Here is a 72089-nt window from a genome sequence, read left to right as displayed (position 1 = left end):
TCTTGGGCCCGTATACTCGCCCTGGATGCATTGGTTTGCTGTACTCTCAAACAGCTACACTTAAATAGCTACACTTGAACCGGTGTGTCTAAGGAACACTTCCTGATAACACTCAGCTGCGTTTAGTTGCATAACTATCCATCAGCTATCAAAAAGAAGCTGATGACATGTTTTATTCAACATGTTTATCGAAAATTTACTTACGTTTTAATTCATTAATTGTCGTAAATCCTGAGGAATACCAAAATGATCACCACTTAGTCTAAGCTAATAAACATATATTAAATATATTTATACCCTCGATACATTAACCTTTTTGAGCAAGACAATTTAAACAGGGACTCAGACCAAGTATTCCATGTAAAGCTCTAGTCTTAGAACGAAAGGAGATTTCAATTTCCAGTTATAAATATTACAGAAAATGATTTACACAACCATACTGTATAGATATGGCTAAATGGGTCATTTTCAAAAAATGTCGAATTTTGAAATTGAAAAAAATATTAAAAGTTACTAATTCAAACAACCCTCTACATAAGCAAATCAAAACAAACAGTACTTTAAGAACAACATATTAAAAGATGCAATCTTAATGATGTCATACAAGAATATGTTGAAACATTTTTTGATCGGTGGTACATTATTTTGTCTATCCTGTTACCATTTTCAAAAGAAATTTTGGGTTATTTAGAAAAGGTTTAGATAAAATGTTAAGCTTGTTTTACGTAGACAATTAGATGGTTTTCAAGAGAATAAACTTCTATATATATTCATTCTGTAATATGATAGATTATTTGCCAATTTTCCAGGTTGTACTGAAAAATGCCTCTAAAAATTGGTTTTCAAAGGTTGTAAAAATTACCACCAGTAATGCAAGTCTAAGATAGCAATTTATATTGTTCGGCATTTTTTCACCCTTTCAAATAAACCCAACATCAAGTAAATCCATCATAAGTTAGTTTACTTTTCTATATATTTCATTGGTAACAGGAACGTACGTTTCTGATATATTACTATATAAAAGTCTATCCTGTTACCTTTTTGTCTATCCTGTTACCGATATCAGTATTGCACCTGCGAATGCTTAATTGGGAATATTAAGACTTTATAACATTAAGATGACTTCAAACAACGAAATATTTCATTCGTTTTGCATCTATATGTTAAGATAAAAAAATTAACGACGTTTTAGTCTACAATTGTCTATCCTGTTACCGTAACCATAGCAACCATAGTAACAGGATAGACATAACAGGATAGACAAATTTCTTCCTTTTTGATTGCTGTTGTGAAATAACTACTCCCTTTGGTGAAGTGATTATGTTTTTCTATTGTGAATTTGGTTTCCAACACGTTATTGCACTTTTTACAAGTATACTGTTGGTGTATTTAATAAAAATTGGTGGTAACAGCATAGACATGAAAAAAAGTACGCTATATTTTTTTCACTAAATGTCTTGAAATTTCTTTTCTCTACACTGTCGTTCAAGAAACGAGGCGTTTTAAATGTAACTTTGTTACTTTGTACTTTTGAGATCAACACTGACTGATTCAATATTCATAGGGAGAATAATTTAACGGCTGATTTAAGTAGCGGTAACAGGAAAGACATGAACCTCCTGTACGCAGATTCGATTTAGTTTGTAGATAATATGTTGCATACAATGATATAGAAGCTACGATTTGTTGTTAAAGTAATATTTAACGTTCTTAAAAAGTCCCTTTTGCAGATATCAAGCCGATCAGAAAATCGCAAAAAAATCATTTGAAATGTGTTTTTCTGACACTGTACGCAGACAAATACCCCCAAAATGGGTCTTAAATGCAGTTTAATCTTATCAAAATAGATATAAGGTGTGTTTATTATTAATGTTCTGAATCACAAATCTGACAAGCTTTCATTTAAACCATTACAACTGAAATTTCCATTAGAAATAAAAAAGTTAGCATGGGTGTACTGAAAATTCGACATTTTTTGAAAACGACCCATATAACGCGTATAGATATGGCTAAATAACGCGATGTGTGACGCAGGAAGATCTGGACTTCTGAATAGGTCAGCTTTATTTGGTGTATGGAATAAAAGTCATATGTATATGTCTATCTGGCAGGTATCATCTGACCCTGACCTCATTTTTATGGTCCATTGGTCAATGTTAAGATTTTGTTGAGACTGCAACTTCTGCAGAAAGCTTGACATTATAGGGACAGTGATCTGGTGGAGGCTGCAGTTAATGACGTCGTTTCGTAGTGGACATTTTGTCAGAAAATGTTGGGGACATACCTTCTAAAATTAAAAATCCTTTGTCAAAAACTGTTTTTTGAAATATTTTGAAAATTTTGAGCATATTCAAAACTTTGAACGGACTCCTAACGGATGAAGTGTCCGTTAAACGTCCAGCAGACGTCTGTTTTGTGCGCTACTGCTCCGTTTCGTTTCCGTTTTGTAACCGTTACTTGTCCGTTATACATCCGTTTGAGGTCTTACAATAGGTTTGAAATTGGCGTTAAACACCAATCAATGAATCTGACTATTCAATTTTGTTTTGTATAGACCTTCAGTTTGTTTTCGATTTTCGAAATCTGAACAATTATGTAAGTATTCACCCTGTATAACCCCGATACAGATGAAACCGGACGTTGACGCGTTCGAATCGAACACACCGTGTAACACGAGTTCAGACAGTAAACTTAATGTTTCTCGTACCTCATAGTTTTTAAAACATACATTTTTGAAAATTTCATAGTATAAATTAACAAACTTATAAAGATCGTTTGTTGATGTTGTATCTAGAAACAAAAAAATACATGTTTTAAAGTGTCTTTATTTTCATGTTGTGTACGCTTCGTTGTCATTACACCTTTTTATACTGTACGCTTCGTTGACACAATATTGCGTTTGTCAATTAATTTTGCATGTATTAAATTATGCTTTGATTTGATTATAACCAATATGCATGTTTGAAAATAATAATTTACCACCATAACATGCAGACAGCAACCCATAATATCCGTTAAATTGTCGAAACACGCTTGGAGGAAATGTGTACATGTAAAAAAATCCTTAATAGAGGTCGGTCATTTAAAGACGCATCAACCGTATCATATACGTTGACGTATCCGCATCTGTAGATATACCAAAAAACAGTATGTGATCCCGAAAATTTAATTTATGTACTTTCAATAATGAATATGGGCGACTGATTAATTTCTAATGCAGAAATTTACAAAACAATAAGGAAATTTCGAGATTTTGTGGAATATGAAACCCGACTTTTAAAGAGTTTTCGGATAGTTGGAACAGTTTACAGGCATGATAGGAGTGAATACGGTAAAATCAATTGTGTGTGTATGAACTTGTGCTCACGTAGAACCAACTTGTTATTTGACAAATAGAGTGATGCTCAGTACTTTTCTATTACCTTTTATGATACAATCGCAAATGAACAATATTCAAAGTTCCTTACATGTATATAAGTATTTGCATTTGATTTTTTTCTTGTGTTTATTCATGTATTTTATTAACTAGATTAGGGACGACATCAAAAGATCAATGTAAGATAAAAAACTTAATTCAAATAGTTTGGGGGTGGGGGGGTTGAACTGCTGCAAGATTTGGTTATCCGACATTGATTTTTACATATATCCATATGGGTCAATCAATTTTTCCCAAATTAAGTTAATAGGGGGGGAGGGGGGGTCAGTGAAAAAACTATTTGAATTAAGTTTTTTATCCTTCATTGAACTTTTGATGTCGTCCCTTATTAAAGGATTGTGTACGATATTCGTGTACCTGCGCTATATTGGCTTCTTTTTAACGGCATGTAAAAGTAGTTGATAGAACCCCTTATTTTTTACAAAACTCCATTTTCATAAATATTGAAACTGTATGTTTCGAAGAGATTTCAATTACTTTTTTTAAATGAAGCATGGTCTTATTAATAAGCTCGGGATCTCATAATATTTTTCGATATATCTGCAGATGTGGATACGTCAACGTATACGATACGGTTGATACGTTTGTAAATGACCGACCTCTATTTATACGAAAGTGTAAATTGGTAGGAAAATACAATAATAACTCGACAGATGCAAATATGACTAAGCATACAGATAGATACACACGTTCGATTTCTAAATTGATAGCATTTTTGAAACTGTTTACCATACGACATTCAATATACGGTTAGGTGGTGGGTTGGGTGCCCGCTAACATGTTTAATCCCGCTATATTCTGTATGTGCCTGTCCAAAGCCAGGAGCGTGTAATTCAGTGGTTATATATATTTTTTGTTCACTGTTTTGTACATAAATTGGGCCGTTAGTTTTCTCGTATGAATTGTTTTACATTTGTCATTTCGGTGTGTTTTATAGCTGACTGCGATATAGGCTTTGTTATTATAAGCACCATAAAGTCTATACCCACCCGTATGCATTTCATTCAAATTTTTACTTATTTCGGAGAAGACCAAAGGGACCATATTTATATTCCCCAGTTACCCTTGGCGTCATGGGTAAATTATGCGGTTGAACAAATTAAAGCATCAATCATCAACCTAACCTTAGACATTTGCTGTATTGAGGTATAATATTGAATAAGGACACAAATGTTGCATTTTAACAGGCCAGTTATGGACCTCTCATAAAGTTTTTGCAGGGGTTCGTACAGTGTAGTTAGCGTAGTACTCTCTTTACACGAGACATTGGATCTTATATTCCCATTCGGACTGGACGTGACTGCGTACTTTTACATCCCACACAACTAAACGGGTGGCCAACTTCGGTCAGGTTTTACTGCCGGTCGGAAAAAGACCAAAGTGACCATATCTAATATATTTCCCAGTCACCCTTTAACAAATTCTTTCATGAATAAAAATATTTTGGCTACAATATAGAAAGTTATGCTGTACCGGTTAAATCAAAACATCACTTTACATTATTACAAGGTATGCCCACTTATGAGAACTCATAATACCGTACATCCTCTCGATACTGTTTATATTTGGCATTGCACAAGTGCATGCGTTTTATTACGTCTTTACCTAAAAGCGTTGGATATATACTGATTAATACTTTAGATACATGATTTACCTCTTAGTTGTAATTCGCTTTGAAATAACTATCAGTTACTACAATTACTCCTTTGACGATATTGCATATGGTTTTTGTGCCTCGTACCGACATTTTGAGTTGAGCAAATTACAACTGTACAGTTTTTTTTATCATGGGGTGCGGTTACACCAGTGTCCATGGTTAAGGAGAGGGTTGGGGGCTCACATGTTTAATACCGCCGCAGTTTTTTTTTGTGTCGGTCCAACGTCAGGAGCCTGTAGTACATTGGTTATATAGATCTGTCATTTTTCTTCTTCTTTAATACATAATTCATAAGTTATAAATATATAACCGTTAGTTTTATCGTTTAAATTTTTTCACATTTTTTTTTTTTATATCGGGGTCTTTTGTAGCCGACTATATGGTATAAGTTTTCCTAATTGTTAAATAATAATTGCTTTATACACCCACTTCATTTAAACTTTGGTGGAATGTTGTCTCACTGGCCACCGAATCACATCTACAAAGCGTTAAATGTAAAAAAAAAATAAAAATAAAGAAATAAATAATAAAGCAGTTGGAATGCCATTTATGACATTCGGCAAATTAAGTTCAAAGAGCTCCTATGTCTGCTTTCTTCATGGCGAATTTGGACCAACATCGGCATTTGGAAGAGCCTCAAATTGTGAAAAGTAAGTCATTAAAGTTTTATTGACTGTACTATACTTTTTGAAACTTTATTTCCTCTGGAATATATTTATTAACTGTTTATTTCATCTGGAATAACGTTGAAAATCCCAATTTTCAATAGAAACATTCCTATCAGATGTACGCTGGTTAAATATTGCAATTTTGGCTTTGGATGACAGATATTTTAAGTTAAACTACTTTGACTAAGTTAACAGAGTTAACAGATAAACATTTACAATTAAATACAGAAAAAGGGTCGCCGACACCATCTCGAATACCTTGACAAGAAAGTGATTTGTGACGGTTTTTGTCAACGAACTGTACAATGTAGATTTTACGGTGGCAACTCTTCAACTACAGTACTGTTATTCCGATTCTAATGCATTACAAAAAGAAAAAATACGATAAAACTTGAAAAAATGTCTTAATTTGTCAAATAAAAAAAATCCGCCAAACTTCATGAATGATTTTGACACAAAGACGTCATGGGTAAACGTGACGTCATACATATGCAAACTTACAAACTGGAGGTTATTACGTTACTTGTACGCTTCAAATTCGGAGAAAATTACATTAAAACGGCGAATTCGAGGTAGGTGTTGTTTTATTTTCGATTATATAGTAGTAATTGAACATTTGTTGATTCATCAATTCAAAATGGCGGGTCCCTCCTTAGTTACGCCTGGTCAACTGTGGATTTGACGGCAACTTTTAGCCAATGAAAAAAATTGTTACATCCAAATTGCATTAGAATGATTATTTAAAAACGCACAACGAACGCGACACATTTGATGGAACGAACAATACAGTAAGAGAAAATTTATTTAGTATGATATTGCGTTTATTCTAAGTTCTAGGGAACATTTGAAGGCACGTAGTAATTTAACGTAGGTTAATACACCAGTTTCACATTTAACTGCGCATGTCTAATCTAATTAGCAAAACTATGAAATCACGCGATAATTCTCGAGAGTTTATCAACTGGGGGCTAACGGTTGTAAGCAGTGACCATTAAGACTTGGAAAAACAAGCATCTGATTGAGTGTTTGCGTTTACATTTGGGTCATTTCTAACAACATGAGCATCATTTGAATTAAAATATAAAATTTATATTGACCAGACAACTTTAATTATTAACAATTGACACAATAAAAGATTTTAAAACGGACTACTGCTGTGTTGTTGATTGCAGTATTATATACGATCTGATATGCCGCCTGGCTTTATATTAATTGTACCTTTAAATGTAACGAATTCACGCTGAGATCGTTCACCTAACGGGAAGAATAAATTAGATAAATAAGCGGGGCTCACTTCATATACATAGTACAGACCTTCTAAAATTCAAACTGACCACACGCACGATACACGCACGCACGATACACGCACGGTGAATGCACGATACACGCACGGTACACGCACGATACACGATACACGCACGATGAGCGATGAGCGTTACACGGAGGATTAACGCAAAATGAATGATGAATGATGAACGCACGATACACGCACGATGCACGATGAATGATAAATACACGATACACGCACGCACGATACACGCACGTTGAATGATTCATTGACGACTGAACAACGAACGCTTTTTACACGATTCTCAAAGCTATTTTATTTAGAATAATATTTAAAATTGATATGAATTTTCATTAAAGGCAATACTTGTAGCTGTTTTGCCGATACCACCATAATAGATAATATACTATTTTGCCAGCTCAGATTCAAATAACTTAATTAAAGTCGGCTATTTTATAGGCACCGGAAATATTTTTGAACTTGGACAGAAGCTAATAACAATCAAAATATAGTGTCTTGATTTTGTTCAGCCTCACCCTGAGAGTTCAAGTTTACGGCAAACGAAGGCGAGACATTGTGTTAAAAAAATCGAGATTTTATTTTTATGCATACAATGTCCGACGCATTATATCTACAGAGAGTGCATGACTGGTTCTAGAAATTATTTTAACTAACATGTTTGATATAATTGATAAATGAATGATCTGTGTATTTTAACATGTTATATATTTTTTCACTTTGACGGATACATTTTATAAACGATTATATATAAAATTGAGAATGGAAATGGGGAATGTGTCAAAGAGACAACAACCCGACCAAATAAAAAACAACAGCAGAGGGTCACCAACAGGTCTTCAATGAAGATATTCCTTATCTCTTTACCGAAATCTGCATATCTTTATATTTTGAAACATAAAATGTTAAGGGTGTCTGCTCAAAGGACAGAAATGTCCAAGAAACCGAAATATTAAGTAAATGTCGAATAATTCAAACCCATTTGTCTTTTAAATTTAGCACATGAAGATATAATTTTTAGCACATATACACATGTACAAATTGATTTTGTAAAAAAAAATCACTGTCGGTCTAAAACTGTATCGCATGCCCATAAATGTCCTAAAGCTTTAAATGTCAGATCATGAGGGTCTGAATGGGGATTCAGTATTTCTGTATTCTATATTTTTAGGCAATTTGTTTTATAATTCGTTTTACCTTTTGCCGATCATTCTTTATTCCATATATTCTAGTACCTCATCATTTTCTTTTCTACTTGTCTGGTTATTTGTTGTATTCTTTATTTTTTTGTCTATAATTTCCTTCTATAAACCCCCATTCACACCCTCATGTATATTGGAAGACGATAAACATTTCAGTATACATACCACCCGTTGTCACTTTCACCTGACATACAAATCACATATTGTTATTACGGCCCGTTATTTCCACCTTGACACAGGACTTATATAATATATATATTACGTAATAATAACGGATATAGTAAATTCAGTAGAATATAACATGTATCAACGCACTGACTTCTTAAATGTATTTTGAACTGACAATTGTAAATAGTATTTTTAGTTATTTTAAAACTAAGAATGAAAATCGGGAATGTGTCAAAGAGACAACGTCCCGAAAAGAACAATTGACAGCCGAAGGCCACCAGTTATATTTGCTAATGTTTTTGTTTCGAATAAGGCAAAAGCCATTGTATTTTCAGAAAATCTCTAAACGGGTAATGAGAGTTTAGCGACCTTGACTTGCTAACAGCCCTAGCACTATCTCTAAACATTGTCGAATTTAAGAGCCTATATCAATTAAGGGATATGCTACCTAGCTTTTAGAGTTTACAAAAATATATATTTCAGAACCAAATTTTGGCTTCTTTATATTTATACCAAAATTGAGTTCAAGGCAGTATTTTGTCGAAGAGAACTATTACCCAAAGTGCAACATGCGGGAAGAAGTTTCATTTCCCTATTGTTTTTAGTAATGTGACTAATCTTTCGAGGTTACGTCACGGAAATATATCTTAAATGAAAAGGTGCAATTGGGTGCATCCCTAAAAAACAAATTAAAAAAAATGCTTTATATACTGACATTGAAACAAATATACTGCTCATAATAATTGCACATATGTAGACTTTAATTAAGATATCCCGCGTTTTATAAACCATCGCACTCCATTGCGCCAAAGTCGTCAGCTTGAGTTGTTCGTGGAGCGTTTTCACAAATTCTGGTATTAATACTTTGTTGTTTCCAGTTAATCGCCATTTTGAATACGTGTTTTAAATATTTGCAAATGATACTTGTCCACACATGAACATGTTGAAGCTGGTTACGAGGTTTCAATACATATTCGTACAATCGTTCTTAAAGTTTTTGAAAATACGTGTTGAAGTTTTGATAACAAGAAAAAGATGTGGTATGATTGGGGATGAGACAACTCATCGCAAGAAATAAAATGACACAGAAGTTTTCACCATAAGTCACCCCACGGCCTTCAACAGTGAGTAATGATTGAACACACCACAGTAATTATTTCATAAATTATCTCATACAATATGTTAAACAGACAATTTGTTAAAAAAAATGAGGAAATAAATCAATAAAGTTTAATAGAAATCCAGGATAGTTTAAGAAACGGTCATTAAAATTTCAAAGACGCCGACGGAATGTAGAATCGCTTAGTCTCGCTTTTTCGACTAAAGTCGAAGACTCGACAAAAAACATACAAATCAGATTTCTTTCTGACATACGGGCGCACTATGCTTTTTTTATACGCCCGTCAACATTTTGACGGGACGTTTTATGGTATACAAATGTCCGGCGTCCGTCCGTCCGCATGTCGCACTGTAACTTGAGAACCGCTTATCCATTTCTTAACATAGTTGTTTCTTATGATGGTTTTCGGAATTTACTCATATTTTTAGTGTAACCATTTGTATTTACACGCATCTTTGTCGGAATTAAAATAAAAACAAAACACTTATAAATATATATATATTCCTTTTGTCTCCGTATATCTTACATAAACATTTTAACAAGCTGACCACACTCTTATTTATAAGTTGGCGCACATCAAAGTCGTGCTCCTATGGCAAACCATTCAATGTGTTGCAAAAGAAATGAAACAACAACAAAATTATTTGTCCTTTTCATCATTTTAAATAAGAACAACACATTAATTAAATATTTGAAGCATAAATATTTTCGATGCAATTGTTTTAAATAACTTAAAATAAAAAAGATCGTCATTGTTTAATCAGTTGCTATATATATATGTTATTTGGCACGTGTCAAACGGTTCATTGATTTTCGGCATATCAAAGAAGAACCGACACGTGTCTAAATAATGTTGAATATCTCGTTTATTTATGATTATTTTTCTGTAAAATTTGAAATTTATGCATTAAATATCAATCTCTAACACGATATATAAAAATAATACATATAACAGCACTCCTTCTATTCCTTAGTGGCATTGTATAGTCAAAGCCTTAGTGCACTAAGGATTCCTTAGCAGTGTTAAGACGTACCGAAAAAAACAACATCCGTCATTCTTTAATAATCATAGAAGGTTAACAACTAGTTTGTTTCCCGGCCGTTATTGAAATTTTTGACAATACCTTAATATTTGTATGTTCCGAAGGCATACTGAATGTTTTACGGAGGGGATCAACCTAGTCAGTAACAACGTACTTTTGTGAATTATTTTTCGGATAATAATCTTTTAGACATACAATAAAAACGGTGTCATTGATAGGCAACCATGAACACAATGAAAAATGAATCCGTGAAAGTGTTCCATGTTTATTCCATTCAAGTAAAGACTTGGTATGATAATACCATATATTTAACTAATTTATAAAAAAAAAAAAAAAAAAAAAAAAAAAAAAAAAAAAAAAAACAAGATTATATCTCAAACTTGTAAATCCAATTTCAAGTTTTAAAAGTTCCTCAATTTAAAATAATACATGATAATTATATTTACGTGATCTTATATTTGTTTAATTAAAATAATGCCTTCAAATACATGTAATGTTTATTTTTATTCAATTTTCCACAAAACATTTTAGCTTATTTAAATGAAATTCAGAACAGAGAATTCAAACACTGTTGAAGAGAATATATACGGAAGCCGATAAGGGCCATTCAAAAAAAAAATTTTATGTCGTAATTACGACATAGCATGTCGTAATTTCGACATAACACGTCGTTATAACGACATCACTATGTCGTAATTTCGACATAACATGTCGTTATAACGACATCGCTATGTCGTAATTTCGACATAATATGTCGTTATAACAACATCGCTTTGTCGTAATTTCGACATAACTTGTCGTAATAACGACATAGCTATGTCGTAATAACGACATCACTATATATATTAAAGAATTTTTTTATGTATATGATTGCCAAGACACTAAATGACACAGAAATTAACAACTATAGGTCATAATGCCCCCAATAACTAGAAAAGCCCCTGCATAATCAGCTATAAAAGAGGGACGAAAGATACCAGAGGGAGAGCCCCCAAAATGCTGTGTGGCAGACAGTGTTATTAATTAATTATTAGCTCCCTTGGTAAAACTCCAAATTTCATATTTAATGTATTTCATTGTTAAATAATTTACATGAAGCTGAATAAGTATATATCTGTTAATTGCATAGCTTTTGCTATTTGAATTCATTGATTAAAGATATTTATTTATATTGTAAAGTTTAATATTTGTATCGTCGCAAAATCTTTGGTCACCTTCTTTGGTTACCTTCTGTGAGAAACTTATATATTGTATAGATCCTGATTGAAAGTAATGAGAAACCGACCGGGGATTAAGCCGACTGACCTAAAGTCCTATCAAGGCAAGCAAAGCCCAACACCTTTCTATAAAGAAGCGCACAACTCCGTGGTTTGTGGTAATGAGGGTGAATGGACGTATCGATTGCTGTGTATTTACTGTCAAACGATGGGCACAATGTTCCTAAAACATGACGTTACACATAAAAAGCGGCGTCGAAGAGGGTTTTTGATTAATTTTTGCAAGTTTTATTCGTTTTTTTATATGTTGGTTGATTTATTTATTATATTACAAAATTTTTAAAATTTCTGATTCTGGTTCTGTTCGTTTTGTGATGTCATTTTATCATAAATTGTGGAAATCTCTTTAATAATGTTTACCCTTTAAGTTATTTCAACTAAAAATGCATTACTGTCGCAAGTAATGTGGGAAAGAAAGATGGGACAGAAGTAGATATAGGCAGATGTGGTACAGTTTTCCGTAAAAAAGATAATTTTTTTTAGATGTACGAAACTTTTATCATATGATGTTTAACTTTCAAGGTGCATATCATCTGTCATTGTAAAATTTCTAAATCTTAACTCAACCCCAATACAAATATATCTGACACTCTGCAAGTAAATCGAACATTTTTACCCTTGGTTAAATTTGAATAGAATTGTATTTTCCCTGGTACATAAGTTGTCGAAATACACCCCTTCAATTACTTGAACCTTGGCTTGAGAATTATTTCCGCAAGTCATCTATAGTGTTTAATTTCTGATATACATTTTAAAATATAGTAATTTACTCCTGGATCGTCCGCGAAAACGGCTTAAATAATCCCGGGTTTTTAAAATTCGATGAAACGGTTTTCGTCGCTGTTTGGGATTTGTCTTTCAATTACTAGTACCTCCATTTCATGCACAAGTTTATATTGACGAAAAGTTCCGGCTTCGCTAGTACAGGAATTAATTTCATCACGACAGTTATAACATGAATAGCAGGACAAATCGCGAAGTAAAACACTCCGTGAACTGGTATAATTCTTTTAATATTGGTGATTGCACCTTACTGAAATGACGACTTTAAATGATCTATGGAGTACTTCCACAATATTCGAATTTTACATTTAGAGGATTGTCTTGGTGTCTAAAATTTGTCTTTGCAAAAGTTGGACGAAGTTCATGTAATGAGATGTTTTTCCCCATTTCCCCATTCTTTTAAATAAATCGTTAAAAGCTATAAACGATTAATAAAAATTGCAAAATTTAACCTGTGTCGAACCTATGTCCCCGGGTGGAGTCTATAGCAACATGCGCTATTCTTTTTTTTTCGGCAGCAATCATCAACCTGTTTTTCCAAATTTCACAACACGATTTGTTTTAATTATCATGAACATTTAATTGAAACTTTAGCACATGTAACGACGGAAATTAGCGTCTTTCGAACTTTCGACGTTTGGACAAATTGGCTACTGTTTTGTAATGTGTGGAAGCATTTTATTCCTTTAAGACCCAAACATGTAGTTAATAAGAAAAGAATCTTGTCATTTTTTACTCTTCGTGTATCTAACTTTTGTTTTGATTAATTATAAAAAATACGCGTTAACTGCTTTGAAAAATGAAATATCAACTTGGACAAAATGGCTACCGTTTGAAAAACGACTGTGTAGAGAAGATTTTATTGAATCAGCAATATTTGAACTCACGAACAATGAGGCAAATATTTGTACTTTTGTTAGATATTATTATTGTCTTACTATTTTTATTCATTTTCTGCTACTTACAAAATTCACTTTCAGTCGTTGAGATAACGAAAAACGTCGTTGGACATTTTTCTTATTCCCGCTTAATATAAAGCCACCGAGTCAAATAAAATTTGGCAAAAATAACGTCTTTAACGCCACAAAGAACCGACACCTGTCGTTGTTCCTGCCAAGTATCAAGAAGATCAGAGAATAAGAAATAGGATCACTATACATAAGATTTAAAACAGTTTTTCATAAATGTAACGTTGGACATCCGGTTTTTTTCACATAGCTTTGCTAATATAATCATCAAATATACTAGATATTACTTAGTATATGATCAAGAGCTGTAAAAACATAATTTGAAACATATATTGAATTTGCTTTAATATTGGTTCGTGTTTTCTAACATTTTTATTTTGTTTTGCGGATGAAATTTCGAAGATTCTGTTTTAAATCCTAGAGGTTGTAGAAACATCGTGTCCAACGTTTGCAAGTAGAAAGAGAGCTATCAATATATTTCAAATCACCCTTATTACACGAAGGCATGTAGTTGGCGCTGGTTTATAGGTAGGATGTATGTCAGTCCTCATATAATTCCACACATATTAGTTCAAACAAGTAGAAAGTTTATCTAGCTCTGTATCTGCTTTAATAATAATCTTTATTTGTCATATAAGTAACATTATACTTGTGACATAAACAAAAGTAACAGCAACAATAAAATAACTGAGTTAAACACACACATATCTATATATATGCAAGTAAAAGTAACTAAGAGTCCCCTGTCCTCAGCTCTAAAGACTGTTTTATAAAGGAACCTGTTTTTTTCACTTGGTTTATATTAGAAGGATTTAGTAGGACTACTAGTTTTTCAGTATCAGATAGATTTGGAAACATAGGATTATCTATTGCCATGTCATTAAAAAGTTTTATACGTAAAACATTATTAATTTGACAGTGGAGGAGAAAGTGATTTTCATCTTCTAAGGTTTTACAAGTTGGACATGTTCTATTGTCTCGAGGTATTTTTAGATATCTGCCCTTCTCAATGAGCAAATTATGGTCACTAATTCTAATTTTTGTAAATAAACGTCTAGTTTCAAAATTGTGATATTTTAGATAAAATTCTTGGTCTTGTTTGACTTTAATATTTTTGTAAAGAAAAAGTTTGTTATTTTCGTTCAAACCATTAATTTTATTTTCCAGTAGTTCTGAATAAAATTTACTTGTAATATTCTTAATCCAAGTCTTTAGTTTGTTAACTTGTTCCATATTTTGACAGGACATTACTTTTTGTATATCAATATTCATTTCTTGTGTTGAATCTTTTATAAAAGTGGACCAAGTATAAACTCCTTGTGAATCAAGGTGTTTACTTAATGTATAACTTTCTTTTAGCAATGGGTTTATGTTTTCAGTATTTAATCTAGCCCAATAAATAGGATCTATAAATTATATAAGTTTCTCACAGAAGGTAACCAAAGAAGGTGACCAAAGATTTTGCAACGATACAAATATTAAACTTTACAATATGAATAAATATCTTTAACAATGAATTCAAATAGCAAAAGCTATGCAATTAACAAATATATACTTATTAAGCATCATGTAAATTAATCAACAATGAAATACTTTAAGGTGGTATGGGAGTCTAAAATAAAAATGATAGAATTTGTTCATACTTTGCCAAAATGTAGTATCTATTGATACATGTTGAAAAATATTATAAAAATGATAGGTCACCGTGCATTTTTTCAAGCTACGGGTCGTGACAAAATGACACATTTTGTATGGATTATACAGGAAAAAACACCATTTTGTGAATAGAAACTAAACGAAATGATAGAATTGTAAAATAAATTAGGAAAATATAGCTTTCAAACAATGCTTTGATAATATCAAAAGAAAAGATAGGGTCACCGTGCGTTTTTCCCGGCTAAAATACAAAGTAGGAAAATTCCATGAACAATCCAACAGAAAATGCACTATTTTAGAGTTACCTCCCCTTAAAATGACAATTTCAAAATATTTAAAAACAACCAAAAATAATCTACACTTGTACATATATTTATATTTATAAGTTATATTCTTATAAATTGGATCTTTTAAATGTAAAAACACATGAAAAATCTGCATACTTGCATAAAATTTTGCTAATTTGATAGAAAATATGGACCTTAGATTCTCTGTTTTTTACAATCCAAGATGGCGAAAGACACCCATACCACCTTAAATATGAATTTTGGAGTTTTACCAAGGGAGCTAATAATTAATTAATGTTAACACTGTCTGCCACACAGCATTTCGGGCCTCTCCCTCTGGTATCTTTCGTCCCTCTTTTATAGCTGACTATGCGGGGGCTTTTCTAATTATTGGGGGAATTATGATAACATATAGTTGTTAACTTCTGTGTCATTTAGTCTCTTGGCAATGATAATACATATTCTTTAATATATATAGTGATGTCGTTATTACGACATAGCTATGTCGTTAAAACGACATAGTGATGTCGTTACAACGACATGTTATGTCGAAATAACGACATAGCGATGTCGTTATAACGACATGTTATGTCGAAATTACGACATAGCGATGTCGTAATAACGACATGTTATGTCGAAATTACGACATGCTATGTCGTAATTACGACATAATTTTTTTTTTTGAATGGCCCTTATCGGCTTCCGTAAATATACATATTCGTGTTAATTCGCCTCAGTTTAATTTGTTAATTCATGTTTGACATTTAACATTTTAATCCGCAATCCACATTTACCCGACAATCTTGTATATTGTATTTTCTCAATGAAATAACATAACGTGCATGTGACCACCAGAAACTAAGACAAAAATGATATTTATAATGGTATCTATCAAAACTTAAATATTTCGAAATATCTTAGTAGCATAGGAATTTGCCAAATAAGCGAAGAATTATAATCTACCTAGGATTTACAACCAAGGATTTGTATAGTTTCTTTTCAATAAAATATTGTTGGTGTTTTTGGCGACTATAGCAACAACATTGCCGTTATTAAATAAAAATATTAAATTTTCGCTATCTGATAATTATAGCCGCGGGTTAAAATGTTCATTAAAATGTATAATATTATACTATAATGGGCATTTTAGAATGACATGAAGTTCATCTTCAATAGTAGAGCTACAACACATGTCATCTCGTGGACTTCTTTTTTTTCATACTTTCCAGTTTCTATTTTTTTAGTGGAGCTGTTATGAAAGGATTAAGAACACTTTTAGAAATAATTAAAAATTGAAATAAAATAGAGCTTATAAAAACAAAAATTATATATTTCTAATTTATTAAGTCAGTTAAAAAGAATATAAATGTCAAATAACTTATTGGCATAAGAAAATTTAACAAGAAGAAAATACAAAGAAAAGAGTTCATCAATCATAAGAGAAACATGCATTATGTAAGATGCAAGATAAGCAAAAATAGTACAAGTCAAGAACCTCATTAGTTATTTGGCACGCGTTTAGAAGGTTGTTAGATCGTCGGACACAGATGTATGTCGAATTGATATTACATCCAAGGTTATAACCATATTCTCAGAATCATGAATATTCAGTAAAACATTAAAGACACACGAGAATGTTATTGATAACCAATCAAAAAACTGAGATACAAAGATTGACGTAAACAAGATACTAACTAAAATTTAACAAATCTTTAATTATCAATTATAATAAAGATCAGAAATTGAAATTCTTCCAAAAATATTATTCTTTTCGATTTAAGAAATAATAATCCTAACGCTTTTCAAAAACAAATAAATACAATTTGCATATTATGAAGCAATATAAGTTTTGGCAGCACATTCCATCGTTTACAAAAGAAACTCAATCTTGTCTGGGGAACAAGAATGTCGGGTAATGAGTAGTGACTATAAAATCAAATATAAGTCTACTGCCCGTACATTACATTACAATCCTTGTTCCAACCAGCAAATTGAGTTGTCTTATTTATTTCATTAAAAAGGTAAGTTATATAATGTTACTTAAAGTAATTTAATAAAATAAATTAATTGCAAATTAATAGGAAATAATTCAATAAATATAATAAGTTTAATTCGAGCAATATTTGAAATAGAAATATATTTGTTATTGTCAATTGATAATGTTATCTGTTATTAATCTGTATGATTTATGCACTGTAATATTTTACGATCAAAAAGAAAAGAAACATTACATTACATTACAATCCTTGTTCCAACCAGCAAATTGAGTTGTCTTATTTATTTCATTAAAAAGGGTAAGAAGGCGCGAGTCCCACCCTCGCTGCCAAGCCAGTCCACAACAACGACATGTAGTCCCCAGATGTCCAGACATCATTCTACCTACAAGAACCGTAGAAGAACTCAGAAAACAAGAAGAGGCAAATCAACATCATGTGATCAATTAGAAACCACCAAAGACAATTCAAATACAAACATCAACAAGTGACCACCATGGGAAATTCATATATAAAAAATCCTCCGTCCTACCATTGACGAAGAAAATTACTTCACAACAATTGGCGGAGGACCCGAACCTTCTTTATGACAACAAAGGAAAAGTCAAAACAATGTGGAGACAGAAATTTATCAACCAGGAGGAGACAAACAGTACCCTAAACCAATTCATAAATATCTACCTATGTGATGTTACGAACGATACCATGCCGGTCAATCGCCACTTGAAAAATAGCTACTATAGAACCTCAATTCAGTGAACCCGAATCTCAAATCAATCCACGACGATTCATACAATTCTTACGGAAACAGATACAATTAGTTACTTATGCACAATTGTGTGACAACCCGAAGGACCAAACAAGAACAGACTTTTAAACCACATTCGAACAATATTAATGTTTTCTAACAATAGTTCCAATATTATCTATGGACAGTAATTTTATTTTCAACGCGTAGTATGTGGTATTCACATTGTATGGTAAGACTGTTGCTTTTACTATATTTTCCTCTCTACTAAAACCATAGTTTAAAAATATTTTTTTTGAATTTTAAAAATGAATTAATAAATAAATTATTTGTATACAAAAAAAAGATCAAATTTTAATACTTATAAATGAAACGAAATGTAACATGTCATGCATTTCGCATATAAATGTATTAGATAACAATTTTAACTAAATTCGAGTAACTGACCACTTGATTGCTCTCACGATTTATATCTAACATAAAACAACATAACATTATATTCTTAAAAATCGATTGCTTAGTCTTTACCAAAATAAAAATCTGAAGTAACAGATATTTTTAGTATTCGCAAAGTATGAAGTCATAAGTAAAAATAAACATGAACATGAACAATTACTTAAGGAGATATGGTTCAAATAAAAGGTATCTTGAACGAGGTCCTTTTTAAACATCAAAATGAGTGCAGTTGATCGTAATATTAGGTTTCAAATATTTGGTTCCCCATTATAAACAATGAGGGAAGATATTTCTTATCGAGGGAAAATGTCGACGAGACAAAATCCCAACTAAAGAGCAAAAATAAGAGCCCCAGGCCACTTGCTCAAAGGTACTAGTCTACTCGGGTAGGCAAAATAAATGATTAAATCACTCTAAAAATGATGCTTACATGATTGCAGCATATCCTTTTTGTTTTTGTTGTAGTTGTTCAAATAAAAGACTATTATTAAAAACTAAGTCGACAAGGATATATATATATAAATATATTAAAGATAAGATATATTCATAACAAAAATAGAGAGTAAAATGAAACTAAATAAATTTATAACAGAGATCATTATTATAGTAAATATTTGTCAGACATTTGAACATGCGTTAATACCTTGTTAATAAGAAAGTAATGTAAGATGTTCACAAAAGAGAGTTATGAAAACATATGTTTTGATAGTTAATTATCACTATGTATATTTATTTTTGGCACGCGAGAGCAATCAAGATAAGATTTTTCTAAACTGGCAGTTTGCCTTCAGAAACAGGTTGAGATTTCTGAACAATCTGTCATATAGACATATATCTAATTTAACTTTCATAACAAACCAGAATAATAATAACTTACATATTATTGATAAAGATTATAATACAATTCTAATACACATAAAGGAGGGTCGAAAAATTAAAGAATTAAAAATAACAAAAATAAAATCAAAAGCAATTAAGTAAATAAAAAAAAAAAAAAAAATATGTAAAAATTATAAAAATCTGGTGGAATTCATACAATCAAGTCCAATCTTCGTGTATAAATACAAAAATAAGTAAAAACATGATAAATAAAAAACTCTATAACAATCAGGTTAAATATGAATCACTATAAATTAAATAACAAAGAAAGAGAGAGAGAACATGTTATTTTATTCACTTGCATATGGAGTACATAAGACACAGATCTCCATATGACTTATTTTTGCGTGTTGGAGTACATCCAAAGACAAATCTCCAATATTTCGCAGGTGGACTTTTGTTCCACAGAAAAGGATCGGCACCGTTTGATTGTTATATTACTTTTTTTTAATTTTTGCATGCATCATATATTTTTGTGTATATATATGTGTTTGTGTTTCATTTATTGCAAAAACAGTTCATAGGAAAAATTAAATTAATCACAATTAATAAGATTCAGAGATTAAAAGTTATATTCAAAACAATTTAAAAAAAAAATGAAATCAGGAGATTTCAAACTTAACAAGGGGGTAATGTTATGAAAGGATTAAGAACACTTTTAGAAATAATTAAAAATTGAAATAAAATAGAGCTTATAAAAACAAAAATTATATATTTCTAATTTATTAAGTCAGTTAAAAAGAATATAAATGTCAAATAACTTATTGGCATAAGAAAATTTAACAAGAAGAAAATACAAAGAAAAGAGTTCATCAATCATAAGAGAAACATGCATTATGTAAGATGCAAGATAAGCAAAAATAGTACAAGTCAAGAACCTCATTAGTTATTTGGCACGCGTTTAGAAGGTTGTTAGATCGTCGGACACAGATGTATGTCGAATTGATATTACATCCAAGGTTATAACCATATTCTCAGAATCATGAATATTCAGTAAAACATTAAAGACACACGAGAATGTTATTGATAACCAATCAAAAAACTGAGATACAAAGATTGACGTAAACAAGATACTAACTAAAATTTAACAAATCTTTAATTATCAATTATAATAAAGATCAGAAATTGAAATTCTTCCAAAAATATTATTCTTTTCGATTTAAGAAATAATAATCCTAACGCTTTTCAAAAACAAATAAATACAATTTGCATATTATGAAGCAATATAAGTTTTGGCTGCACATTCCATCGTTTACAAAAGAAACTCAATCTTGTCTGGGGAACAAGAATGTCGGGTAATGAGTAGTGACTATAAAATCAAATATAAGTCTACTGCCCGTACATTACATTACAATCCTTGTTCCAACCAGCAAATTGAGTTGTCTTATTTATTTCATTAAAAAGGTAAGTTATATAATGTTACTTAAAGTAATTTAATAAAATAAATTAATTGCAAATTAATAGGAAATAATTCAATAAATATAATAAGTTTAATTCGAGCAATATTTGAAATAGAAATATATTTGTTATTGTCAATTGATAATGTTATCTGTTATTAATCTGTATGATTTATGCACTGTAATATTTTACGATCAAAAAGAAAAGAAACATTACATTACATTACAATCCTTGTTCCAACCAGCAAATTGAGTTGTCTTATTTATTTCATTAAAAAGGGTAAGAAGGCGCGAGTCCCACCCTCGCTGCCAAGCCAGTCCACAACAACGACATGTAGTCCCCAGATGTCCAGACATCATTCTACCTACAAGAACCGTAGAAGAACTCAGAAAACAAGAAGAGGCAAATCAACATCATGTGATCAATTAGAAACCACCAAAGACAATTCAAATACAAACATCAACAAGTCACCACCATGTTCAGTTAACAACAACAATATCAAAAACCTCGTCACAACAGAGCTACCCTACATTTAAATATTGCAAAAACACATTTGTTTTTAATTGACAGAATATTTTTAACAAATACCAGTTGGCCAGCAGTATATTTTTAAGTCCATTTTCGCTCAGTTGAATAGAAATTCCAATTTTAACTCTTCTGTCGTAGAAATGTCAATATCATGTTATTGTTTGTACGTACAACATGTATCATTATATCAAAATGTGTCAGTCCCAGCCAAGATTCACCGAATAACCACAAAATCTTTACAGATGATAAAATATTTACACAAAAAGTCATGAATCTGTATGAACGTTATGTACGATGAAGTTAATTAAGAGTCTACAAGAAAGTAAGTATGACTGTAAATTTTATTTAAAGTCGGAACATACATATATATTATATATATATACATATACTTTAACCGCTCTATAACCGACTATCATATAAAAACCGCAATGTATGAAAGTTACACAATTAGAGATGAACGTTTCACAAATGCACGTTATCTGATCTACACAATTATACACGATTGACGAACGCACGGTTGAGAATGAATGATTGATGAACGCACGATACACGCACGATACACGGTTAAGAATAAATGTTTGATGAGCGCACGATACACGCACGATACACGATTAAGAATACACGATGCACGCACGTTACACGGAAAATACACGGAACGATGAATGATGAACGCACGATTGGTACACGCACGATACACGCACGATGCACGCACGCAACACGCACGATACACGATGAACGCACGGAATAATGGTCAGTTTGAATTTTAGAAGGTCTGTATAAGGTCATAAATTAAGAAGGCAATTAACACCTTGGCCATGTGGAATCCTCGTTTCACCTTGTATAATCTCACCAGGTGAAAATTGATAAAACGTACCCTTTTCTGTATATACAGTTACTGAAAAAGGGCGACCGTTTGATAATTCATTTAACTTTTGTACACAATTATTTCCTGTAGTTTGTGTTGCAGATCATTCTTTTCCATCCTGCCTAGGTCATAATTATTTATTAGGAAATTAGTCTAAGAATATTATTTTTCTACCCCCCCTCCTGAAAATCAAATGGTCATCCCCTAGTACAGATGTTTAAAATGTTAACCCTGGTACCTTATTAACACTGAGATATCATGGCCAGTGTGGTTAATGCCACTGGGAATATTTTAATAATTTAGGAGGGGGTCATTCAGCATTTGATCTTAATTTAAGGCATACATCGCTTGTTGTAAATACAGGATATTCAATTACTTTTAATGGCACGAAAAATGATAAAGTTGACAATATGTAGAAAATTACTCGCCCCGCTGGCACTGAACCTCTGCTTAGACGAAATCGATCATGAACATAGCTTAGAAATTAAAATGATATTGAATGCATTGTATTATAGTCCGATCTTTGAAAATTGAAGATGAACCTGTATTTCTAATACGTATTTTAAAACTGCCTTATATCTCACTTCATTTATATCACGGCCGTCTAAAACATCATTGACACAGAAATATTTGAAACAAATGTACATACAAATAAGCAGATGTGGTATGAGTGCCAATGATTCAACTGTCGATCAGTCCATGTCACAATGTATCAAAAGTTTAACAACTGTAGGTCAATGTACGGTCTTCAACACGGTACCAGGGCCCTGTCTACTACGTGTCTATTACAATCAATAGGAAAGTGTTCTATTAATGTTATATGCCATGTACGCTAAACAGGATAAAACGCATGGTGACTCCATTTTTTCTGTTTTTTTCTGAACGCATTTTATAAGAGCTATTTTCTCACATTTTACTTTGGAATTCTATCATTTGTTTTACCTTAAAAATGCCTCTGTTTAATCCATACAAAATGCTTCATATTTTCACAGCGTATAGCTTGAAAACACTCGGTGATCTATCATTGTGTTTTTCATATTGTTAGCATATCACAATAATTATGTACTACATCTTTGACAAGAGTATGTAAGGAAAAATTCTATCAATTTTCGTTGAACATTATATATTATACTCCCCTACATTGTACTACCATTATTGGAAATTTCGATTATTTAGTAGTGCCGGTATCATGTCCTTGTACCCATAAAATTTCATGCAAAAGTCACCATAACAGTAACCTGTATTTTTTTAAAAGAAAATTAAAAGTTCGAGTCTATGATACTAAACCTATATGTAGACCGTAAAAACCCTTTACATGCATGTGAAGAAGATGTAAAAAATATTTAAGAAAAACTGGAACAGAACTGAAATTAAATGAATTTCTGATGTTTAGGCTGTTTTCTCTTTATCAAAATATTTTTCTCTTTTCACGAAAAATCAAACTGACATACAGCAATGTACATAACGCAGTAATTATAAGCGGTTGATTTATTATTGTGTTGCTAAATATCAGTAGCCCCCTGTCACGTATGATATCGTTAATTATCGCGAGATTTAAACTCAAACACGCAGAAGATTTCGAGATCAGCGTTGATTAGTAGCTTATGTGAAACTGGTCTATTATCATTGCTTAAGGTATAAATATGCAAAGGTGTATGCACGAAAAGATATTCAGCATTATTTACCTCATAAAACGTATGAAATTGCACCATGTCTGCGTTTTGCATCTAGCAGTTTTATCAAACGTTCTATGCAATATCTAAAACTTACAACAACTGTATAATTGAATAAATAAACTAACATGCACATTGCCATATTAAAATATACTCAAATAAGTTCTAGAGAGGCATTCGAAATTGTTGTCATCCCAAATGTTGTCCTGATTATCGCTTCGAACGCGTCAACGTCCGGATTCATTTGTATCGGGTTATACGGGGTGGTATTGGTCATGCAGTTTTTCAAGGTGCTCCGGAAAGGTCAGCAGATCCTGTCTACATGTGGCTTCCGTCGTTGAATGAGAACATAATGATCATGGAGGACAACAGAAAAGTTTGTCAATTTGTGGTATTATCAAAGACACAACTGATTCATGTACAAGGTGTGATTGAAGTGTTGATGATTACTTAAATTACACGTAGCAAATATAAAAAAAAAGGCGATGTGGTATGATGGTGTGTTCCCATTTCGCCTTCTTTCAAATAGTATTTCATGTAGAATTTGACATCAAAATAACAAATATCAACTAAATGCTATACAATAAAACAACTTAATTATATTGTTTACAGCAATTGTTTAAGCATACCTGAAAATTTGTACTAAGGCAAATATATAATTATTTTGACAACTAAGGCGAAATGAGAATAAGCCGGTATGATTGCCAATGAGAGAACTATTAACAAGAGACCAAATCACGCAGAATGTTGACAAGAATAGGTCACTTTACAGCACTATACAAGGTGCAAAGACTGGCGGTCATACCTCATATACAACTAAGCAGCTCATGATATAAAGGACCCCGAAAGTAAATTGTGTATTTTGTTTTTTTCGCAAGCGGCTTCAAACATGCATTTGTGTAAAATGTATAATAATTGATCAGGTCGAGAATGCTATACATATAACACTTACCACTTTTTTTTTTATATATGAGCCAGTCCATGCGAAAAGGTACAAAAAGTCTTTTTGGTAAACTTTACAGGACACGTTATCAAAGTTTGTTATAGTATTTTTGAAAAACGATTTTATCCGAAAAAAAATTCATTAATGTAAACATTCATAAGATTGTCAATTCTATCCCGAATTTGTCAACTAAAACCGAAAAAGACGTAGAAATATCTGAATTTTTGGTATTTGAGCAAGTGTAAAATCATTTGTTCCCCGGACTAATGCTATACCGACCAGAAACTACAAAAAATTATGACACTACAGAGACAAAAGTCAATAATTTCCGTCAGTTCTACAGGTTTAAAGAAAGAAAGACAACATTAAAACATGAGGGAAAATGCAAAAACTATGACATCTTGTGTTTTAGAAATTGAAATTTAAGTTAAGTTAAGTTATTTAATATTTAAGTTATTTAATATTATATAAATCAACCTTAGTTGCACGGGATTCGAACCGTTGCCCGGTTTGATTGCATTGTTATCCGCATCGTAAGCGAGAGCCTTATCCCCACTGCTACCAGGTTTAACGTTATCAATTGGCAAATCAAGCCATTTAAACTGTACTTTGAAAATGATTGAAATATATGAAATAATTCACTAAAAATCTTGATAAAACTAGGGGGGGGGGGTCTCAACACTCGCAGGTGCGTGTAGCCACCGTGTAGCTCACAGCTTGATGATATGAGGGAAAGTAAATGTGTTTTATAAATCACAAGTCTACTACCAATAATTATGCACACTTTTTAGAATTTCGTAAATTTTTCGTTTTTGTACCTTTTCGCATGGACTGGCTCATATATAAAAGAGCCAAAATCGCAATTGGTACTTTGCGGAACGGAACAGAATAATAAATGAAAAAAGTTTAAATGAAATTCCTCTTGATCCGTTTTTATAATCACCGTCGGAACATGGTAGAGGAAGGCCTCTCATTTTAAATGTAATTTCTAAAGAAAAAGACTTTTTGTCTAACATGCATTTGTGTTAAATTCATAATTATTGATCAGGTCAAGAATGCTATCTATAACGCGTTTTAATACCACTAATTTTATAGAAGAGGTTGAAGTCAAGACGCACAAAAAAATCATACCATTTTTTACATAAATGTCTGATTCCGTTCGATTCCTTTTTTAGGATTTGTATAGTAAGAAGGATTGGAATCTCGCAGTTTATCGTAATCTCTTCCGCGGCGAGACTTCGGTACTCGCCACTATTACTACTACTACTACTTGTCACTTACTATATCGGAACGTGATTTTTTGTACACATGCATCGAGTTATGTTCTTATTTTTGTCACGTATAGACAATGTTGTAATGGTTAAGGACTTTATTCATTCTTAAATGTAATTATTATTGAGTTTCACTCAAGTTTCAATTGACGAAAAAGCATAACTTAACTGTTTTATTTGATGGACATTGTAATGCAATGTGTATAACGACAGTTGACAATTGATGTGTTTGTATGTTAACTTCTGTAATTTTTTATTTTCAGTCAATTGTCAAAGAAATTTAAAAATAAATCTTATTCTTGTATTAAAATTATGTCATTATAGCTATATGCGAATTTGCATCTTCGGAAACCATCAATCTCGGGAAACAGCTAGGTGCAAAACCATTTTTGTGGCAAAAAAAGAACTGACCACACATTTCAGGACGAATTACTGCATTGCGTTTTATATACATAGTGGCTAGTCATTATCATAAGTTTGGAACAAGTACTGTTAAAGAGGGAGCCCCACGGGTAAACCCTATAAAACTGCCTCTGCATGTTGCTGTAGCCGGTTTCAATCATCATAAACATATATAGGCATAAAAGAAACGTTAGCCAGTGTGTTATAAATTGTCAATGCAAGCAAAAAGTTTTAATTGTATTAATAACATCACATCTTTAAATGCACTTTTGTTTCTTATCAGAGCACTTTCATCAATTTGTGCATGAATTAATAGGGCAACTTTATAGTGTCAGCTCTCTGTCATACATGTATAACGGCCTCTCAAGTAGTCAGTCATGGAATTATTCCTGGTTATGTATTATTCATGTATAATACAGAAATTAACTTGAAAAGAGCGACTTGTCATATATATATCAAAGAAGACTAACTTTTTCTGTACAAATCCTTGATTCCTTTAAATACCAATACATCAGAGCAATTAACTCAAAATTTCACATGATGCATAAAAAGGATCCTGATGTTGATACAATAACAACCTCAGACTCAAATTTCATTCACTTAATGCTTATCCTCTATAATATCATCAGCTCAACAGTTAGTCAGTGAAATTGTTTTAACTTTACCTTTCTCGTCTATTAATTTAAAAATAATTAAAAAAACTATAATTCCGACTGCAGCATTATAAGGTGACCTACTGTGAACGTTGTAAATCTTATTTAACTCCCTTTACTCATGTAGCTTCTTGGGTATTTTTTTTATTCTTTCTTGTCTTTCGTTTTTGTTCATTTAAAGTGTTCCTGGTGAAAGTAAATTTAACAACGTGATGTGGACGCACCAAATAAATAGATTGGGATTTACATTTTTTTCATTACATTCAAAAATTTAAAATAAATCAAATATACATTAATCTTACGGTGATATTTAGGACAAGTTTACGGACGCCATCATTATGGTGTTATACGTTATAGAACAGTGATATCATAGTTGATCTGGGGTATGTTATCATTGTCGAAGCCATAACCCTTTCCTCGATTGTAACATCTCTTAGACCTTGTGTATGGATGTGGGCGTTTGTTTATGTTGCAGTTTAGTTTTGTCAGTTGTTTCGTTGTTTTTATAGTCGGTACGTTGCACTCGGTTTTGGTTTGTGACCCGGATTTTGTTTTCGCTAAACCGACAGATGAATATTGAACTACAACATATCTAGTTCCCATGATACATCAATCTTTAAAGACCAAAATCTTACAAGGCACTTGTCCTACCTCCATGACAAATATCTTGTAAGCCCCAAATTACATCGTGTTTGTGTGTAAATCATATTACATAAAGAGCTTGATAAATGAATGAGGTATTATCAATTCACTTTGAAACTCAACATATACCTCAATGACACTTACTAAACAGAATATCCTGGATAATCATATGTATGTCATATGTTCCTTTGGAATTTCAACTTAAAAAGAAGAACTGAACTATCCATCAATGTATTGGATACCTAACAACCAAGTGTCCCTACCAGTGGTCCCTATAAACAACGGTATATTGCTCCACGAAACCTCTTTCTAAATTATTAACATCAATTGGCATGGGTGTCGACGGTCAATTAACGTGTTTCTTTCCGGGGCACGCATAATACCTACATCCTGCGTGATACTGACCCAGTATGTATTGAATGTGTTCGATTTGGTTTGTGTCTCATTCAAAAGAATTTGGATGAGTTTCTACAGTAATGGAACATGAATTGAACTAGAAGTTAGAGCCTGATAATATATGGTATGAAGGTCCCACACTACTAAGGGTATCAGTCTGACACCCTTTATTTGACCTTGACCGTGTTTTCATGATTCATTGAATATGACATTTTGTCGACCAAATTAGGTGACTAAGTCCATATCCCTAGAACTTGAATCATAGCTTGATGATATATAATATGGAGACCCTCTACAAATAAGTGATATCAGTCCGACATTCGCTATTTGACCCTGACCTTGATTTCGTGGTTGTTTGACTTCAACAATTTTGCAACCAAATAAGGTGGTTACATCCCTTTCTCTAGAACTAGAAACTGTCATTTAAGAGATAACTGTATTGTATTTGAATCTTTAAGGCCGTCCATCGGTAGTTTTACTGTCGCAAATTTAGTTTACCTGGCGACGCGTAGCGAAGAAAGGTAAACGGGTATTTGCGACTGTAAAACTACCGATGCGCGTCTGCAAAGCTTCAAATACAATACAGTTATCTCTATTCTAATGCAAAACAAGTTCATAATTAAATTTCAATCATTATTTCACTGTAAAATCTTCATTAAAGAAAATTCCGCGAAAAGATGTTATCTTCTTTGGTCCCTACACTAGGTGATGATTCCGGCGTCAAACATAAACACCGTGCGTTTTCTGGCTTCTGTGCCGCTTCAGAATGTAATAAAATTTGATAAAAAGAAGATTTTTAGGTGCAACATGTAATTTTTTGGTTTATTATTGAAGAAATAACATGACAATACATTCAGCAATTCAAAATGTCGGCTTCTATAGTTACAGACAAGGAGATAGAGAATTTTACGCTAACTGTCATTCAATCAGAACTATTGACACAACATAATTGCATTAGAATTAACTTTGACCTTTATGTCATGTTTGAATGACTTTGACTGAAATTTTTGTGAAAAAGTTTCTTGTTCGAGTTTATGTTTCAACAGCTGTTAGACTATAACAGCTTAGGGTTGAGACAATATTTTTTTGTTCGCAAGTTCCACATTAACAGAAGAAGTCCGTCCAAACCTGCAAATTTCATGGCAGATAACTCTTAACCTAATGAACATTTTGTACCCCAGTACGATTTGCTCTAAATGCTTTAGTTTCATAGATATAATTCAAAAAACTGCATTTCACATGAATGTTCCATTTTAAGTCATGTCGGCCATGTTGATTGACAGGCGGGGTCATCGGGCACATTTTTTACAATAGATACCTTTATGATAATTATGGCCACGTTTGGTTAAATTGGCAGTTTACAAGATTACATAAATGTACGATTAAAAAATTGAAACTTATTACAAAATGTATCTAGGGCAATTACTCCTTAATTAAGGGATCAATTGATTATTTTAGTCATATGTGATTTATTTGTAGATCTTATTTTTTTTAAACATTTTTTTATTTTTATAGTTTGTCTCTATTTGTAATATTATTCAGATAATAACCAAAAATTTAAAACTTTCTGTAACATTTCCTTAAAATAACCAATTTAGGGACAACAACCCAAGAACTGTTTGTCTTATTCGTCTGCAAATTTCAGGGCAAAAAGATCAAAATCTGATGAACATTTTTTATCCCAGTAAAATTTTCTCTAATGCATAATTTTCATATATATAAGTCAAAAACTGTATTTTACCTCTATGTCCCATTTTTAGTCATGTTTTTTGGCAGGCGGGGTCATCGGACACATGTTTAAACAAGATACACTAATGATGATTTTGGTCAAGTTCAGTTCAATTTGTCTAAGAAGCTTAAGTTTCAGAGGGGAAGATTTTTATAAAATTTCACTATAAAATTTTGTCCTGTAAACTTATTTGTATATCTTACTTTACCAATCATTATTGCTGTTCACAGTTTATCTATATCTAAAACAAATATTCCAAATAATAAAAAAAAAGTTTTTTGTAAAAGTTTAAGGACGACATCGTACGACGGACGATGACGACAACAGACGACAACCGCCAAGTGATGAGAAAAGCTCACTAGGCCCATTGGGTCAGATGAGCTTAAATTATAAATGACTCCACGTTTGATTGTTGAACATTACATTGAATTGTTAAACTAATATCAATTGAAAATGTATCAGTATTGTTTATACATGGAACAAACAGGGAGTTTTAGTACGTAGGTGGATCTTGACTCTTTTTATTTAAATACACGCAAGAGCATCTCTATTGTTTTAAAAGACCCCATCAATTTAAAAGTATAACTTATCAACACTTTAAGAAGCACAATCATTCTATTAAGTGTTTAACATTAAGAAGTAGTAAATAAGTAACATGGGGATTCTCATTCAAAATGTGTACGATCATCGAAAATAATTAATTTAAATTGAATTAAAAAACAGAGATTGTACATGTCTATCCGCTCGATCTGTATGATAATATCATGGGAATTGATAATGTTTCAATAACCAATTTTGTTAACATTTTGGATGTAGTTTCTAATACTGTTGGTTAACACAGTTCTTATGGACGTAGAATAAATCGCAATCGGAGGAAATTTCGTACTTAACATTAAATTGAATTAAAAAAAAAACAGCGATTGTCTATCCTCTCGATCTGTATGATCATGGGAATTGATACGGTATCAATAAAGATTTTCTTTAATATTTTAGATGTAGTTTCTAAAACTGTTGGTTAACACGAAGAATAAATCGCAATCGGAGGAAATTTCGTACTTACAACACAAATAACAGCAGACTGAACCTACTGATTAATAGATTACATCAAATTTTTGATGATTGCAAAACAATAACATATTGCAGACCTTAGTATAAAAGATGGACGAAAGATACCAGAGGGACAGTCAAACTCATAAATCGAAAAATAAACTTATAACGCCATGGCTAAATTGAACAAAGTACACATGACACAACATAGAAAACAAAAGAATAAGCAACACGAACCCCACCAAAAACTGGGGTGATCTCAGGTTCTCCGGAAGAATTAGCAGATCCAGCTCCACATGTGGCACCCGTAGTGTTGCTCATGGGATAACAAATCTGGTAAATAGTCTTATTCGGTAGGTAACATTAATGAAAGGGAAGGGGATTGTAGTTACGACGTGAGGAACATATCCGATATCATCTGTGAAACGATTATTCCATAACGGTCAACCAACACGTGATGGCGTCCTTAAAACTTACGAAGGGATGATTTCAACTTCACCATTTGGAATTCTTGGTTTAATAGCTTCCTTGTGAGCAGCAATGTTCCCTCTATAAAGAAAATCATGATAGGAAACACAAGCATGGGAATATCGTATCAATGGGGAGATATATACCTCGTATGCAGGTGCTGCTGGAATGTTGCTACTTAAAAATGGAAAGTTCACATTTGGAAAGCTGAAATCATCTCTGTTGTCGTAAAGTTTTGTTTTTAACCGACCCTCATTGTCACTTTCTAGATGTAAGTCAAGATATGAGGCTGCCTTAACTTTATCTGTTGTATTCTTTATCTCTAGTTTGATTGGATAGATGCATTCAACATATTTATATCAGCAAGTCGACATTGTAAAACAATTTTTCTACATCATTCCGACAACTTGACTTCAACTTGATGATAAGATTCCAGCTTATAACACACAACTTGACTAATAATTCCGACTTATTAGCAACACAATAACTTTACAAGAGGTGTACCATATGCGCTTCCATAACATAGTCACCAATTTTTGAGAGAACATCATCTATATAGCGAAAAGTAAAGTTAAAGGATATTTCTAACTTCTTATCTTTCTTCCTAAGAAGTTCCTGAATGAAGTCAGCCTCATAATAATAAAGAAACAAGTCGGCAAGAAGAAGGGCACAATTGTTTCCAATTGGAATGCCGGCAGTCTGTTCCAAAACACGTCCCCCGAACGTAACAAATATGTTGTCAATCAAGAAATCAAGCATCTTGAAAATGACAGATTCAGAGAACTTGTTTTTGGAATCAGAGTGATCCTTTACAAAGTAGAATTTATCCCTCTATAAGACAAGATACTTGTATCTACGTTGGCCATTCTTTTTTAAGAAACAAAACAATTTGTCTTTAAGTTTGGAATGTGAAATTCTTGTGTAAAGTGTAGAAAGGTCAAATGTTTTAATACTATTGCAAGATGAAAGAGAGTTAGATTGTATGTAATTTATAAGATCTTTGGATTTTTTTAGTATCCACATCTGATTCACATAACCTCTAGAATATGCAGTTTCACAATAACTTTTAAGCCCTGCTTTGATTGCTGATAAAATAGATATTAATAGTTTAGAAAGAGGTTTCGTGGAGCACTTGGAAGACCCAGCAATATACCGTTGTTCGTAAGGACACTTATGTAGTTTAGGTATCCAGTACAGTGTTGGAAGATCCAGTTCTTCATTTTTGGTTGAAATTCCAAAGAAATATAGAACAGACCTATAATTATCCAGGATTTCCTCTTTGGTAAGTGTCGTGAGGGTATATGTTGAGTTTACACGTGAATTGTCTATACCTAATTTGTTTATCAAGCAGTTAATGTAAGGTTTATACACACAAAAACGATGTTGTTTAGGGCTTTATCTGCGGAGACAAAAACATATTTGTCATGGAGGTAGGAAGTGTTTTGCAACATTTGGGTCTTTAAAGATTGATGTAGCATGGGCATTGATAGACCCATTCAGTTTTTTTAATTCTAATTTGTATCAACGACCTCATTGCCTTAATCCATTCTGAAAGAGTGTCTTCGTCTTCTTTCTCGCGCTTAGCCTATTAATGGCCTGGCATAATCCACGACTGGATCCATCAAAATTTTTAAAGTTGTATTTCCAATTGATGGATTTAGGCCCACGATTGTTCTGTCCTTTCGATAACACATTTCGCAGGGAAGTGTTATTGACAATGTTGAGGTCTCCGGTAATAAAGTGTCAAGCCGGATTATATGTGAATTGGGAACTAGCACAAGTGCTATCAGGAGGTTTAGACTTGAAGTCGTCAATATTGAGATCCTGCAAAACGTGTTTGTAATTTATTTTAGTTGCAATAGGTTTGGAATAGGTATAAGACATGATTGGTACAGACTGATCTTTCAAACAGTTTAAATATTGATTGCATATTGTTATTCTAATCTGTTTACCAAAAAATATCACCCTGAAGACCATTTTTTTTAAAAACATATCATTAGAATCAAATATGTCAATAAAGTTTCTGATTTTTTGTAAATATGTCAGGTATTTTTAATGAAAAATCCGTAAAAGAACAAACTCTTGAATATTTTGATAACACTGAGCTCACTCTTACATGTCTATCTTTTTCGGCTTATAAAAAATCTATCCGGAAATATGTCCTTAAATATAGAGAGGTATTTAAAGATGATAATATGAGTGACAATACACCTACGCTATGAAATCGCAGTATAATTCCAAATACACGTATATGTTGTAAGATAAAGATCACATAGTCACCAGCCATATCATGTGCCATGCAGATAACAACAGCATCCTGTATGACATCCAACATGGGGTTTGGAAGAAAATATCAAATGAAACGTAAACGTACAGCTGATAGAATTCATCGATGATATCACAAAAACCTTGATAATGGCCAACAAAATCACTGCCTAATTTTGGACTTTTCGAAGGCATTTGACAAGGTCAGCCATAGTCTACTCACAAAAGCTCAAACACTATAGGATAACAGGAAAAACAAACACCTGGACCAAAAGCTTCCTTTGTGAGAGAACCTAGACGGAACAGATAGAAGGGGATACATCTGATTGATGTATAGGGTCTGGGTTATCACAAGGATCAGTGCTTGGACCAAGCCTTTTCCTCTTTTATAAAAATAACATGCCAGAAAACATCAAATCTACCGTGAGGCACTTGGCAGATGACACCATTGCAGTAATATCAGATAATAATACTCTCCAGGAAGAATAAGACAAGTTGGCTCTATTGGAAGAAAAATAAATGATGAAATTCAATCCAGATAAATGCCAGGTACTACCAGTAACAAAAAAACAGCACACCAATAATAAAGGATAACCATTTACATATCCACCCTCTGGAGCACGTAACATCTGCAAAATACTAAGAGGTAACTAAAACACCAGTCTTTAACTGGGAAAACCATTTAGGAAACATCTGTGCCAATGCGAATAAAACAATTATCAAAAGAAACCTAAATATCTCCAACAGCGACATCACAGAAAAGGCCTACATATCCCTCGTTAGACCAACAGTCCAGTATGCCAGCGGACTCTGGGATCCATACCTACAACAAGATAAACATAAGATAGAAATAGTACAAGGAGATCGACCAGTTATGTAACAAATCGGTACAGAAACAGATCATCCGTTACTGATATATGATAGAACAACTAAAGTGGACACCATTAGAGGATAGAAAGAAAAACGTACGTTTGTCAATGCTTCATAAGATTAACAACAAGGAGGTGAACGTTGCAACAAGCCACAAACGCATACCATCTAAAAAAAACTCTTTCCAGACCCCACAATGTAACACAATTAGGTAAGAGTCATTCTACCCGAAGGCCATCAGGGATTGGAATGCCTTAACACCATTGTTATATCTGACAGCAGCCTGGAATCTTTCAAGAGGCCCCACGAATATTAAATAAATCACTACTATTAAATATTGGTATAGCACTCTTTTTCGTTATTGTATTCAAAATTATATTTGCATACACCCAAAAGTGCCAGAATAGTCAACATGATGACAGTGGTCATGGACCTGTAGAAGTAGAAGTAAACTAAACAGAGACAAAATATTAAGTAGGTGTTACTTTCATTCACTGGATATTTAAGAAAAAAGTTGCTCCTTGTAAGATTATTTCAGGCTTATCAATTACAATCCACTTTATACATAAATGGGCATATGAGAAGTGTTATCACAGTGAAGACTCGTGGAAATTGCGAAAAAAAACCAGTTATCTTGATATTTTTTTGTTAAATAATCAAAAAAAAAAATTAACTAAACTAATCTGGCCTTTGTTAGTCTTGTATGATTTTTCATTTTAGTTTCTTGTGTATAATTCCGAGTTTAGTATGACATCCATTATCACTGTACTAGTATACATATTTTATGGGGCCAGTTGAAGGATTCCTACAGGTGTGGGAATTCTCGCCACATTGAAGACCCATTGGTGGCCTTCGGCTGTTGTCTGCTCTATGGTCGGGTTGTCGTCACTTTGACACATTCCCCATTTCCTTTCTCAATTTTAATGAAATTTACCCAAAGTAACTTACTTTAAATAAATCAATTATAACCAGTAATAACTGTCCATCCTAGATTAAGATATTTGAGTATTACCAGTGAAACTGTAAACTAAAATTTTACGACAAATGGGGTGATTTTTCGTTCTCTATTGTTGATTTTCCTTTTTTCGAAAGTGATGTTCCTTTGGCACCATTTCACTGTGTTTATATATCACAGCTTGTTCGCTGTGTCCATGTCTCTTGCAACGTTTCAGATATAAATGAGCATCATCTATGTATTGCTTAGTCTGGTAAACTATTATGTTATGTTGCAAGGTTATGTTTTTACTTTGACTGTTTATGACGTCTTTACACTAACTTTCATAGGATGTTGGATGTGTATTGATTAATAAATTAGTCTTATATGCATGATTTTTAAGTAGCTACTAATTGGCTTTTGTCTGTTTGTTATTGCGATGCACAAGTATCGGGCCACCTCACTCTGTGTTTTTGTTAGATGTTTTCTTTTATTTGTATCCATGTGATGAGTCAAGTCTTTTTCAACTTTACATATAAAGTTCATAGAGGTCACATAAAATGAAACGTTCTAAAACACTTAGAAAGTGTAAAATACAGCAGGTTGTTGTTTCCAAAGATTTAACTGTATTTTGCAAGGATGTTTACAGCAATATAATATTGTGCTGCCAAAATAATTTTTCAAAAATCAAAAATCCAGCATCTCTTATGGCAGCACTTTTTGTTTAAGGGGGTAGACCTTGGTTCAGGGAGATAACTCTTTAAATCAGTTAAGCGTTTGTAAAAGTCAAGTTTATCAATGTGTTTTAAGCATTTACCTGAAACAGATTGAAAATAATCTATGTAACCTAGAAGCTTAGAATATATTTTTGAAAATGGTTGACACAAACGTACTGATGATTTTAAGAGTTATTTCCCTTAACCTAGGTCTACCTCCTTAAGTAACTGTTATTTATCAAGCACAAGGTAACATAGTCTATGTTCTTTAACTTGAAAAAAAAACAAGGCATGAACAACTGTGTTTTATGGAATTAAATTGTCCAAAGTTGCCAGCTTGACTTCATACGAAAACTTTTTTTCATACTATCTAAAGATATGTCATAAAAAAAAATGTTGTTTGATCAAAAATATTTTTATTGGAAAGACTATTCACAATTTAACTTCTGTATTTTGGAATCACTTTGTCCGTTTTTGATACGTAACACTGCTTCACCAAGTTTGTCATAATCACTGAGATCGTTATAGATATGACAAGAAATTCTTACATACAGAACGCCATCAACACACTTTATTGGTACCTATAAAATAGAAAGAAAATTTCATTTAAATAAATGTTTTCACAGATCTTCATATATAGCTGTTGCACATGTTGCATTTATTTACTCTTTCTAGCTGACTTTTTTACGATTTAAATTCCTGATACTTTCTATTTGCAAAATTTGAATAAATAATCACTCACAAAAATCAGTTTGTTAACAGTATAAGATTAGGTACTGTTTTTCAGAAAGAACGAACATTTAGTATTTATAAATAAGAGGATGCGGTATGAGTGCCAATGAGAAAACCCTCCATCCAAATCACAATGTATGAAAAGTTAACAATTAAAGGTCAAAGATAGGCTTCAACACAGAGCTATGACTCACACTAAACAGCAAGCTATAAATTACATCAAAATGACTAGTGTAAAACAATTCAAACAGGAAAACCAACAGTTTAATCTACATAAAAAACAAGAAACAAGAACTTATGAACCACCAACAAATGATAATAGGCTCCTAAATTAGGACAGGTGCATAAAAATGTCCAGTTAATGACACTTTATACAAATAAAACGTGGACTTCCGTTAGTGTTATCAGCAGGAAAACGGATTGTTATCAACCAAAAATATTGAAGGCTGTGTTTGATAATAGAAACTATCTTCCCTTTCCCTTGGTTACTCAACATAAACGACCATAAATCATACTGAAGTGAAAAAGGGATACCGGTTAATTTTAATGTCTGTAAATAAAAAAAAATGCCTCTATCAAATGTCATGAATGTGATTTAAGTCAAAGTGTCAGCAATCCAACCACTAAAAAAACTAAGCCAAAAGATATCTAGAGGACTAGGGGTTGAAGTCATAAAACTTTGCTCAGTGCTCGGAGCACAAAAATCATGCTCGAAACACAAAATCCAGTATTTTGATTGGGTGATTCTTGAGTCTGAGTACAAAAATTGTGCTCGAAAGTTTCATGACCGCAAGGCCAGATATGGTCTTAAACAAGAGACATGGTTATTGCATATATCAATTTGTGTATTCCTGTCTTAAATTTTTGCTAATAAGCTTCATCTATATTCTATTTTGTACTTTTGTTGCATATTTGTTTGTTTTATAGTGATTAAGATTATAACAGAATGTTGACAGCTGTACCCCTTTTTTTGACATTTTTACCTATTACATGTATTATTTCAGTTTGTTTTGTTCATACATCATTGTCAATATAATGAAATTTGATGTAACTGTCATACAAGTGAGAGGTATAGCTAGCTTTAAACCAGGTTTAATCCACCATTGCATATAAGAAAATGCTTGTACCAAGTCAGGAATATAACAGGGGCGTAGCAGCCGGTACGGCAGGTACGGCACTCGCCGTACCAATAATGTTCGTTGGTACGGCATGCCGTTCCTAAAATTTATATATAAAATATAAAAAAAATAAGGGTTTTCAACGGAAATAAAGAAAATAAAGATTTTACAGAAAAAAATCATGATAGAAAGGTCCATGTAGAAGTCATAGCAATATACGGTATACATGCATAAGCATAGTTCGAAAACTCGTATACGTAGTATATACGATAACGAATAATTGCCCTGTATTAATCAAAGTACGGATTTTTTTTTACTTACAAAAGATTTTAATTGACCATGCATATGGTCATGAACAGTCATAGTACTATCAATAGCATGTTACTGCCTTCTACAATTGTTCTGGTTTAAACACAAATGGCATGGAAGAATCAAAGTTAATTAGAAATCTCAAATGGAGAAACAAACGTTGTGCGGCAAGCATGGAATTTTGTGCGACTGGCATACAAGATTAAAGTTTAGCAAGCTATAAAACCAGTTTTAGTCCAGCATTTTCTACTTTAGAAAATAACTGTACCAAGTCAGGAATATGAAAGTTGTTATTCATTCGTTTGATGTGTTTGAGCTTTTGATATTGCCATTTGATTATGGACTTTCCTTTTTGAATTTTCCTTGGACTTCAATATTTTTGTAATTTTACTTATTACACATGTCAGTCTCTGAATTCCCCATACTTGAGAAAAAGTTATGAATGAATTTATCAGAGACTTTTAAAGATTCGCCACAAATAAAAAAATCCCTGATTGACACAAAAATATTGATATATAACAAAAGACAAACACTGATGATGTCCCCCACTTGAGCAGGATCTGTTTACCCTTCCGGAGCACCTGAGATCACCCCTAGTTTTTGGTGGGGTTCGTGTTGTTTATTCTTTAGTTTTCTATGTTGTGTCATGTGTACTATTGTTTTTCTGTTTGTCTATTTCATTTTTAGCCATGGCGTTGTCAGTTTGTTTTAGATTTATGAGTTTGACTGTCCCTTTGGTATCTTTCGTCCCTCTTTTGAGATAGGCATATGATCATTTTAATTTCGGGAAAAAGTTCATTTGCTTCATTTTCTTATCCTAATGATGAAAAGGCCTTTTAAACAGTCTGGTTTCCAGCAACTATAAGCAACACTAAATTCAATCAATTGTAGCTGAAGCCAACCTTTGGGGGTGGGATTTTCTTGCCATGTTGAAGACAAATTGTTTTCAGTCTGTTCTTCAATCAGGATAATATTATCTCTTCAACACATTCTCCTTTTTTGTTCTCAATTCTAATAAAATTTGTTCTAAATAGCATGGTTTAGAAAAGTGTGTATTGGACCATATATCTAAGGGCTATTCCATAAAAAAATGTATGGGGGTGTTGGAAGGCAGTTTTTGTCAGCACCCGCCACCCAGACAATTGTATTTGAGAATTATAGTGCATTATAGTGTGAAAAGTTGCTCTGATACCCATCACCCATGTATTATTAATATAATGTGCCTTCCAACCCCCCATACATTTTTTTCTGGAATAGCCCTAACTCACCTCTATATTAAATTGGTGATAAAGTTGATTTTGTAAAGACTCTGCATTACTGTATTCAATCTTGGTGGTATTTCTATAGACATCTGGTGGTATTTCTACTAAAGCCATACAACCTTAAAAAAAAAATTTTTTTTTAAATCTTGTTATCACTTATTCTGAGTACACTTAAAGGGGGTACCGATCTCTTCAAAAAAATGGATTTGGCTTGATTAATTTTCATAAAATTTTGAGAAAATCTTTCCTCTGGACTGTAAACCAAATATCAAGAAATTTGAGCCCCACCATTTACAACAAATAAAAGTGTTTAACAACCTTGACTGGCTATACACCTATTGCACTGTCAATACCATTTACAGAAATAATTGCATTGCTTTATAGCATTTTGACGACACTTACTTTGATCATTGAAAAGCTTTATTTTTCTTTACTAACAATGTGTGATGAAAACGTTCAGCTGATTTTTAAAAAGCTAACTCACTTGCAAGAGGGGTCTCATTGGGGGGTTCTGATCCCGGATCCCGCTTACTGTTTTGTCAGATTCCCGCATCCGGCTTAAACTATGTACCTAAGCAATTCTCATTTTTTTTGTAATTTCCCGTGTCCTGCTAGACCATAATTCCCGTTTTCACGGCACATTAATTAAACTTTCCCATGTCACGCTTACGAAAAATCAGCAGTCCCGCGTCACGCTTAGACCCCAATGAGACCCACTTGCAATGTAGGTGTTTTGTCCCCCTTTAGATTGGAACTTTGTGTGTTTGTCATTGTGTTACAACAGTTGCTTGTGCAAATCTAATGAGTAAACCCCTTTTCAACTCACTATTTTAATAGTTGTTTTATGTAGTGCTATTACACATCACACACTCACAAATATGTTAAAACCCTACCCTAGACATTTTTCATAAGAGTGTTCCCACATTTTTCAAAAGAATGTCCCCAACTAGAGGATTTTGTGAGGGAATTGTTTCTGGTTTCAAGCTGACAGTCTGCAATATCTGTTTTTTTTTATTTAAATCTTAAACCTTAAATCTGGTTGTGAGTTGATCCTTTTAAACTGTTTCATTTTGTGATCCCCAGGTCTTCCATAATTTACTATAAGGTATTGAATCTGCTTCTTCTTAAAGGTTGCACATGTACAGTGGTAAGTAACTTTTTGTTGGAAAGCTTTGACAATCAAACCATATTTTCTTATTTGTATACTAGTATTTAAAATTCAAACACACATCTGAAGCAAATATAAAATTTCTATCCTGGTATTTATGATGAGTCTATTCCGAAAAAAAATGGTGAGCATTTATTATTGTGAAGCACAATTTACTGGTAAAAAAGTGATTGAAAACCTTTTTGAATAGAAATCACAACTGAAATTAAGAATGTGAGTATTATTATTGCAAACCTGATAGTCACATTTTTAGAATAATAAAAAAAAAACATTGCAACAATTTCGAGGGGGGAGGGGGTATAAATTATTTAAAAAAAATAATACAGACATCAAGGTAATTAATCTTATTCAAACCTTCCCCTTAAATTTTCATGTCAATAAAATAATACCCTATGATGCTCCCCTGCATAAATAGGTGGGTATATAAATGCTATCTATTTGCATACAATATTTCTCTTTATTTTCCTTACCAAACATTTCTTCTGGGGCTGCTAAACTTGTTTCCCATTTCTTTAGTAATAAATTGCCTAAAAATATAATAAATTAATAGGTTAATAATATATATCAAAATAAAAAGTATGAATGAACAACCCACGTTTTTTTTTATCCTGGCAGAGCTTTTACTTTCTTCTGTTGGTATTAAAAGTTCAAGATGAAGATTTATTTGCCTGCATAGTTTTTGTCTGTTCTTATCACATTTAAAATTATTTATAATATTTTTGAAACTTTAGATTACATGGTTACTAAAGCCTAAACACAGAACAGTAGGGATGAAAATTTGATTGCTAAACTTCCAGAGATGTTTTTTTCTTACATGCAATGAAATAATGTGTGAAATTTTGTCTATAGTACTTAGACGATATAAAACTTTACCCATACCAAGTATTTCTTTATTTGAAACAAAGATAAATTCTGCCAAAAAAATTAAAAGTGCAAATCTATATATAGCTAGTAAGAAGAATATGTGGAAACAATCATGGTATAACACCTAGATTAATACATCAGACTGAGTTTATCTGTAGTTTACATGCTTAAATAATGAAACCCCAGCTCTGCAATAAAATTGATGAATACTCTGGCAAAACAGTACCTTATATGTCTTTCATTTAGATAATTACATTCCAAGTAACTAAGCACAGTCAAAAAGAACTGTAAAGTGGTTTATTTTCTGGAAATTTTACGATTTCAATGACCAGAGGAAAGGTTTAGTTAACATGCTTTTCTAGCCCTTGAATCTTATCCCTATTAAAAATAAGAATTACATAAGGAGACATCAAACGTAAAATTAGTGAATAAAGCTCTTGGCTTAAAAAATTCCACTTTGCAATAACTAGCAAATATGACCATTTTTTACACATTTTTCTTCTAAAAGGGTTAAAAAAACAAAAACAAAAAACACTTGGTAGCTGATTGTAATAGAATGTTATGGTCAGGGATTTCTATATAAAAAAAAAAATGACTACAATAAAATTATATAAAAGTATAGAAAAAGCTGTTAAACCATTATAAATATAACTTACATGCTTTCTTACATAAGCCATACATATATTGCCGAATCTTTGATGGTCCAACTGAATCCCAAAAGTCTATCACAGTATGAAGAGCAAGGAAAGGACTGTAATCATGTAATCCTGTAAAAATGAGAAAATACCAACATGTCAATAAAAAATCATAAGTTTAAAAAACACACTTTTATTGCTATTCATCATACTGTAAATTCAAAAATTATTGCAATGTTTTTATTATGCCAAAAATGCGACAGGGTTTATAATTGCAATAATTTAAACTTGCATTTTGAGTGTGAATAATTGCATGCAATAATTTCTAAATTTACAGTGTTTGTTTTTTTATTCTTATTTTTTTTACATAAATCAGGCTTTTACATTGACCTATAATGGTTTACTTTTATAAATTGTTATTTGGATGGAGTGTTGTCTCATTGGCATTCACACCACATCTTCCTATATCTATTTTAGTTTTCTCTGTGAATTGTTAAACATTTGTCAGTTCCAGTCGTTTTATAGCTTGCTATATGCAGTATTGTTTTTCTCATTGTTGAAGATTGTACAGCTATCTATAGTTGCTATGGCTTCTATGTTATTTAGTCTCAGGTTGAGGGTTATCTTATGGCAATCATACCACATCAAATATATATGAACCACTCAATTGATAAAGCAAATTTACAAAATACTTAACGGGGGCCTCAGTGGCCATATAGTCTAAATAGTCACTACTGTAATCACTAGGACATTCAACACTGAGGTTGTGAGTTTAAACCCCACTCATATTGATGCACTCAACTCCAATCTTAATTGACTAGGATTATCAGTTTTCCTATCGAAGGTTAGTGGTTTTCTTCGAGCACTCCGGCTTCCTCTACCAATAAAAACTGTATGCCAAAAAAGAGCCCAAAAGGGGTGCTTACAAGTGGCGTTAAAACACAAAACAATCAAATCAAATCACAATACTCAACTGTACCTGCCCAAATAAATTCTGAATTGAACCCAGAACCAAAACCATGTGATATTATAAGTGGGTGTGTCTTGGACTGCAGATCTTTCTTCACATACATAAATGCACATCCTTTGGGCGCACAGAACCATTTATGTGCATTACTGATGTAGTAATCTGGATCTAACGTCTTCACGTCCAGGTCTAAAGCCCCTAGACCATGGGCTCCATCTATCAACACAGGTACATTTCTGTAAATAAAGAATGCTTTACATTGTGTTGTTGATGAGTGAATTTCATTGCATACCTAAACAGTCAGCTAAGGGCCATTCCATTAAAATGTATGTAAGATGGTAGGAAAGGTCTTTAAAATATCCCTACAACGGGGTACAATCAAGAACCATTTTTGAGATAATTTTACATAATGGTGACAGACACAATCTGCTATAAGATCCATGATCCACATTCAATAATTAAACGTCCCTTCCCACACTCTCATATATATTTTAATGAAATAGCCCTAAGCAGTTTTGGCTGTTAATGTCTTTGGTGTTTATGCTCTCAAATGTTTCATAGTTTTGACCTATAGTTTTTCAAGTACAAATATAAAGAACAAAGTAACTATTTTCAAACAAACAAAATATAAAATGAACACAAGCAACATAAAAAAAAATCTCATATATGTAAGAAAATATTTTGCGCATATATAAATATAATTTTATTATGTTAGTATGTGGCCCAAGAAAACATTTATATTGTAGTTTTCATTTTTGTTGCAAGTTATACACTGTCCACACTACGGACTCCATTTGATGAAGTACAATAACTTTCGCCCTAGACCATGTTCCAAGTTATCTTATTGCCCCAGTTGCTCTATCTGCCAAAGTCAAATTAAAAAGATTTACATGTACATCATATTTATCAATTAATGCCGAAATCTAACATTGAAATATAAGGAATATTTTTTTATCTAATACTGTCAATTTCTTTCATCTTGGATAAAATTTGGCTTTAAAAGTGTGTCATGTATATGAATGTATATTCCTATATAAATACATAACAAGAGTGCACAGGCTGAAACGTCTCGCCTTCTTTACTAATCATTGATATTATGTTGATAGTCTTAAATATAAAGCTTTCTTACAACTGTCACATAAACTCAACATTAACCAAGAAAACTAAACATTGATCAATGAACCATGAAAATGAGGTCAAGGTCAGGCAGACATGTACAGCTAACAATTCTTCCATACAACAAATTAAGTTTACCTATTGCTTATAAATTAAGAAAAACAGACCAAAACACAAATACTTAACACTTAGCAATGAACCGCGAAAATGAGGTCACGGTCAAATAAAACCTGCGCGACTGACATATAGATCATAAAATATTTCCATACACCAAATATAGTTGACCTATTGCATATAGTATTAGAAAATAGACCAAAACTCAAAAACTTAACTTTGACCACTGAACCATGAAAATGAGGTCAAGGTCAGATGACACATGCCAGCTAGACATGTACACCTTACAATCATTCCATACACCAATTATAGTAGACCTATTGCATATAGTATAAGAAAAACAGACCAATACACAAAAACTTAACTATAACTACTGAACCATGAAAATGAGGTCAAGGTCATATGACACCTGCCAGTTGGACATGTACACCTTACAGTCCTTCCATACACCTAATATACTAGACCTATTACTTATAGTATCTCAGATATGGACTTGACCACCAAAACTTAACCTTGTTCACTGATCCATGAAATGAGGTTGAGTTCAAGTGAAAACTGTCTGACGTGCATGAGGACATTGCAAGGTACAGCACATACCAAATATAGTTATCCTATTACTTATAATAAGAGAGAATTTAACATTACAAAAAATCTTAACTTTTTTTCAAGTAGTCACTGAACCATGAAAATGAGGTCAAGAACATTGGACATGTGACTGGCGGAAAGTTCGCAACATGGGGCATCTATATACAAAGTATGAAGCATCCAGGTCTTCCACCTTCTAAAATATAAAGCTTTTAAGAAGTTACTAAAGCCGCCGCCAAATCACTATCCCTATGTCGAGCTTTCTGCAACAAAAGTTGCAGGCTCGTCAAAAACACCAGATGTATGCATGTAACGTGCTAGTAATTCAAAAGTCGTTGAGCGTTAACTCTAAATATTTGTTTTTCCTTAATTTTTTGTATATGGTTTTCTCTTTTGAATTGTTTCGCATTTGCCTAACTAGGGACTTTTATAGTTTACTTTAATTTATAGGTTTTGCTTATTTTCTAAGGACAAAGATTGACCTGTAGGTGCTAACATCTACTCTTTTTTGGTTTTTATAATTAGAAGATTGTTGTCTCCTTGGAAATCATATCACATCTTCTTTGTTTTATATCAAGGTGGCTCTTACCGAAACGACATGCTTTTTTTTAGGGATGGCAACGAGTACTCGGGTACTCGCTCGAAAGGCAGAGTACTCGAGTACTGTTTTAGTACTCGGATACTCGTTTGCTGTTATACATCTTGAGATATTTTTCTTCAAATTTCCACTCACTTTAGTTCAGATGAAATATCCCCTTCGTTAGTTACTATTTGTTATAGTAGTACCATCAACGTCCTTTTCTTCCGAGTGAATGTTTTCACGTGCATGCACTACTTGAAACAAAAAATAGAAAGTCAAACAGTCTCTCGTCTGACGCTGTTGACCAGATCATATTTCTTAATAACTTCGGTGAACCCTACGCAACCGATTAGAGACATTTGAACGGTGGTTATACACGGATCAACACTTTCATGGATTAATAATTAACTCATCACGAGTGTAAAACTTACCTTTGTTCGTTAATAAACGTGATTGGTATGAGATGTATATCTAAATTAATTTAATTACTCTTTGTTTGAAACTTAAATAAAGATAGGAGAAAGTACGAAATCAACTTTCAAACCCTAAAGTCAAAAATAAACTGACAATGTCATGGCTAAAAAAAAGGAAAATAAGACAAACGATAGTGCAAAAAAAAAAACCACAGAAAAAAGTAAGACTGAGCGACACGAAAAAAGCACAAAAAATTTGAAGTCTAATTAATTGACAAATTAATGGACAAGTCGTAATATAAAATATACCGACTCCTCAGGAACAGATGATAAAAATGTAGTCTTCTTTGTTGGATTTTGTATGCAAATATTTTTAATTTTATTGGAATCTTGTTCATTCACATTATTGTATATATGTCTCTGGGTTCATGAACATGTAAACAAACAATAATTGCTATTATGATAGGTTATTTGTAGAAACGGCGGTCGATAATTCATTGTTTAATTGAATAGCAAGCTATGTTTGTAATTAATTTGTCTTAATATGTTTATGAAAGGTAATAACAAAAACTCTGCATTCCACCTAAAATCTAAACTTTTCAATAGACGTTTAAGATTCATCCGAGTACTCGCGAGTACTCGAGTATCATAACCGAGTATCCGAGTATTAAATTTCAGATATTTTGACATCCCTACTTTTTTTATTTTCAAATTTATTTATTTAATATTTTTTGAGTTCTTCAGCCAAAATTTCAATTTTGATATGTACTTTAATATACAAATTAGAAGGGGTTTGTATAGATTTGTGAAGCTCACAATTTTCAGATCAAATTTCTCACTTTTCTTGACAGATATCCACAAGTTCTTTGATAGGCAATATAAATGGTGTATTACTTGGAATGTGGTCAAACACTGCCAATTTTGTTCCTTTCTTCAAACTTTTCCTCACAAGATCAACAATCTGAAAATAAATAAGTTCTTCTGTTTACCAACAGAATATCTACTATAATAAAGCTGCATTTAAAATCTTTGTTGTCATTTCTACTTTCCAATTATAGGTAGCCTACTCACATCAAACAATGATTTAATGTAATGAAAATTGTTGACCTATTACTTATACAGTCTGAGAAATGAATCAAATCATAAAACTTAAAGTTGCAAATAAGCCATAAAAAGGATCAAGCTACAGGGAACTCTTTCAGATGGACATAAAACCAAGAATGGAAAAGGGGAATGTGTTGTGACCCAGACAATGCTCTTAAACTCTGTATATGTAAATTATTCTGCAGTTGTTGGGAGGATTTTTTCACGTAACAAAAGAGAAATACTTGTATAAACAGTTTTTCTTACTTTTGTAAACTTACAGAATTTTGTTATCATTGCAATAAAGCCTTTCCATTATTTAAGTGAACCTGTAAATATATACTTTGATATTATAACACAGCTTATATTGTGTTTTATTCAATTTGTTCTACAAAAATTAGAAACTGATAAAATGCAATCATAATTTCTTCTATTAGTATATACCCTTTTTACTTCAAATGATGAACAGTTACCATGGTTACAGTCTTAACAGTAACTGACTGACTGATTGGTGTTTAACGCCACTTTCAACACTATTGTGCTGTTTTTGTGGTAGTCAGTTTTTAGTGGTGGAGGAAGCCGGAATGCCTAGCAAGAACCACTGATCTGCATGGGGAAAAACTGACAATCCTAGTCAATTCTAAGATTGGAGCTGAGTGTACCTGCCCTGTGAGGGATTGGAACTCACAACCTCCACGATTACTGGCTAGTGATATGTTGTTGGACTATTTAGACCACTCAGCCAACAACCTCCCTCTTAACATTGATATTATGTAGTTTCATATATTTAAACTAAATGCAAGTATATATACATGGTTGTCAATTTTTAAGAAATTAATTTGGGTGTTTTTTCAAATATTTTGTGTATTGAAATAACAAAAAAGTGTTATCAAAATAGAAAATAGAACTTGTTTTGATAAGAAACATATATGTGACATCAAAATGAAGAAGGAAAGAAAAAATACCTGCTGGTTACCTGTTACAGGTAATGTGACTGTTTCCTCTTGTAAAACAGCACCAGTAAGTTCACACTGCCATTTGAGAAGTTTTTTAACTGCACCTGAAATAATAACATTTCTATAGTTTTTAGGGGAAAAAGGTAGACTGTGGACCATAAATACATGTATACATTAGGCTTTTTTATAGCTGACTGCTATCAGTATTAGTTTTGCTCATTGTTGGGAGTCTGAACAGTGACCTAAAGTTACTTATAACCTTGGAAATATGGACTCTCATGGATAGTTGTCTTATTGGCAATCATACCACATCTCCTTATTTTTTTCTTTAATTATACATGAAAAAGGGAAAACAACAATGCCCATTTTCAAAACTGAAGCTCGTGAATGCTAATGCAACAGCATGCCATACATCCTGCTTCTAGTATCCGACTTTTAAATGAGTACATGTACCGTATAGCGGGTTATTTTTAGACAGGGTGTAAATTTTCGCGGATAGAACAAATTTTAATAGTGAACATTCAAAGGTATTGATAAAAGTTTTGAACCCACCAAAGTAAAAACCACCAAAATATTTCATATACCTTATTCAATGAAAATCACAGAATTTTACACATGCGAAAATAAGCTGCTATATGCGTAAATAAATAATTCAAGATTTCCTAGCCTATCAATCAATATTTTCAAATTAAAAAGGTTTCATTGTATTTTCATTCTGTTGAATAGAAAGATGTATGTATACCATATGTTGTGCTCAACATATAAACTGTATCTCCTTTTTGTAGACTGGTTCCTTTCACCACAGTGTTAATGGCAGTTGTTGCATTGGTAACCAGAACAAGGTCACTAGGGTCACAGCCTGAAAAATAAAACAAAGTGAGAATATGATAACTAGAAGAACTGAAGAAAACAAACAAACATTTCAAGAGAGCAATCAAAATCACAAGTCTAAAGACAGATAAAAACAATAAAAAGAAGAATAACGACCTATAAATCTTTAAAAAGAAAATTAGAGACTCTAACATGACATGCTTGATTTGATTTGTAAACAACAGCATGATAAATTCTCGATACATCTCAACTTAATGCAGACTCATGCAGGGATGTACATATTAAAGGCTTGTACATATCATTTCATCCTTAAATACACATGCATTGTAACCTATGACCAAACACTACGTTTTTTACCTGTTAACATGTAAATTGAAAAAAAGTGTCAGAACTGCCTTATTCTCTTGCATAATAAAAAGAATACATGCTTTAGAGCATGGAAAATGTACAAATTAAAATACTGTTAAACTAAAATTCTGTTTAATTACAAGAATGCTTTTGCCACATTTACCATATTTAAAAACACACCATACAAATGAAAGCTGTCCAGCTAAAGGTTATTCATGTTATTCTTTTACATGTAATCTCCAAACACGAATGATATTGCATTAAAATTTTGAGGTAGGTGTTGCTTAATTTTCTATTCTATTGTATTGTTAAAACAGTTATGTATTTCAGCAAATAAACAGGGCAGCTCACTTGTTACATGTAGTTACAACATATCAACTGTAAATTTGTCAGTAAATGGTAGTCGTGGAAACCGAACTGTTTAGGTTGAGATTAATAAGGATTAAACACATTTTTTCTAGAGGATGTTTAAGAAATAATTCATGCAAGCCATACATTTATTGAAAGTTATAAGCTTTATCTTATAGATGGTAGAATAGAACAGCTACACATACTGCACACTTAACGTCACTTCATGCTTTTGTTAAATTATTTAAATAACCATAGATGTCCTATTTTAAAATATGATCAAATTAATTCATGAAACACATATATTTGTTATTCTTTTCACATTTCAGCTGGGCTGTTTTTATTTTGTTTTACGTAATCCCTCTCTTGTCATGCTAATGATCGATAAATGTCAAATTTTATAGCCCTTGCCATGTGAAAATTTCCCAAAATCTATGTCTTGCATGAACTATTTCTACCAAAAATAAACAATTTCTACCCAGTTGGTGGAATCGGTTACTGTGAATTCATTATTATTCTTTGGATACCAATTTTCATGGGTTTCGTGGGTACATGTGAACCACAAATTCAAATATTCAACGAATAACATATTTTCAATAGGCTTTGTATCACTGCTTTGTATACAGAGATTGGCCAAACCACGAAATCTAATATCCATGAAAATTTATACCCACGAAAATAAATGAATCCACAGTATGCTGTGCAGGATAATTAAACATAGTGTGATAAGTATTTGTAGTTTATTGGTTGGTTATAACTGGATAATATGATTACATAATTATATTTTTATATCTGAACCATGTATTATACTTTCGTTCCAATTCTGTGTTTAAACAACAAACCTACAAATTTAGCTAAACGTCTACTGATATATACCAGATGTGGAATTAATTCTCTGTCAAAGAATCTCAATGGTTGTCTTTCTGTGTAAACCTGCCACTTCTACAAAAAAAATTCAATAAAAATTGATAAAATACCCCTTAAGAATTTAATTTTGAATATAACATGTCTTCTGATTGGCTGACAGTGTTCTGTCTATCAGCTCATAGACATAATTTAGCATGTGACCATCATGTCATTAACGCTTTTTCATGATTTACTCCAGCTTTAAATGGAATTTAAGAAATGACTGCAATTTTTTTTTGTCTATTCGAAAAAAACATCAAAACTGTGGTTCAGTTTTTTATCTTAATATTTCAAATAGACAGAAAAAATATTACAGTCATTCCTTATAGAACAAAATAGGCTGTATGTAGCATGAAATTGCGTGTTAAATTCTCCTTTAATGGCTTAAAATCTTATTACTGCCACAATTAGTAAAATGCTATATTAATTGTTAATTTTGCAGTCACAATTATTTTATGAATAATCAGAACAAGTTTTTAAAATTAAATAATGTGGTGCATTTCCATCACATTTTAGGATAGTGATAGATGCCATAACAATAACTTGTAAAAGTTGTTTAAAACAAAAATATACCAATCATCTTTCCACATTAGCTCAATATCAACATATTAGATTTTAATAAATGCATGAACTTTATCCGAGGAATCAATATGTCTTAGTTGTAGTACTAGTTACTTTCCTTTGAATGTTTGTCTTTAAAGATATCATGATGATAATCAAAAGGGTGGCTTATTAACAATTATGAGAGAAGAAAAAAAAATCCAAACTGGTAATTAAATTTATTTTTAGGTAATTTTTGTGTTTCCTAAATGAAAAGGAAACCCTATTAAAAGAAATGTGAATTGAAACATTGCATTTGGTTTAGGTGTTTGACATTATTAGACTTTATGATGTCATCAACATGTTTATCATTTTTGAAACCTTCTGATTTTTCAAATTGAAGTTTATCACTCCAACCCAATTTATTCATTATATTTCTAAACCAAGCCTCATTCTGTGATTTTAATAAATTCACCATACTTATGTGGGACCTTTTTTTTTTATATAATTTATCCCATTCACTATTCATTTTTTTTACCTGTGCTGTTTCCATGGCTTGTTTGAGAACACCTCCAAAAGCTCCATGGTTAATGAAAGTACAGTCCTCCTGAATAAACAAGAATCAATAAAAGTTTAGTAATGAAAAAAAAGTGTTTTTATATATAACTGACTATGCAGTATTGGTTTTGCTCATTGTTCAAGGCTGTATGGTGACCTATAATTGTTAATTTCTGTGTCATTTGGTCTCTTGTGGAGAGTTGTCTCATCAGCACATCTTCTTTTTTAAATCAATTAGTATTATGTTTACTAAACCACTTAATCTGATTGTCTTCTGATTTCTAAAGTAAGGCATAAAACTACAGGCATATATAGATACCACACAGGAAAATTTTTTGAAAATAATTTTTCTCTGGATTCATTATTTTTCAATGCATTCCAATCTTATATGGATTTCGTTGGTACAGGTGAATAACAAATTTAAATGTTTAACACAATGCGTACTGTGAAATCTTCAAGAGTACTTCTCAAATGTAAATTAATTCATTTTCAATTCTTAAATAGTCTGGCTCATAGAAATTTTATTGTCTTCTTTTTGCCAAATCCCTTTATACTAAAATAATCACAAACACGAAATAAATCTACATTTTAACCTATGGGAGACAACTCATGTTAGTTGAAGTCAAAACTACCATTATCAACACACAATAGTTGTCTCCCATAGGTAACAGGTAGGTTTCTAGGGGGAAATTGTGTACTATTAGCTTTTAAGTTGTCTAGATTTACTTCCATGGAAGATATAAATTTGAAATGAATGACTGTACATTCCTACCAACTATTCAAAGTAAAATAAACCAAAATCATATTCAAAAATTAAATTTCAATCATTTCAAGTAAAGATGAACAACTTAAAGTTGACCTTTTTCCAGTTTCCTTAATGGATCTGAACATAAAGTATTCCTAAAGAAGGTATAAAATGCTAACTTTTGATTAAATTATATTATTACTGTGATTCATTTATTTTCGTGGGTACCAATTTTCGTGGATTGCGGAAAACATGTTCGTGGATATTAAATTTCGTGGTTTTGCCGAAGTTTGCATTAAGCCTAAAAAATTTGCTATACGTTGAACATTTAATTTCGTGATTCACATATACCAATGAAAGCCATGAAAATTGGTATCCAACGAATAATACTGAATCCACATTAGAATCAAAATACCTCCAAGTAGAAGTGACTTTTTTTGCACTTTTTACCAAACTCAAATTCATCATTCTCTGTGTCTTTGAAAGTTGGAAGATCTATAGGTACTCTTGGAGGACTATATTCTTCCTGTAAATGATATGCAAGTGTGTTATCTGTGAAAATTGAGAACAGACATCTGAAACATTATGAAAGTGTTTTATAATGCAATAGAAAAATAACAGTTTGACAATTTCAATGATTTAGTTTTAAAGGCTCATATATCATATTCAAACAAGAATGTGTCTAAAGTACACAGATGCCCCACTCGCACTATCATTTTCCATGTTCAATGGACCGTAAAATTGGGTAAAAAATCTATAGCTATATAATTTGGCATTAAAGTTAGAAAGATCATACCATAGGGAACATGTGTACTAAGTTTCAAGATGATTGGAATTCAACTTTATCAAAAACTACCTTGACCAAAAACTTAAACCTGAAACGCACTTTCATTTTCTATGTTCAGTGGACTGTGAAATTGGGGTCAAAGGTCTAATTTGGCTCTAAAATTAGAAAGATTATATCATAAGGAACATGTGTACTAAGTTTTTAAGTTGATTGGACTTAAGCTTCATCAAAAATTACCTTGACCAAAAACTTTAACCTGAAGCAGGACGAATGGACGCACAGACAAACGGACCCACAGACAAACGAACAGACAGACAGACTGACGGACGCACAGACCAGAAAACATAATGCCCCTATACTGTCGTAGGTGGGGCATAAAAATTGACAACAAAATTGTATAATTACAGAAAACAATAAAACCTACAAAATTACATGTTGGTAGAAACTTCTTAACTCACCTGCAAACTTTTAAACTCTGAATTAAAATTTTACTAAGGCTAATGGGTGACCTGTAAATGGATAGCAATCTCAGTAGTAATCATACCAAACTTCCTAAGACTTTACTCAGTACTGTCCAATAATCGCGATAATATAATGACAAACTTTGAACATTTAGTAATTTTACAATCATAACAATAACTAGGAAAGAATCTGTTGGAATATGTACTTCATATTGTAAATAGTATTAAACAAAATTAACTTATAAAAGATAATAAAAGTAAGTTTTCTAATTCTAAATTTTTAAAATACCTCTGATAAACTGATTGTGCCTTGAACATTTGATGCATGGAACGACCCAAAATCTCTTTTGTTGTCAGTCATTGTGTCTTTTCTGTATCACGACAATGCACTAGATACACTACAATATAAATGATAAATTATATATATACAAGTATGGGTTGTACAACATATAAAATAATGAACTTAATCTCAATTTGAAGAGGCAAAAAACAGAATGCTTTCTTGGATAGTTTAAGATTGTTATAATATTTCTATACTTATGTACTTTCTAATATCTTTATGAATTTTCTAATTTGATCTTTTTATTGTTGAAAACATCATAAAAATTCATCCCTTTATCATGTTTATCCTTGGTTGCTTTCAGATGCTTTACCGGTACAGTTGTTGTATGGGTGCTCTCTTCGAGGTCCCCTGTTGTAGTATACATACTGGGTAGCTATTCAGTTAAAGTTGTCATTTGTACTGGAGAGGTTGAAGGAAGCATACGAGAAAGGTTGGAAAGGAAATAGTTTGAAGAAAGTTAGTTGAACACAGTGAAGTGTATGAGAAAGGCTGAGACAGTTGGTTTGTTACAAAATTTCTAAATGGAACTGGTGCTAAGGTTTTGAGTTAAACATAGATCTCTCACTATTGCAGTGAGTGTTTGCTGATAAACAATACCTTAGTGCTACGTACCCTGTTGTTCCGACAGTTATAGACATATTTTTTTAATAAGGTTTCGTACGAAAGATTACATAGTTCAAATTTGTTTCATACATTAGTTTTCTTATAGGTTACATACATTTAGGTTTCAGCCTCCAGTTTCAAACATTTGGTTTTAACAAGTATAAGACTGAAAGGGTTTTAAACAATTTTAATTTATAAGGTTTTGGATAAGGTCAAGTAGGTTGAATTTTAAATTCATTTTATGTAGTATTTGTTTTATATTTTGTATTGACTTTAGAAATTTTGAATAGCTCTTTAATCCCAGGAAACTGGTATGAACCCAATAAAAATATTAAAACGTCCCCACCTGGTTACACGTTACACTAGACAAGTAAACATAAGAACATACAAGTGATTTTCTTCATCAAATAACTATACCTTAATGACACAACCAATCAGGATTTGAGCAATGGGCCTAGATCTGGGTTGACAATTGCCAATCCAGAAATTTTCATATCAAAGGAGGACCCCTTAATTAAAATAAAGTGAAATCCAGCATCTACAGCTTTCCTCTTCATCTTCACACAGTTACGTTGTTGTTTTCATAGAACAGTGCAAGGTTCATGTTCGGAACCATATTGAAATAGATTGATGCAAACATATACATAATTTATAAATAGCATATATCATACAAACTTGTAGCTGCGGAACCGTAGCTCTTAGGTCCTTATGTTATTTTTTGACTATTTGTGGCCATAGTCAATAATAGTCCGCAAATAGTCAAAAAATAACATAATAGTCCGCAAATAGTCAAAAAATAACAAAAGGACCTAAGAGCTACGGTTCCGCAGCTAACAAACTTGATGATTTCTTATCAAAAGGAATCTATCTCTTTATAAACCTGAGATGCAACCTGGGCCCCCTCAAAATCTTCCTCTGGTTGAACTAGAATCCTACCAACTAGATAGATCATTCATCATAGAATTTTCAGTTTTCCTCCATCAGGAATACAGCTGGGCATTTATCTGTATTGGTCTTAGTTTCTGTATCTGGGTTGACTTTTTTCTTGTTTTGTTTTAATATATTTTGAGGATGAGTGAATCTGGATAGTGGCCATGGTAGTCCAAATAATTATGACGTCTGGCAAGGCTATTTTGAAATTTTTCGGGACCTCGAATGTCATAAGATCTGTCAAGTCCGTGCTGGTGAATTGGGAAGACAAATGTTAATTTCAAATTTATGTATGCAATGTTAGTCCAAATAATTATGACATCTTGGAAAGTTATTTTAAATTTTTGCTTTGACGTTTTAATAGCCTTTCAAGATGTCATATTTGGACTTGTATGCATGTATGTACTGGTAAATTCCTCCATTATACAAGAATCCCTAGAGAGCTTTGAGGGTACAGTGGAGTTCATGTACACTCCCTATATCATGTATATATATGTATTAATGGAGATGTGTCTCTTATGTATATAAACAATATATACGACCATTTTTTCCAAGGACACTCAATTCCCACCCAACACAAAGGGTGCGCTAGGACACCGGGACGTTAAACTGGACCCTTGTTGTTGTTCAATCTTATCTACACAAGTATCGAAGTATCAATCAGTGGGTAGCTAGTTAAACCAGGACATCTGTTATTATGATGGAGAAGCTGAAGTGCTCCAAGAGAACCACCGGGCTACTTGGCGGAAACAGACAAACTGGAGGGATATCAGAAGATTGATCTCCAGGTCAAAGTAGGGGAAACTTTGACGAACTGAGGCCTCCAAATTATCCATTCTAATAAACATGTTGTATGTACAGTGTGTTACTTACATAACACAATAACCCATGGTGGTGCTCCTAAGTAAAGGAGGCTTATATATATAGCATGTGACATGCACACTGTCACTAACAAGAATGCAAGAAGGGGAAAACATCATTCTAAAATATTAAACAGCGTACCGTGATTAATATGGGGACGGAGTCCCCAATAACAGTAGAAAATTCAATAAAAAAAAAAATTCGGGAAAATTTCCCGAATTTTTTATTGTATACTAATGAACTCAAAATCGTTCAATTTTATTTTTGTCGTGTTTTGTAATCCCGGACCTGCGCAGAAATGTACAATGTACTTCCTTTTTCCGGTCTCGTTTGTATGAAACTTTGAGTAAAATAAATCTTTTATCAGTCTAGTATAAAATAGGAAGGAACGCGCAATACCAATTTCATTTTTAAAAATTCCTTGATATGAAAAAACGTTACCTGATGATAGCGTTTCTTTGTTTACATTGCATATGACGTCATAATTTAAACAACGTCACAACTAAAATCCCTAACAACAGAACCAAAATCGGAAACGTTCCGGTATTTCCGTTTCTTTTTTTTAACAAATATTTAAGTTACAAAAAAAAAATTCATACAGACTTCGTCCCCATTTACAGGTAATGCCTGCCTCATATTATGGGGACAGAGTCCCCAATAACAGTAGAAAATTCAATAAAAAAAAAATACGGGAAAATTTCCCGAATTTTTTATTGTACCAAGGAACTCAAAATCGTTCAAATTTTTTTTTTGTCGTGTTTTGAAATCCCAGACCTGCGCAGAAATGTACAATGTACTTCCTTTTTCCGGTCTCGTTTGTATGAAATTTTGAGTAAAACATATATTTATCAGTCTAGTATAAAATAGGAAGGAACGCGCAATACCAATTTCATTTTTAATAATTCCTTGATATGAAAAAACGTTACCCGATGATAGCGTTTCTTTGTTTGCATTGCATATGACGTCATAATTTAAATAACGTCACAACTAAATCCCTAACAACAGAACCAAAATCGGAAACGTTACGTGATTTCCGTTTCTTTTTTTTAAAACAAATATTTAAGTTACAAAAAAATAATTCATACAGACTTCGTCCCCATTTACAGGTAATGCCTGCCTCATATTAAACTGGCATTTATTTAAAAAATGGATTTATTTTATCATATATTTTAACATTTAGCCTAGATATGTTTTATCAACACTTTTAGTTTTTGGTACCTTCTTGAACCTTCTTGTCCCTCCAATCAATGATGGGAATATCAAAATTGTTCACTGTCAGAATCTCCGAACACTATCACTAGAAACCAAAATTTATTTTCTTCTAACAAAAGTAAACCACAACGAACGCGATTCTGTATGTTTTATTGAAATTATTTTACTTTAAAATTAAATAATATGATGAGATGAAATTAGTCTCTGAGAATGTCAATGCTTTGTTTCAACGCTATGTTATTAAATTAATTTCTATTTGAGTACATTATGGTTTTGTTTTTTTTTAATGTTTTTTCTCGAACTAACCATCTTTTTTATGATTTTAGTAAGACACATTCTTGTTGGAACATATTGCATATAGATTCGTTGGTTTCGTAGAATGTAAATCGAATGGCAAAACAAACCTCAAAAGCAAAATGCAATTGCTTATATTTTTTCTTAGGAATATCTGACTTATACAGAGAAATATTGAAATTGTTTCACATCGTCCTATTTCAGATACGTAACTACTAGACAAAGATGGCTGACAATTTGGACGACGAGTGGTGGGAAAAACAAAATAATCAAGTCCCTGGTAAATTACTGGTCTACGTAAATGTTCAGAGAAACAAATCAAAAGTCCCGTATTTTATAGAATAATTTATTTTAGAAAAGTAAACGTGAGTGATGAATTTGTTCGCTTTTAAGCCCTGCACGTGTGCGATTCCACAAAGTTCAAAATCTAGCACGTCCACAAGAAAAAAAAAGCACATTAAAAAAAAATGTTACAACCATTTGATATATGAGTCTGACAACAGAATAATTTATTATCGGTCTCTGATAATCCCCTCTATTAGTAATATAGTCCGAGATTACTCTGACGTCCAACGGCTGTTTTGCCAGACAAGCTGGGGCTGTGGGACGTCAGAGCTCGTCCCATATCAAAAAGTGGATATTTGCCCGTTCAAAATAGATTTGCTGCTTCATTGCTTCTTGTGCCGACTAACGTCTTTGGAATTATATAAATCGGGTATCAATTTGTTCATTTTTCATTTATCTCTTCATTTATGTATTAAAGTTTCACCTTATTACCAGCCATCCTTTATTTTCTTCCATTTAGACAGTTTTCACAGTGACCCATCAATTCTGGCATTTTAACTTTCATTTTTTTCGTTAATCGGCACAAGAAGCGACGAAGCAGCGCATCTATTTTGGACGGGCAAATATCCACTTTTTGATATGGGACGAGCTCTGACGTCCCACGGCCCCAGCTTGTCTGGCAAAACAGCCGTCGGACATCAGAGTAATCTCGGACTATTAGTACTACAACAGTTATTACATTTCAATTTAAAATTTACTGAACAAAAATTTATTTGTTTTATTTAAAATAAGATTCAGGTTCAGAATCCAATGATGAAGACATAGAGGTAGACAAAGAAGACAACAAACAAAACAAAAGAAAGATAACTTCTACTGAAGCAGATAAAGATGAGGATCCTCCCAAGAAAAAGAAGAAAAAGAAACGAAAGGTAAGGGTATAGAGTACATGTACATTGTTTTATTATACAATGTCATACATACAATTAGATATTTTGTACATCTTTAGGGACCAATATATAAGATTAAGTAAAAATATTCTGATCCCCAGTTCGATGAAAAAATGTTCTGTTCCAACAAATGACAAAAAGAATTATTCTGAATCCAGATTTTCCCCATACCTTTTAGTGTATTTGCGTTGAAAAACTAAATAAAATTGTTCACGCTTTGCAAGAAATTATCTTACAAAGACAAAAAAACAAAACCTATATGAAAGATGGTTAAAATGTTTGATATTGTATTACAGAGAATTACAGAAGAATTAAAAGACGGAAATTCAAAAAGAGGCTCTGCCGAACAGCTGGTAGAGGTCATAGGGAAACATTTTGATGGGAAATTATCAGCTGTAGAACAGGATGAGATGAAACTTGATACTGGTAATCATTGGCTCAGTGTTTATTTTGCCATTTGATTAGGGACTTTCCGTTTGAATTTTCCTCGAAGTTCCATATTTTTGTGATTTTACTTTTTAGCTCACCTGACTTGAAAGGTCAAGTGAGCTTTTCTCATCACTTGGCGTCCGTCGTCCGTAAAATTTTACAAAAATCTTCTCCTCTGAAACTACTGGGCCAAATTTAACCAAACTTGGCCACAATCATCCTTAGTTTAAAAATGTGTCCGATGACCTGGCAATCCAACCAAGATGGCCGCCATGGCTAAAAATAGAACACAGGGGTCAAATGTATATTTTGGCTTATATCTTTGAAACCAAAGCATTTAGAGCAAATTTGACAGGTGTCAAATTGTTGATCAGGTTAAAATCTATCTGCCCTGAAATTTTCAGACGAATCGGACAACCTGTTGTTGGGTTGCTGCCCCTGAATTGGTTATTTTAAGGAAATTTTGCAGATTTGGTTATTATCATGGATACTATTATAAATAGAGATAAACTGTAAACAGCAATAATGTTCAGCAAAGTAAGACCTACAAATAAGTCAACATGACCAAAATTGTCAGTCAACCCCTTAAGGAGTTATTGCCCTTTATAGTAAATTTTTAACAACTTTTAGTCATTTGTTGTAACTTGTACAAAAATCTTCTTCTCTGAAACTACTTGGCCAAATTTAACCAAACTTGGCCACAATTGTCATTATGGTATATAGTTTAAAAAATGTGTCCCATGACCCTACCTACCAAACAAAATGGCCGACATGGCTAAAATTAGAACATAGTGGTAAAATGCAGTTTTTGCTTTATATCTTTGAAACTAAGACATTTAGGGCAAATCTTTCAAGATTTAAATGTCCATCAGAATAAGATCTATCCCCTCATCAATTTTCAGATGAATTCGACAACCCGTTGTTGGGTTGCTGCCCTAAAATTGGTAATTTTAAGGAAATTTTGCAGTTTTTGGTTATTATTATAGATAGAGATAAACTGTAAACAGCAATAATGGTCAGCAAATTAAGATCTACAAATAAGTCAACATGACCAAAATTGTCAGAGGACCCCTTAAGGAGTTATTGCCCTTTATAGTCAATATTGACCAACTTTTCGTCATTTTTTTAACTTGTACAAAAATCTTCTTTTCTAAAACTATGTGCCAATTTTAATAAAACTTGGCCACAATCATTACTAGGGTATCTATTTAAAAAAGTGTCTAATGACCCCTCCTACCAACGAAGTTGGCCGACATCAGTAAAAACAGTAACAGGTGAGCAACACAGGCTCTTGAGAGCCTCTAGTTATACTTCCTACTCAGTTAAAGACGGGAACTAATTTGTAACTCTTTTAGGGGCTGAATATGTAAATTATTAACAATTCATCTGAAATTTTCCTATCCAATTAATGCAAAATTGTATAACTTTTTCTATAAATCTTATGGAATCTATGTCCTCAAAAAAGTCAAATGTAAATAATTCATGTGCTCTTGTAAATTAAAAGAGGGACGAAAGATACCAGAGAGACAGTCAAATTCATAAATCGAAAATAAACTGACAACACCATGGCTAAAAATGAAAAAGACAAACAGACAAACAATAGTACACATGACACAACATAGAAAACTAAAGAATTAGCAACACGAACCCCACCAAAAACCAGGGGTGATCGCAGGTGCTCTGGAAGGGTTTGCAGATCCTGTTCCACATGTGACACCTGAGTATATTTTCTTAGATTTCTCCAAAAGTTTTTTTTAAGGTAGATCATAAGGCCATAGTTATTATATTTTTAGTTTTACAAAATTTTCTTACAAAACCAATGGGTAGGAGGACGAAAAAAAATTTAAAAAAAATTCAAGATTTTCTTTTTTTTTTTTTTTTTTTTTTACGCACACCTATAAAGAATAGAATGGGTAGGAGGAAGAAAAAAAAATTCCAAACAAAAGACCTTCCAAAACCAAACTGCAGAACTTCACAAATGATGACATGCGCTTGTGCTGTGACCATGGATTGATTGAATACTCTTTAATATGTCAGTATCTATGTGCTTTATCTGGAATTAAAACAAATTTTAATTCAAGTATAATTACTTTTTTTATTTTTTTTTTTACAATACAACAGACCTGATAATGACAGTTCAATGTTCATTTTTTTGATCTTCAACTTTTTTGGCATTCCTGGTCGCAGGTTTCATTCCTCTACCAATGCATCCTTCACATATGGGCCGCACAATACTGAAGTCTTCCTTGAGCTGAACTATTTCAGGATTGCAATGTCTTCAAAGTCCCCGCAAAAAAAGCAAACATCATTGAAAACCTGTGTGATACCTATTTAAAATAAAAGATGAAAAAAATCTCAGGAAATTGTTTCATTCATGCCAGTGATTCAATCATATCATACCACTTTTTCTGCCTTAAAGTAAGTTGTACATTTTTAATATATTTATATATATATAATAGGAATTTTGTTTTAAACTGAAAAATACAATTTAGATTCCAAAATTGTTCGAGACTTCAATAATGTTTGTGTATGAGGGTTTTGATTCCCTCCTCTAGGAGACAATTCAAATGATATATATCCTGGGGCAAAGTTGGACAGACTATCCTAAGTAACTAAGATTCAGTCAGAGTGGACTGTTTGCTTTTGGCTACTAATATGTTTTTTTCACATGTAAGAAAAAAATCTCAGATAGAAACTACTACAAAATCACAGCTATAAATATTTTTTTCATGCATTTCACCAACACACAAATGTTGCATACTTTCATATTTAGGAATTGCTTTTCATCTTGATGTAGAAAATGCTGGATTGAACCTGGTTTTATAGCTAGCTAAACCTCTCACTTGTATGACAGTCCTATCAAATTCCATTATATTATCAACGATGCGTGAACAAACCAAACAGACACAATAGGTAAAAATGTCAAAAAAAAAGGGTACAGCAGTCAACATTGTGTTATCATCTTAATCACTATAAAAACAACAAATGTAACGAAGAAGCACCAAAAGGCATACATCAAATTTAACATCCTCATTTTGCTTATAATATACGATTTTATTTATCTATGTAAAATGCACCCTTAAAGGATGGAGGGTTTTAAGTACTGGTGTAAAATTGCGCGTTTGTAATTTGCACAGGTAGACATAAAATAATTTTGTCGTTTAAAGTATGATGGGATACATAAATACAGTCACAGTCACCGTGCTATTTTTCAAGCTATGAGTCTTTGAAAATTGCCTAAATTTGGTTAGTGTGTTCATGAAAAAACACATAACAATGCATAAAAAAATTCTATGAGACAGAATTTTGAAATAAATTGTGAGAAGATAGGTTTTATAATATGTTTTAAGAATATAAAAAAAAAAACATGGGGTCACCGAACTTGTTTCTTGCCACAAGTAAAAATAAAAAAATTTCCTTATTAGCCCAGTATAAATTTTGTGCTAAAAGATTTATCTCCCCTTAAATGGCTCATTTAAAAAATGATTTTAAAAACCAAAAAGGTTGATATTTGCTTAAATATTTTGAATAATACAATAAATTAGCCAGTTTTCTTTATATAATTAAACAGTCTAACCATTAAATTGCAAATCTGTTTCCAAATTTGCTTATTTGGACAAATAACTAGACCGATTTTGTACTGTGATTGTACAATCCAAGATGGAGGTATACCATGAATCTACCTCAGTTTCATTAGCTGTCAAAATCAAAAGTACTGAAGTACATATAAATAAGATTGACAGAGGAAACTTATGTTTGTATCATTAGTTCTATTTCCGCAGCTTTATTAAATGAGTATTAATTTAGAATAGAACTTTACTGAAGCTTTAAGGCAATGAAGCATTAACAAACTTTAAGAATATATTTTTTGTAATTTCATTGCAAATATTCAGTAACTTTCTGTAGATGTACATGTAAACCATGAATTAATATAACAATCGAATGGGATAATACAATCGTTTCTCCCTTCGTAGTGACTTTATTCAGTAAAGAACATTTTGATGACTTTGAAATGAACCTTTTCTCCCCTCTCTTGAGCTGTATATGAGTAAAAAAATAAATCTTTGTAGAAATTTATTTAGTGAAAAGACTGATATGTGTGTACCTTTTTCTTTCTGACATTTTACTGACAATTTCTTCAACCTTATTAGACCTTTCGACCTTACATCTATAACTCTTATGGCAACAAAACTTAGAGTGTGTTTTTCTGACTGTTGAAAGCTGTACAATTGATTGCCTACAATTGCTTATATCCTTTTCATTTTGATTTTGATGGAAAGTTGTCTCATGTGCCATTAAACCACATCTCCTAATTTTTATATAAATAAAACTATTTTGTTGGCTTTTAAAGTAATTTTTTGTTGATAGTTAAACATCTTTTCTTTTTTCTTTTTAGGTCATGATTTCTATGGTAGTAGTGAGGAAGACCACACACCAACATCATATTTTAGGTCAATATTACCAAAGTGGAATAAACTACTCAAGACAGAACTAAAGCCAGGATCTCCTCTGGTTCTTGTTCTGTGTTCCTCAGCAATCAGAGCAGTAGAATTAAACAGGTAAAATATTATAAGAACTCTTAGATAGATTAGACTGTAGATTTTCCCGTTTGAATGGTTTTGCACTAGTAATATTTTTGGGGCCCCTTATAGCTTGCTGTTCGTTGTGAGCCAAGGCTCTGTGATGAAGACTGTACTTTGACCTATAATGGTTAACTTTTCCAAATTGTGACATGGATGAAGAGATGTCTCATTGGCACTCATACCACATCTTCTTATATCTATCTTCCAGGATATGCATATTATGTTCTGGTGCTGGTAATTGTTTTGAGAATTAAATATGAACAAAGGCAAGTAAAAAGGAAGTTTGGCTAGGAAAAGATGCATACATGTACAAGCTATATAAATTTAATGAAAATTAAATTTTCTCTTATAAGTCAAATGTTTTTTTACATAAAGACCGATAGCTTACACTTAGAAGATGAAAGTCTGCATAAATAATGTTGTAGATCTGTTAATTCCAGACTCTGTTCAGCTCTAATTAGAACTTCCCATCATTGCATTCAAAAATCATTTGAGTTTAAAAAAATCAATTAAGAATGATCTCTCCAATTCAAACTGTTGATATTTCTTTATTTGTAAGTCCCTTCCTTTTTGATTTTGTTCAGTGGAATAAAAAATGTTTTTATTAGGATATACAATAAAATGAAATAGAAAATCAAATGTATGCTATATGTAGTCATGTTCTTTCACAATGACCTAGTTGATCATATTATTAGTTTAAAAAAAAAATTTGAACTGAAAGTATATTTTTATAAAAATAGAGTGTTGTACATACACATGTGTGTAAAAGAATATTTGGGGCATAAATCATTGAGACAGCAACCAAACAACACAACAACAAAATGTTGACATTTAAATGAGTAACATTAATTAAAAAACTCAATTATACACCTTGCATTTATTTCCAATTATGTTTTATCCTATTGGGCGTTTTGCATTTGAGCCAATTTTTTCTTTCATTTGTGCTGAAAGTGTACAGGTAGATAACAGTTGAATGTTATTTCTTATTTATCGTTATAAACATGTTCTTACTGAGTATTTATATACCACACATCTAATGTATTCCTTCCATATAATTTCATCACTTTTATATTTGTTGCGTAAAGAGGCAGGCATTTCAAAAGTTCTCATTTTGACATAAGTAACGGCCTGTTTTTTCTTGATGACACCCATACAATTATATGTTAGGGTACTGTAAATAGAACTGCTTATTGTAATGTGAATGAAACAATTCTTGACTGTCACTCCATCCTCTTACAAATGCAAAGCAGTCCTGTTTTAATCTGGGGGAAGGAATGGTATCTAGAAAATTGCGATAGTTATTTATTGGTGTTAGTTTATACATGTATGTCTCTATAATCTGTACTTAGTCCAACAGACACAATTTTCCTTTACCAGTTCTGAGCAGGATGAAAACAGCAACAACCTATTTGCAGTGGACAACATGAATACATATTATAATTGACAATTCATAATATATGAACAACTGGCTAACAGAAAAGGTTTATATTGATAATTAAGTATAAAAAAAATAACATTCATCTGTAATTTACCTGCAGGGGGAAAATCGGCGCAAATGATAAGAATCAAATTGGCACAAATGAAAGATTGAATCTTTTAAGAATCAATGAAAATGTCACAAGCTCGTCCTATTGCTCTTTGTGAATGTTGTCTTTAGCAAAGACCAGAGACTTTAAGGAGGTAGACCTAGGTTAATGGAAGTAACTCTCAAAATCATCAGTACGTTTGTGTCAACCATTTTTAAAAATATATTCTAAGCTTATAGGTTACATAGATTATTTTCAATCTGTTTCAGGTAAATGCTTAAAATACATTGATGAACTTGACTTTTGCAAACGCTTAACTGATTTAAAGAGTTATCTCCCTGAACCAAGGTCTAACCCCTTAATAGACACCTGAAAAGTTACATGCTTTTTGTTGACTTATTTAATTCAATTATCTTTTGTTTATTTCAGAGAATTGAAAGATTTTAAAACAGAAAGTTGTAAATGTGCCAAATTATTTGCCAAACATTTTAAGGTATGACAAAACAGAAATTTATTGTAGTTTATATATGGGCATTTAATGTCTAATGGCAGATACATGTATGACATGCATAATCAAGATGATTTCAGCTGTGGTCTATGACTACTCCATGTTCATTTTGAAATAAATAGATATTTGTTTTTCTTATTTTGACAACTGAAAAATGCTATTAATCAATTTATATCTTCAGTAATTTGAAATTTAGTTAAAAAGCAGTAGGTATTAACATAGATGCCAACCATTACGATTTTTCCGTAGTTTTTCCGATTTTGCGATAAAAACTACGCTATTACGGTCAAAGTCGAATAGTTACGGATTCCCAATCATCGCCGTTCAATTTTGTAAAACGCGGATTTTTATCATTACTTTTCCGTTCTGGTCCGGTATTTAGAAAACACCAATGTAATGCTTCCGGTTTCTCGGGAGTTATCAACCTATTGTCATGATTGTAGGGAACTAACTGACTTCCAAAGAGGCAAACTTGCATTTTATGAAGTAGCTTTCCCCCTTTCTATACTTCTCCTTGACAAAACGAAAATGTACGAGTTGAGAACATCTGAACAATTAATAAATGGAATGCATACTACAGACAACATGTTGAACGACAAATTTTAGTGCAAATCATTTTGCAACCACTCGTCCGTAATTTTTATTGGTAAATGCAAGTTTATGAATGATTACTGAAAACTTTTCAATAATACGGAAAATTTGATAGTTTGTTACTGATTGTGTCAAAAGGGGTTGGCATCTATGTATTAATAAGTTTTTGTTTTTTATTCTCATAAAAGAACAATCTCATACTATTGGTATATTTATATGACTAAGGGCTATTCCAGAAAAAAATGTATGGGAGGGTTGGAAGGCAGTTTTTGTCAGCACCCACCACCCAGACAATTGTAATTGAGAATTATAGTGCATTATAGCGTGAAAAGTTGCTCTGATACCCATCACCCATGTATTATTTTACAAAGTGCCTTCCAACCCCCCCATACATTTTTTTCTGGAATAGCCCTAAGTGAGAAATAAACTCATCATAGATACCAGGACTAAATTTTGTATATACACCAGACCCGCGTTTCGTCTACAAAAGACTCATCAGTGACGCTCCAATCCAAAAAAGTTAAAAAGGCCAAATAAAGTACGAAGTTGGAGAGCATTAAGGAACAAAAATTCCTAAAAGTTTTGCCAAATACAGCTACGGTAATCTATGCTTGAGGTAGAAAAGCCTTAGTATTTCAAAAATTCAAAATTTTGTACACAGATAATTTATAAATATAACCATATCAATGATAATTCATGTCAGCACACACAGTGCTGACTACTGGGCTGGTGATACCCTCCGGAAAAATAAATCTCCACCAGCAGTGGCATCAACCCAGTGGTTGTAAATAAACACATCATAGATGCCAGGACTAAATTTTGTATATAAGCCAGACGCGCGTTTCGTCTACAAAAGACTCATCAGTGACACTCCAATCCAAAAAAGTAAAGAAAGGATTTAAACCTGACTTTTTTTCAATATGAAGTTGTAATTCAAAACATACATATTTAATTATTTGCTGAAAGTTGACTTCTTATTTTCATGAGATTGGGATTGGCTAAATGTATTTAAACATTTGTCAAAAATTTAATAAAGGATACAGTTCAATCAGCAACTAAGCAGATAAGGGGAAGCAACTCATTAATATCTCTGCAACATATTCACCATTTTATAAATGTGTCACAAGACAAAAAATAAATGATTTAAAGAGATGAATACATAGTAGTTACTGCAAAACAATGTAGAATACTGGAAATTTAGAAATTATTGTGATGCTTTTATTACTGCCAACAATTGGGACAGGGTTATAATAGCAATAATTTAAACTCACTTTTTGATTTTTTTTATATTATTTAAACAGGATTTTTCACCAAATCGCAAAAATTTAAATTGCAATTTTTTCTTAAATTTCAAAATTAAAATAATACATGCACACAATATTTCTGAATTTATAGTCTTATAGATGTTTTACTTTGTTTCAGTTAGAAGAACAGCAAAAGTTCCTTGAGAAAAGAGTTTGTCATTTAGGCATTGGCACACCCAACAGAATCTTAGCTTTGTTGAAATTAAGTGAGTTATTTCCCTTTTATGTTGACTATCATGTTATTGTAAATGTGTAATAAGTCACTTATTGTGATAAGAACCTACAGCACAAGCATTCTTTCATGAAGACTATTCATGAACTTTTATAGTGCAGGGCTACATGCAGTCCTCTCTATCTGGTAAATGAAACCATAAAGGCACACATAATTGACAAAATTTTCCAGTGAAGTACAGAACTAGAAAGTGGTCTTTTTTTTTGGAATGGTTCTCAAATGTCCATTTGAAATTATTACTTTGTTATGAACAGAGCCTGAATGGATGATTACGAGAAAACATCTTTATTTTTGGTACACATAAAGTACCAAAGACTATCAATACATATCAATTATATGTAAACCAAATAATTTTATGAGCGATTTATTTTTGCATCTTTAGCGAGTATAAAGATCACGCAAATATAAATTATTGTAAAAAGCTAACTACATCAGGTAAATTTGAAAATCATCGAGAAATGGGATAGAAAGTATTTGATGTGAAAGAACGTATCTACGAAAATAATTTGGTTTACAGTACATGTAATACCTTTTTCCAAGGTGGAGAAAAATTTACATATTTGTCTTTTATCTATTTTAGAAGCACTACATCCTGATGTAATAAAGGCAGTTGTATTGGATTTTAACTGGAGAGATGTCAAGTCGAAGAGAATTATAGACATTCCCGATGTGAAAGGAGATCTGTTGAATCTTATGAAAGACTATCTTATTCCTCACATAAACAGTTCTAAATGTAAAATTGGAATATTATGATATTAAAAGATATGTTTTATTATATTTTATGAATTTGCCTTTGAAAATATGCTGAGGTGGAATACATTTTTAGCTTTAAAAGAATCAGAAGCAAAAGCCCAAATATTTGACAACTTAAGACAGAAGTACAGATGTACAAATGTAAACAGAGTTGTATTACAGAAAAATGAAATACAATGGTAAGCAAGCAAATCTGACCTACTGCATTTCACAAAAAAAGTACTTATAGATCTAACCATTTCAATAAAACAAGGATACAGCAATATTCACAATTGTAAGAAAAGTGAACTACCAATTCATGATATTGCATGCAGACATAGTGAAAGGAGTTGGCTCACTAACTCATCCTTTTGGCTTTAACCCTCTGAAATTGTGAAAATTATTATAATATTTCTAAAATGTCCAATTGTTTCGCAGCTAAAAAAAAAGATTTTCACCCATGGTGTCATTAGTGAAGTGACTATATAGGTTAATTTCGTAAAGTCCTGACGTTTTGCAAAATTCTGCAAATTTATGACTGTCAAAAATTTACAGTGGCACCATCTAAATGATTTTTGGTGAAATATTCTTTTCTTTTCGATACAACTTTCAATGGGGAGGGTTGGTGCCACGTACAAAATCATGAAAAAAGGTGGAAAAATAAAAGAAAATGGACGAAAACAAAATCTTTTCCTTGTTAAGTCTAATCTCTTTTTAAATATGAAGCAGATAATTTGTTCTTGTTATACTTCAAAATATCATATATCTCTTTTGTTTCATTGGCAATTATACATATCTTCTTTTTTTAGCATGTTCAGATTTAATTAAATAATTGAGGTTAAAAATACACCTTCATGGGGTTGTTAATTGGGGTTAACGTTCCTTGCTCTACTCGTTTGACAAAAGTTACTATCACTGGGATAGCAGACAGACTTGTATCAAAAGCTTAAACATGTTAGTTGCATTTATAAAGTATAATGAAATTATGGAAATGGGAGATCTCTAAAAGAGACAACCTCACCAAACATGTCAAAGGGCAAAAACAGAACTTGAACTTTTTTTCAGACAGAGTGACACTACACAACATGCACACATCAAAGATAAAATACACAAGAAACACCCAGGAAATCTTCCAAGGCCTGCAAGGGACAAAGATAACAGTTTTATGTATGATAAATGTTAAATATAAGTAGCAATACTCATAATTCATAGGATCCTTGATAAAAAGGATGATTCTGATGGATGGCTGTTTAACATCCAGCCGCAAAGTAAATGCATATTCAGAAATTGACCATATGAATATTAATGTAATATGAATGTTAACCTTGGTTTGTACTAGACCAAGCACCGAGCCTGCTTATAACATGCCAGTTCACAAGCTAACAGACATGTCACCCTACTGGACCAAACTATACTGACTGAGACGATCTGACTGCTCTTTCTCCTTAATACTGTCTGCTTAGCTGAGATGCAGCCAGTACCAAGTTTAAATTTTGGTTTAACCTGGCCATGGTTTGAACCAAGAACCCTTCACTACAGGCAAACACACTACCATGAAACTGCAGGGGCGGATCCAGCCATTTAAAAAAAGGGGTTTCCAACTATATGTTCCCATTCAAATGTATTGATCATCCCCAAAAAAGGGGGGTTCCAACCCCAAGAACCCTCCCCTGGATCCGCCACTGGACTGCTGAGGTAGTTTGATGAAATTTGAATGGTGTCAATTAAACTGATTTTGTTTCAAATACCAGATTGTCATTTTAGTACAGCCTTAATGTAAATGATAGAAACTTTTGAAATAAAAACTTTTTCTTTATAGCCATCATCAAATATTTGTACAGTGAGACCAGAGACATACAATACATATATGTCTCTGGTAACACTTACTATAAAGATCCTTGCTATCACTTCTTACAAACAAATGTATATACCATTTCAGAAAATAAGTCCAGCAATGCCATCACACTAGATTGCCAAAATTGTTTCATAGACACTAATGAATCAATCAACTTTTGCTGAAGAAAATATTACATATTGAGGTTTGATTTTAAAAAGTATAAATAAGGAGAAGTGTGGAAGACAAATGAAAAACACCCAGTAACTAGTTTCTCTTGAGAACTCGAAAAACTATTTTAAACACTAAACTTATGAATTTACCATGTACCTGTTCCCAGTTATTAACTTCACTAGAAATTATCACATCTAAATTTCAGTTTTTTTGTCCTTGAGCATGTTTTTAAAACTTTATTGATGGGAGCAGTGGGGGGTCCAGAAATTTTCATATAGTGGACCCTCTCTAGTCATCCATCAGTGATTTCCTATATGATCAACCAATTTTTTTCCGCTGGTATAAAGGATTTTTTCTGAGACAAGTGCCTGTCATTGCATTGTTTCAATCGACCTCCTAAGGTCCTATTTGTCACTTAAGTATATTGTATGGAAGTTTATCATTTTTAGATGAGTTTTTGTTTAACGTGTTTGCAGGTAACAATAACTGCTAGTCACAAGAACAAATGATTTTCATGATTGATACCTGAAATTGCCAAATGAAATCGGGTCCCTGTCTTAGAAATAAACCCTACAATTAGTTTTCGAAGTATCAAATATTATTTCTTGTCACTTTTTGGGGGTAGTCGTAGCCAATGCAATGCTAATGTATTTAGATTTTTGTGCTGTTAGTAGATTATCCATTTATCTCTAATCTCCTTTGAATTATATTTACTAACTGAACATTCATGGATACATTTCTACTACGCCGAAGGGATGGATGGATCAATGTTTAATATCCAGTGGCAAATATCACATGCATATTTTTACGAGACAAAAATATTTAAC

General features: G+C 32.2%; 2 protein-coding genes across 6 annotated transcripts; one reads left to right on the top strand and one right to left on the bottom strand.

Moving 5' to 3' along the window:
• Positions 1 to 36848: 36848 nt before the first annotated feature.
• LOC143049910 (uncharacterized) lies at positions 36849 to 57882 on the bottom strand. 4 transcript variants are annotated; one of them, XM_076223675.1, is made up of 13 exons: positions 57840 to 57882; positions 54164 to 54272; positions 53042 to 53152; positions 51862 to 51930; positions 50720 to 50819; positions 49093 to 49209; positions 48360 to 48454; positions 47151 to 47272; positions 43516 to 43739; positions 42558 to 42668; positions 41508 to 41564; positions 39876 to 39988; positions 36849 to 37029 (listed from the first exon to the last, which is right to left on the bottom strand). In XM_076223675.1, the coding sequence occupies exons 2-13, from the start codon at positions 54233 to 54235 to the stop codon at positions 36877 to 36879; spliced, it is 1344 nt and encodes a 447-aa protein (XP_076079790.1). In that variant the 5' UTR covers positions 54236 to 54272; positions 57840 to 57882; the 3' UTR covers positions 36849 to 36876. The 4 variants fall into 4 exon arrangements, with proteins under 4 accessions (XP_076079790.1, XP_076079791.1, XP_076079793.1 ...); XM_076223676.1 differs by having other exon boundaries at positions 57830 to 57860; XM_076223678.1 differs by lacking the exon at positions 57840 to 57882 and adding an exon at positions 55701 to 56092.
• Positions 57883 to 58179: 297 nt separating this feature from the next.
• LOC143049909 (protein CMSS1-like) lies at positions 58180 to 69294 on the top strand. Of its 2 annotated transcripts, none has more exons than XM_076223673.1 (7): positions 58180 to 58397; positions 59195 to 59331; positions 59646 to 59775; positions 64175 to 64337; positions 66317 to 66380; positions 68409 to 68496; positions 69103 to 69294. In XM_076223673.1, the coding sequence occupies exons 1-7, from the start codon at positions 58343 to 58345 to the stop codon at positions 69273 to 69275; spliced, it is 810 nt and encodes a 269-aa protein (XP_076079788.1). In that variant the 5' UTR covers positions 58180 to 58342; the 3' UTR covers positions 69276 to 69294. The 2 variants fall into 2 exon arrangements, with proteins under 2 accessions (XP_076079788.1, XP_076079789.1); XM_076223674.1 differs by having other exon boundaries at positions 58357 to 58446.
• Positions 69295 to 72089: the final 2795 nt, after the last annotated feature.

This window comes from Mytilus galloprovincialis, chromosome 10 (assembly GCF_965363235.1).
Source record: "Mytilus galloprovincialis chromosome 10, xbMytGall1.hap1.1, whole genome shotgun sequence".
Classification (NCBI taxonomy): domain Eukaryota; kingdom Metazoa; phylum Mollusca; class Bivalvia; order Mytilida; family Mytilidae; genus Mytilus; species Mytilus galloprovincialis.
Note: the sequence above shows the minus strand (reverse complement) of the source record. Positions and strands in the feature narration are given on the sequence as shown.

Excerpts from the sequence above, each read along its gene's own strand:
- LOC143049910 (XM_076223675.1), bottom strand. The coding sequence starts at position 54,235 with ATGACTGACAACAAAAGAGATTTTGGGTCGTTCCATGCATCAAATGTT. Across the intron at positions 50,820-51,861 it reads AAGCCATGGAAACAGCACAG|AAGTGGCAGGTTTACACAGA; the intron begins GTAAAAAAAATG and ends TTTTTTTTGTAG. Across the intron at positions 39,989-41,507 it reads AGCCCCAGAAGAAATGTTTG|GTTGTATGGCTTTAGTAGAA; the intron begins GTAAGGAAAATA and ends TTTTTTTTTAAG.
- LOC143049909 (XM_076223673.1), top strand. The coding sequence starts at position 58,343 with ATGGCTGACAATTTGGACGACGAGTGGTGGGAAAAACAAAATAATCAA. Across the intron at positions 58,398-59,194 it reads ACAAAATAATCAAGTCCCTG|ATTCAGGTTCAGAATCCAAT; the intron begins GTAAATTACTGG and ends ATTTAAAATAAG. Across the intron at positions 66,381-68,408 it reads TATTTGCCAAACATTTTAAG|TTAGAAGAACAGCAAAAGTT; the intron begins GTATGACAAAAC and ends ACTTTGTTTCAG.